The sequence below is a fragment of the Panicum virgatum genome, chromosome 9K (genome assembly GCF_016808335.1).
Source record: "Panicum virgatum strain AP13 chromosome 9K, P.virgatum_v5, whole genome shotgun sequence".
NCBI classification, from domain to species: Eukaryota; Viridiplantae; Streptophyta; class Magnoliopsida; order Poales; family Poaceae; genus Panicum; species Panicum virgatum.
In genome coordinates, this window is record NC_053144.1 from 9,413,912 (window position 1) to 9,483,179 (window position 69,268).

The 69,268-nt window shown below is 47.3% G+C and overlaps 6 protein-coding genes and 1 long non-coding RNA gene across 10 annotated transcripts; 5 read left to right on the forward strand and 2 right to left on the reverse strand.

Annotated features, from left to right (window-relative positions):
• Positions 1-2,356: 2,356 nt before the first annotated feature.
• Positions 2,357-15,515, forward strand: LOC120649954 (putative 3,4-dihydroxy-2-butanone kinase). Its single transcript, XM_039926901.1, has 20 exons — positions 2,357-2,510; positions 2,633-2,706; positions 2,786-2,849; positions 3,475-3,587; positions 3,680-3,727; positions 4,173-4,244; positions 4,327-4,416; positions 4,894-5,067; positions 5,214-5,297; positions 5,827-5,882; positions 12,454-12,584; positions 12,864-12,956; positions 13,270-13,334; positions 13,822-13,965; positions 14,045-14,088; positions 14,449-14,532; positions 14,623-14,690; positions 14,770-14,882; positions 14,954-15,049; positions 15,170-15,515. The coding sequence occupies exons 1-20, from the start codon at positions 2,471-2,473 to the stop codon at positions 15,299-15,301; spliced, it is 1,785 nt and encodes a 594-aa protein (XP_039782835.1). The 5' UTR covers positions 2,357-2,470; the 3' UTR covers positions 15,302-15,515.
• A 697-nt stretch (positions 15,516-16,212) lies between these two features.
• Positions 16,213-33,593, forward strand: LOC120649956 (putative 3,4-dihydroxy-2-butanone kinase). 3 transcript variants are annotated; one of them, XM_039926903.1, is made up of 20 exons: positions 16,213-16,332; positions 16,439-16,512; positions 16,608-16,671; positions 17,721-17,833; positions 17,922-17,969; positions 18,154-18,225; positions 18,308-18,397; positions 19,326-19,499; positions 19,728-19,811; positions 20,478-20,533; positions 21,295-21,425; positions 24,991-25,083; positions 30,875-30,942; positions 31,873-32,016; positions 32,106-32,149; positions 32,406-32,489; positions 32,570-32,637; positions 32,714-32,826; positions 32,906-33,001; positions 33,180-33,593. In XM_039926903.1, exons 1-20 carry the CDS (start codon positions 16,293-16,295, stop codon positions 33,309-33,311), a joined length of 1,788 nt encoding a protein of 595 aa, XP_039782837.1. In that variant the 5' UTR covers positions 16,213-16,292; the 3' UTR covers positions 33,312-33,593. The 3 variants fall into 3 exon arrangements, with proteins under 3 accessions (XP_039782837.1, XP_039782838.1, XP_039782839.1); XM_039926904.1 differs by lacking the exon at positions 32,406-32,489; XM_039926905.1 differs by lacking the exon at positions 24,991-25,083.
• Positions 33,594-37,105: 3,512 nt separating this feature from the next.
• LOC120649955 (65-kDa microtubule-associated protein 6-like) lies at positions 37,106-41,333 on the forward strand. Its single transcript, XM_039926902.1, has 10 exons — positions 37,106-37,394; positions 37,579-37,785; positions 38,300-38,560; positions 39,320-39,538; positions 39,635-39,790; positions 39,891-40,050; positions 40,157-40,308; positions 40,397-40,484; positions 40,601-40,749; positions 40,868-41,333. The coding sequence occupies exons 1-10, from the start codon at positions 37,263-37,265 to the stop codon at positions 41,225-41,227; spliced, it is 1,884 nt and encodes a 627-aa protein (XP_039782836.1). The 5' UTR covers positions 37,106-37,262; the 3' UTR covers positions 41,228-41,333.
• A 9,147-nt stretch (positions 41,334-50,480) lies between these two features.
• LOC120649957 lies at positions 50,481-54,357 on the forward strand. Of its 2 annotated transcripts, XR_005665425.1 has the most exons (3): positions 50,481-50,696; positions 50,794-51,979; positions 53,875-54,357. It is a non-coding gene; the product is annotated as an uncharacterized LOC120649957 (long non-coding RNA). The 2 variants fall into 2 exon arrangements; XR_005665424.1 differs by having other exon boundaries at positions 50,794-54,357.
• A 2,224-nt stretch (positions 54,358-56,581) lies between these two features.
• LOC120649958 (cortical cell-delineating protein-like) lies at positions 56,582-57,275 on the reverse strand. The gene has a single exon (XM_039926907.1). It carries the CDS (start codon positions 57,168-57,170, stop codon positions 56,799-56,801), a length of 372 nt encoding a protein of 123 aa, XP_039782841.1. The 5' UTR covers positions 57,171-57,275; the 3' UTR covers positions 56,582-56,798.
• Positions 57,276-58,264: 989 nt separating this feature from the next.
• Positions 58,265-62,312, forward strand: LOC120649959 (cytochrome c oxidase assembly protein COX11, mitochondrial-like). Its single transcript, XM_039926908.1, has 6 exons — positions 58,265-58,667; positions 60,090-60,142; positions 60,729-60,801; positions 60,881-60,985; positions 61,760-61,840; positions 61,945-62,312. Exons 1-6 carry the CDS (start codon positions 58,350-58,352, stop codon positions 62,044-62,046), a joined length of 732 nt encoding a protein of 243 aa, XP_039782842.1. The 5' UTR covers positions 58,265-58,349; the 3' UTR covers positions 62,047-62,312.
• Positions 62,313-66,120: 3,808 nt separating this feature from the next.
• Positions 66,121-67,450, reverse strand: LOC120648514 (zinc-finger homeodomain protein 11-like). The gene has a single exon (XM_039925275.1). The coding sequence runs from the start codon at positions 67,003-67,005 to the stop codon at positions 66,313-66,315; it is 693 nt and encodes a 230-aa protein (XP_039781209.1). The 5' UTR covers positions 67,006-67,450; the 3' UTR covers positions 66,121-66,312.
• Positions 67,451-69,268: the final 1,818 nt, after the last annotated feature.

Here is a 69,268-nt window from a genome sequence, read left to right on the forward strand (position 1 = left end):
GTTTTTTGTGTTTACAGGGTTTATGGTTAAAGATCTAAGGCCCTGTTTGGTTTGAGGGACTTTTGTTGAAGTCTCTAGGACTCATGTGACTTTTAAACCAAACAGGTGGGACTTTTAGAGACTTTTTTTAGGGTAGAGATTTTTTTGAAGAAGACCCTCATGAGGAGCTTTTTAGGGACTTTTTTTTACAATTCCACCTACTGCCCCCTACCCTATTCGCATGCATGTAAGGAGAAAGGGTAAAAATGTCTTTTGAACACACCATTTAATGAGGTTTAGTCCCTTTAACTATTGAAAACAAACATGGTGGGACTTTTTTTAGATCGAGGTCTTTTGGAGGGGCTAGAGTATTTTGTAAACCAAACAGGGTCTAAACAGCCCCTAAGTTGTAATTGCAATTTGCAACGCTGCTCTGGACTGTGCCCTGGTTTGCGTGTCCTGCGGTCCTGCCACCGCACCGTGCAGTGTGCCCGGCGACGAACCCGAGTGGTTGACGTCGCCGGTCGCCGCCACGAGGCACTGCCGGTGTCGGAGGTTGTGCGACCGTGCCAGCGTTTCGTGATTTTTGGCAAATCTCAACTCGTGCACGCGTGATGTGATGATGCACAAGTAAACGCGCTGGCCTTCGATTTTCCCTATCAGCGCGGTACGTTTCTCTCGATCCTCCTATTTTCCGGGCGGGGGTGGTTGAGGCGTCGCATTCGGCGACGGCGAGAGCTCGGAGTCCCTGGCTTCATGCAATAAAAATGTTCGCGGGAGAGGGTGCTCTGAACGAAACTACTAAAGGGTCATCGACGCGGAGACCGGTGCCGCCCGATCTGCGTATGGACGGCCGGGATGACTCCTGCAGTGATGAGGTCAGCGCGCGATGCCAACCAGTGAACTCGACGCCGCATCCGGCGGGGGCGGGTTGATACCTCTGTCCTCTCTAGAAAGCTCCAAGTCACCACCGCGGCACCTTCCGTTCTTGCCATGCACATCACCTCAAATTTACATGTTTACCACCGGGCATTCTCCGCTGCTCAATGCTCGTGCTTCTCGCTTGCTCGAAAAGTAAATGACCAAGCCGGCGCGGCGGGTTTCGTTGGATAAGATAAAGAAACTCACCTCGGTGGACTTCTGTAAGGAGGAGATTCCTAGGAGGCGCTCTCTTTCTTTATGAAACCTGACATCATATCAGTGAAAATGAGAGACAATGCACATATGAAAACTCTATAACATAATGTTGCTTGGATGTGGTCAAGAAAGACCACACCATGTATGAGGCTGTGTTCAGTGTATATGCAGATTTGCTGTTACTGGTAGCACCTTTTGGTATTTTTTCATAGTTGATATAATACGTTGATATATGCAGATTAATCCTTTAAGAATATCTGATCATCGAGGTGTCACTTTGTGTATCATTAATTCGTAGAGAGAAGATACGATGATTGTATGATCTATCTATACGTGGAAACATTGAAAGATTGCAATTTCTTTTCTTCTAGTGTTGTTAGAAAGACATGTCACTTTGAACCTAGAAGTACTACATGATTTATCATACCAAATCACTATGCAATCAATGTACCAATTTGTGAAAAGATACAAATTTATCTCTACAAGCCACAAGCTATTAATTTGTTTTCTTCTTCTACTACTACTATGACAAGGGAGATATCACTTCAAATCGAGGAGTATTGCATAAGCTGTCACAAAGCCGTACTAGATTAGTATGCAATCAATGTGTACGATCTATCTCTATGTGTGAAAAATATAGTATTACCACATGCTATTAATTTCTCCTTTTCTTGTAGTATGATAAAAGAGATATCACTTTGGTTAGAAGTATTACATGATTTGTCAAAAATAGTAATGGATTACTATCCAATCAATGTTTACATTTAAGAAAAGATACGAGTATATATCTATGCGAGAGAAATAAAGGATTGCAATATTTATTTTCTTCTACTACTATGATATAGAGATATTATCTGGAGGGAAAAAAGACACAATAATTGTATAATCCATCCCTACGCATAAGAATTAAAAAGAATTGCCGCCTGCCAGCAATTTCTTTTCTTCTACTATTATGATAAAGAGATATCATTTCCACACACATGCCTTAGTTTGTCTTATAATTTAAAAATAATAAATAAGAAACAAAAATTGACTATACTAAAAATAACATGAAATAAATTATGACAACATCATCTACTCATCTAAGGATATGAAAACCGGAAACATCATAGAAGGGTGTCTGGATGTGGGGTTATACCAAGAAGGGCATTACGGTAACTCTATATTTCTCAGTTTCCTGTGGACTGCTAATCCCCTTCTATAAAAGGATAAGCTCCTTGAGCAAGCAAAAGCCCACAGAACGAGGGAGGAGGCGACTTCATACTGCTCACTCGCCGTCTTTCCCCCAATCTCTCGACCTTCCCCGCTGCCGGCGATCGCTGGGCCCCGCGCAGCCGCAGGGAACCCCCACGCCATGGCCTTTCAGGGGAAGAAGCTCATCAACAACCCCGACGGTAACAGCCTGCTCCTCCATGCCCCCATTTCTTGCTAAATTTCGGTCAGTTTTTCTTCGATTGCTAGGGTTTAATTGCATCGGATGGTCCCGGCGGGGCTTCGGCTTGGTTTATTTTTCCAGATGTAGTGACGGAGTTCATCGAGGGGCTGGTGGAAACTTACCCGGGCCTGCAGTACCTGGATGGGTTCCCTCAGGTGATATTTCGCATTAGGGAACAATTTGGAGCTGTTTCGGGAAGCAGTAAGTGACGAATCTCCCCTGAAACCTGTACAGATTAAGGTCGTTCTTCGTGCTGATGTCGAGCGTGGCGCCTATGACAAGGTTGCTGTCATTTCAGGTAATTTTCCAACTTCCAAGGTTCGACCTGTGCTTTTGTTCTAAACTTCTAATTGCATTGGCATATGATGGTTAGTTCCTGTGTTATGTCAAACATACGAAATGCCACGGAATTGCCCTGTTTTGAGTATCGGATATGGTATAATCTAACTTGGAAATATTTTTTTTATTACATTGAAGTATTATAATTAATTATTAGTAGGGCTGCTTGCCTGCTTCCATATGCTCGTTACCCTTTTGAAAATAGAATTGGCCAGATCTAGTTTGTTTTCTTCCTATCAGTTTAAGTCATGCTACATTCAAATCTACATATATTAAGCTAGGTGCTATAATGGTAGTTGGGCTAGTTGCTTTGATTTGGATTTATGTAATATATTAAGCTAGGATGTTCTTTTACATCAGAAGTATAATGTTGAACTATGCTTTGGAGATAATACTGCTGGAGGAGGAATATGGGACAGTGTAGCCCATGTAGCCAATGCATTCCACGGCGGTATCATAGACTTATCAATTAGGAACTTCTGTTAAAAAAATATTCACTATTAACTTTCATGACATACGGTTCCTTGGATATTTCCATTTGTTCATGTCAAGTTCAACTAATTGTAGAACCACTTTTTTCATAGGTGGTGGAAGTGGCCATGAGCCTGCCCATGCTGGATTTGTTGGGCCAGGGATGTTGACCGCTGCTGTTTCTGGAGATGTTTTCGCTTCTCCACCTGTGGATTCTATTTTAGCTGTATGTTTATTTTTGTAAAATTCGCTCTAGCTTCTGTTGCTTAAATCATCTCCTAACTGAGATTGGACTACATCTTCTCATTCTCATTGTAGGCTATTCGAGCTGTAACTGGTCCCATGGGGTGCCTTCTGATAGTAAAGGTAGTCTCACTTTGATATCAATTTTAAAAATTCAAATCGTGATCTAAGAGGGATCTTTTAGTGCACCAGAAGATCGTACATTCTGAATACCTGATGCTTTGGGACCGTGCATTGTTTCTTTATTACCACATTAACTTTATGCTAGCACTTCCTCCACCTATTGTCCTGTATTTGTGCGTAAACTGGCAGTAATGGATAGAGAGGAGAAGATTTGCTTCTCTCAATTTACTAGGGAAAATGGCAGTATGTCTCTATGTATTTTGAAATGGTTGGTTATTTATGATGGCTATGTATGCTTGATGTAGTGATACTGTTTCTCCCCCCAATATTTGAATCTGTATGCTCCTTTCTGTTCCACTTTATATGTGTAAACTGCAAGCATTGCCCTACTCTCATCTTACTAAGTTGCGTTTCTTTTTCACCTTCAATTGCCAAACATTCGCAGAACTACACTGGTGATAGACTTAATTTTGGATTAGCTGCTGAGCAAGCAAAATCTGAAGGCTATAAGATGGAGGTTGATCAACACACCTTACAATGTTTGTGTAGCAGATCACATTCATTTTATTGATTATTTAACATTTATCCTTCACTTGTAGATGGTTATTGTTGGAGATGATTGTGCCCTTCCCCCACCTAGAGGGATAACTGGTAGGAGAGGTTTAGCTGGAACAGTTCTTGTGCATAAGGTATTTTATTGTTGCTATTGTATTTTATATCCTAGATTCTGCTCTTAGGCATCATCTCAGTTACTGGCATGTGGCATGTTACATTCGTTTACTCAGCAAAGCTGACCTGAGAAGATCTCTTTTGATTTAACTTATCTGTTCTTCATGCAAGCAACCTTTCCCATCTAATTTGACTAGCATTGCACTATGCTTGCCTAAAATAATGGGGAGCGCCTTTTAAGTAAACTGATGTAGTATTTGCGTGCGCAAACAGTAAATAATACTAGCTAATAGCTATCTTCTCAACTAGCATTGAAGATGTACTGCATGTTCATTAAACACACGTTTCTAATATAATCTGACCAATCTGCACCATTCTTTTTCTGTTGGAATAAATTCTGGCATTGTGCTGCAGGGATGTCAAACATGAAGCGATCAGTGCTTTCTTGTAAAATTTCTTCTTGTTTTTTTTTTATGTTCAGTTTGTTTGATCCGCAGGTTGCTGGGGCTGCAGCAGATGCTGGTTTATCTCTTGCAGATGTAGCCGCAGAGGCAAAACATGCATCTGAGGTTGTTGGTACAATGGGAGTTGCACTTTCCGTTTGCACATTGCCTGGGCAAGTAACATCGGATCGTTTAAGTCCAAAGCAAATGGAGCTTGGCCTTGGAATTGTAAGTTTAAACCACATATGTTATACTTTTATATTACCGTATTAGCATACATGGATATAGTTGGGAGCTTTTGTGCATTAACTTTTTTGTTTTCTACATATCTGAGAACTGTAAATCTGTAATAACAAACATATATTTGTTTCCAGCATGGGGAGCCTGGTGTTGCTGTTGTTGAGCTCCAGCCAGTTGATGTAGTGGTTGAACATGTTCTTAAGCAGATACTGTCACAAGTAAGTTTTTGATTTACCGTTTTGTTGGGCCCTTTATTTATTTTCATCTATTTGTCTTCTTTGATCAAAATTCAAATTTTATTTTATTTCCTGCCTTGCAGGCACATAGATCACTACAATTCTTGAATCATGTTTTTCTGTTTAATTTCAACACTTTGTTTTCCATTATTTGTGAAGTCCAACATTGAACTGTATTTAGTGTTTGGTTAGCTATTTAGTAAAGGTGAAAACTATAGCTTGTCTCCGCTTTGAAATTCTTTTTTTTTTGTTTTAGATAGGTCTTTTCAACAAAAAGGTAGGAAATTTATTTATTAAGAAAAAGGCATTACAGGAGAGGCAAAGATGAGATGGGAGATGAATTACGGGAATGGAGACTAATCCTCTCCTTCCATGATATACCTTAAGTGAAACAATACCTACCTGTCTCGGACTCTCAGTAACTGCACTATGTAAAAAGGGAACTTTCTACTGCAGCTTGAGATGCTTTCATGCTTTTAATTATTCTTTTGGTGGCCTTGCATCCTTGCAGGAAACTCAGTATCTTCCTATCACAAGGGGGAGCAATGCTGTTCTCCTAATTAATGGGTAATACAAATCTGAACATTTCTCGTGGCTCTATAAATTGAATGATATCTGCGGAGTCAGTACTAACACAAGTTGAATGTGGGGAGGTTAATTGTATCTTGATGTTTTCCCTGTTTCTACTTTTTGCATCTTTCATGATGACATAAGGTGCTCATGTTCAATCTTGGTTAGTTGGTTTTGGCCATCTTATTACCCCATTTTATGGGTTATTGTGAAAGTTGTTTCTGCAAACTTATCCTGCGTATACAACGCTAGACATGGAGCAGTGCAAAGATTTAGCATCCAAGGGACAAGAAACAAGAGTTGAAAAACTTATGAGTATCTTTCAGTAGGAGATTTCTGCTTCCTTCCCTGCTGGTCATACGCCAAAGAGACCTTGGTTAAATGTTGCATATCGATATCACTTGTACAGAGGTCATCCTGTGTCATGGATAAATCCTTTTGTTTGCTGGTGGTGGGGATCCATTTTTTTTTTGAAGGTCACCGGGAGGGGGAGAGAATCCCCCACCTGAATTTTCATTTCATCCGGCCCTGAAGTGGCCCATCAGAATGTTTCAATACATTTTACAACAAGTTCATTTGGTGTTACATTGCGGAATTAAAAACAGAGCACCATGACAAGCTAACACTAAGGTCCCCTGGCGGCAGGCGGTACCCCCAGGTTCTGGCTTCCTCTTTTGCAGCGCGTAGCACGGTGCCCAGGTGGTCATTTTGCTGCTGGAAGATGGCGTTGTTCCGTCGTTTCCAAAGTTGCCAACATCACAGCAGGAGGAAGGTGTGGAAGTGTTTACCAGGGATATGCGTAGGCGGGAGTAGATGAAGCTTCATCGGCATCATATCCGGGGGCAGGTCGATGTTGATAGCAGCCCAGAAGGAGGCCGCAAAGCTGCACCCAAACATGATGTGCGCCGCAGTTTCCTCTGCGCCATTGCAGATCTCACAAGCAGCGTCATGCAGCACGTCAGGGTCATGCAGCACCATTGCAGATCTCACAAGCAGCGTCATGCAGCACGTGCCTCCGTTTCAAGTGTTCCCGGCTCTGAATTCGGTCCCGGACGAGGAGCCAGGCGAAGAACTGCACTCTTGGGGGAGCCCGGTTGTGCCAAACGAAGGCAGCGAGTGGGCTTGTGGCGTTCCGCGTGGAGTGCAGCAGCCTATAAAGCGTCGAGGTGTGCAACTTGCCGTCAGGGTTGGCGAATGGGCTAGACCGCCGGTCTGGTACCTCAGACGGACTCCATCCAGCCATGATTGCGGAAACTTGAGTCACTTGTGCCACAGCAGTCAATCGTGCGGTGAACACAGGGGACAGGCCGGACCGGTGAACGGTTGCCACCGTTTGATCGGTCCTCCGGCAATGGCTGAGTAATGCCGGAAAGCGGTCGGCAAGGGGGTCCTCGCCAACCCAGACATCGAACCAAAAGGAGGTGGTGTCGCCATTGCTAGTATGGACAGAGGTGATGGCCCGGTACACAGGAGGTCTTGTAATGCTGACCAGTGTTGCCCATTGATTTCTCCCTGCATGCTTGCGAGGTCCGAGTGGCGCCGAACCCAGGATGCCCAGGAAGATCCTGTATTTTGATGCAGTCTGTGCAGGAGCTTGAGGAGAAGGCAGGTGTTTTGCAGGGACAGATCACGTATGCCCAGTCCGCCATGTTCTTTGTCTACACAAACGTGCTCCCATGCTACCAAGCAGCTTGCTCCACTGACCGTGTCCTCCCCAGTCCAGAGGAACGCTCTGTGGCGCTGGTCCACTTGTGCGAGTGTTCCAGGCGGGATTGGTAATGCACACATCAAATAGACAAGCTGAGAAACAAGAACGGAGTTGATTAGTACCGTGCGCCCCATTGGATTGAGCAGGCTGGCTTGCCAGCCAGCTAAGTACCGATCAGCTTTGGCAATAAAAGGTGTAAACGCCGACAGTTTCAGCTTGGTGTTGGACAGCGGCAGGCCGAGGTAAGTCTGCGGGAAACCTTCCTCCCTGCATCCCAGTGTGTCGATGCATTGCGGGCGAACAGTTGCTGGGACGTGCATCGGCACGGCCGTACTCTTGGAGTAGTTGATCTTCAGTCCAGTAGCCGCTGCAAACTGATCGAGGAGAATCTTCAGGCGCACCACGTCGGCAACCTCACCCCTGCAGACGATCAAGGTGTCATCGGCGTACTGTAACACCGCACAGTTACCATCCTCGAGGATCGGGTGACGGACCCCCCCGTCGGTCTTGATCAGAGTTTGCAGCACATCTGCAACCAAGAGGAACAGGTACGGAGACATTGGGTCTCCCTGACGCAATCCACGTCTGCACTCGATCCATGGACCTGGGCATCCATTGACCAGTACTGCCGACTTGGACGATGCAAGCAGATCAAGTACCCAGCGGCACCATAGGGGGCTGAAGCCTCTCGCAGATAGGATGGTCATCAACGCTTCCCAGTTAACAGTGTTGAAAGCCTTGGCGAAATCTAGTTTCAGCACAATTGTTGGGACTTTCCTTTTGTGGCACACTTGCACCAGTTCCATGGCGTACACAAAATTTTCTGAAATGGATCTCCCCTTGAGGAAGCCGGTTTGGTCGAGATCAATCACGCTGGAGATCTCAGCTTGCAGTCTGGTGGTGAGGGACTTGGCTGCAATCTTGATGCTACAGTTTTGCAGGCAGATCGGGCGAAAGGCATCAACTGTTGCGGTGCCGGGCTTCTTGGGCAAGATCACCATGTACGACCGACCTGTTGATACGTTCAAGTTGCGCCGTGCCACGATGGAAAGCTGAGAGGAACTGCATGACTTGCGGTTTAACGGTGTTCCAGGCGGCCCTGTAGAAGCTAGGTCCAAAGCCATCAGGGCCAGGTGCACTGCCCCCATTCATCCCCTTCACGGCATGCCAGGCTTCTTCAGTGAACTCCATAGTCAGCCTGGAGGAGGCTCTTGGGCGTGCATCAACATCGAAGTGCCAGGTCGGGGGGAGGTGGTACCTAGCATGCTTTTGTAGTACGTTGTCAAGGCTGCCACTATGTGCTGGTGCGAGGTGATCATCAACCCGTTGACTTCAATTCCTCGGATAGCATTGCGACGGAGGCGTTGGGTGGCATGCGCATGGAAGAAGGCTGTGTTGGAGTCGCCTTCCCGGATAGCGCGGCGCTTGCCGCGTTGCCACCAGACTGCTGCGCGTTCCTTGATGGCCAGGCACAGCCGTTCGTGGCACATGGAGCGCACCTGTCTTTCAAGCACAGAGAGCACACGATCTTCCTCCAAGGTGTCAAAAAGAAGTACAAGAAATTTGCAGTTAGGGATTAGAGTGGGAGGCGCCCTGTTATGCCGCGCCCATACCTTTGCAGCGGCCCTGGTGGACTTGAGGCAGCCGGCGAGGTTGCCGGCCGCGTCGTGGGTAGCCGGTGCCTCATGCCAGGCCGGGAGAACGGTGGGGAGGAAAAGGTTGTTATGTAGCCAGGCATTCTCAAAGCGAAACAGGGTAGATTTGGGGATTTGAGTGGACATGTGCACGATAATGGGGGTGTGATCGGAGGTTTGCCGCACCAAGGATGAGAGGGAAGTCTGTGGGAAGGCAATGCATTGGGCATTGTTAACGAACATACGGTCCAGGCGGACGAGGGTGGGGACAGCACGCATGTTCGACCAGGTGAACGAGCAGTCCAGGAAAGGGAGCTCAGAAATGCAAAGGTCATGAATGACCTGGTTGAAGGCGGCGATGTGAGAACTAGACGCGCTGGTGTTCTTCTCTTCCGCACAGCGGATGAGATTAAAGTCCCTGGCCAGCAGCCAGGGGCCATGGATGTGTGGCAGCAGCTCACGCAAGCCGTCGAGGAAGAGATGTGTGTCCCGGTGGTCAGCGGGTGCATACACATTTGTGATGGTGAGGCGCAGGTCCATCATAGTGGAGGCCAGAACAGTGGTGAGCGTGTGTTTTCTAGCAATGAAGGAATCCATGTTGAAAAGGTTTGGGTTCCAGGCAGTCAGGATCCCTCCCCGAGTACCAGAAGCGCCCAAAAAGTGGTGTGAAGCAGCAAGAGCAGGGGGAAGGAAGGTGCGTGCTTTCTTGGTGGTGATGTCGTGCAGTTTAGTTTCCTGGAGACAACAAACGGATGGTGCAGCAGAGGCAATAGCGTCACGAACAACATCACATTTCTCCGAGTCGCCAAGGCCACGAACGTTCCACGACATCACAGACAAGTGCCGGAAATTATCATTCATTGCAAGGTTGCAGCACCAGGTTACAATGGCACCAGGCCAAGTACTGAACACAATGGTGAACTAAACAGCTCCCCCAACGAGAACGAGATCTACCACAAAGATGCACAGGTCTCCAGCCCTGGCAACAAGCCCACGACAAACTAACACAGGGAGGGGCAACAGAGCCCAGACAGACGGACGGACACAACAGAACAACCGGGGGGGGGGGGGGGGGGGGGGGCGACACAGGTTCCGGCGGCACCCGGGTTCGACGACAGCTCCCTGGCTGCCGACAGGGTCAGAGGAGTGTAGGTTCATGTCGCGGCGCCGGGCACCGCGCCGACGGCGCTAGCAGCAGTGCAGCCGAGGCCAGCTGCGCTGACGAGCTTGCGCAGGTCGGCAGCATAGATGGGCAGCTTGGTGCGGTTGAGCAGCCCCTTCTTGGCCACTTGCTCCTTGAGGGCAGCCGAGCAGGGGGCAAGCGAGTTCTTCAGCTTGGTGCGGTGCATGGCCTTGTCAGCGATGCTGACGAAGGATGCCGCGGCTTTAGCAGCGAGGCGGGAGCTCTGGCGAGTCGGCAATGTTCCAGAAGAACGCGGGCGGCGGCCCCCGCGGCCGCGCGGCACGGAGGGGGTGGGGGGTTGGTCAGGTGTTTCCCATCCAGGACGCGGTCAGCCGTGTTCCGTCCTGGCATGGGAGAGGCGTGTAGGGTGGCTGGTGGAGTAGCGGGCGGAGCGGCGAGTGGGGTGAGCTGAAGCTTTGCAAGAGCGGCAGCAACGTGGAAGAGGAGGGCTGGTAGGTTGGCGTGTTGCTGGGTGGGTGCGATTTGGGCCGGCGGCTCGGCAGCAGGTGCGGGCTGGACAGCGGGTTGCAGCGGCGCGGGGTGGATAGGGGCCAAAACTGGGCCGTCCAGGTTAGCTGGCCCATTGGCCCCTGGATTGTGGGCGGTCGGCTGGCTGCGAGGCCAGGGAGTGAGCACGCGGGTGATCGGCATGGGGCACGACCGAAGGCGATGGCCGCAGCCGCGGCAGTTGCGACAACGAACAGGGTCGCGGCACTCCCTCACCAGGTGGTCAGAAGCGAGGCAACGGAAGCAGCCAGTGGTGGAGACGATGGGGGCGGGGCGGCGCGCTAGGGTTTGGCGTGGCTTTGCAGGCGTGAGGAGCGCCTGGAGATAAGACCCTGGAGCAGCCGGTTGTTGGGGAGCATTGAGAGCGGCAGCTCCCCTGGTGGGGGGCAGCTGGCTACCACCGCTGTTCGCAAGGCAAGCGTCCACAGTTGGACGAGGAGGCACGCTGCGGCACAAAGGTGTAACTGCAGGGGCATTCAAGCGGAAGCCCTGCCCCTGACATCCTTTAGCGTTCAGACCCCTTTTGCCTCGAGCCAAACGTTGCACTAACTGTTCCTGCCCGTGAACCGCTGGCAGGTCAGGGGGTGGGTGGACAGTAACTGCACCCGGAGGCACCGCGTCGCCCTGGCCTCCGGGGAGGCGGCGGACCGCGGCCACCGCGGTCGCCATGGACGGGTGAGCCAAAAGCACAGAGGAGCCCATGCAGAGACGTCCCAGGACAACGATAGCATTGGCAACGTTGCGACTGGAAACCCGGACCTTGAAAATATTGGAACGAACGCGCGTGACCTGAAGGCGACTCGGGGGTGCAGTGAGGCAGAAGTTCAGCATATTGCGCACAAAGTTGAGATTGTAGTGTGGAGCAGTGGAGGCGGGGGTGATCCAGGGATCAACCGGGTGCAGGGAGGGGGCAATGGAACCTGGGACCGCTGTAGAGTAGAATTAGAGGAGATGTTCCTGGAGCAGCTCCCCCGGCCGGCCATGAGAGCTTCCCGTCTTCCACGACGCGCCGCCACCTCGCCGAGCCTCAAGCCGAGGCCGGGCACGCGGTGCTGGTGAAGGGCGGGCACAGCGTTGGGCTTCTGGTGGCTGGGGGTGGTTGCGGATGGGGGATCCGGCGGCTTCGCCTCGGCGTCGCCATCGGTGCGTTCGCTAGGGGCGAGCGCCATTGTTTGTAATATGGCTCCCTGCTCCGTGGGGATCCATTTTGGATTCCTCAAAGGTTACTTAGTATTGTACCATCTGTGTAGCTCTTCATTCTGTGATTTTGATAGGATAGAGACTAGAAGTAGCTGGTTCCACATTAATTTAACTAGTGCTTATTACAAAAGTGTCTATCTTTCTGGCAGCATGTTTATGATACAGTCTAACATATCAAGTCCTACTTAATATAAAATCAACATTTTTTTATATCTTGATCTCTTTGAAAGTGCTACATTACATTTATCAATGTATATATTTCCCTTCTCTTTGCTGTTTACACTGAATTGAATGCAGTTTGTTGCATTGTTGTTTAACCCCATATCTGCTATACAGATTAGGAGCCACTCCTATCATGGAACTTATGATTGCAGCGAGAAAAGCAGTTCCTGAATTACAATTGGAGTATGGAATAGCTGTTGACAGGGTCTACACTGGCACACTTATGACATCACTTGATATGGCTGGTCAGTTTTTGCGTGATCTCTCTGAAATGACCATGTGGACGAATTTTGTCATCTCTTCAGTTAACATGATTTGACCAAATCTCATAAACATTAATTGGTACTCCCACCCACACACCCATGAAAGGAAATGCTTTATGTATTGTGCATTATCGTCCGCTATACTAGTAGTAAGTGGAATTCTTTATCTAACCACAATGCATACCTCAGCATGTGTTGTCGAAACTCTCTCAAATTAACTGGTCTGTGGGCAATATTGTTTCACTTTGTTTACATGTGCAGGATTATCTATTACTATTATGAAGTCTGATGAAAACATTTTGAAGAGACTTGATGCTCCCACTAAAGCTCCGGCTTGGCCTGTTGGTTCTGAAGGTAACTATCATTGGTCATGGCAACAAAATCAACTAATGTGTTGGATTTCACAAATTACTTGATAGCAAAGTGTCAGAATCTCAGGCATTTTGCATCTGCCTTTAGCTAGTATTCTCTAGCGATGCTCTAAAAGGTGCTAGGTCTTAGGTGAGTGTGTGCCTAGTGGCTAATTGCTGCTAGGCAGGTGGTTTGTTGGCGCCTAGTGGCTAATTGGATGGCTAGGTCATGTCTTTGCTGGATGACTAGCTCTATCAGAACCTATTGATTTTAAATCATTTTTTTTCTGAACTTAATGTTGATCACTTGACTGTAGGAAACCGCCCTCCAGCAAAGTTTCCTGTTCCTGTACCACCATCACCTTCAATGAAGGATGACGAGGTAGAACAAAATCCCTATTTTTTCTTTTACTATTTGTTCTCAGATCATCTGTTCCCCTGTGATCTAATGTGGAAGTATTGAGTTGCATGCACCGACCAGTTCAACCCAAAAGCTTCCCTCACGTGGAGGCTCCCTCAGGCCTCAGACGTGGAATAGGAGCGAGCAGTAATTATTTTATTTAATTGCGCTAACCAGGATTCGAACTCGAGACCTCTAGCTTTGGTACCATATTGAGTCGCATGCACCGACCAGTTCAATCCAAAAGCTTAAGCTGATGGGGAGGGGTGGGCAATTCACCTATATTCCAACAGGAAGTATGCAAGAAATCCAACTAGCTTTCTACTGTTTCTGTAGTGGTTATGGGTGTCAACTTTTTATTTCCAGTTATATGGTATTATGTGATTTTTTCAATCACGCTGGCAGATGCATGACCATCAGTTGCCTCTTGCAGTCCCTCAGTTATGAAGATTTTGTTATTGTTTTGCAGATTCTTACTCAACCTCAGGAGTTGAGCAAGCAAGGGTGTATCCTGGAGGCTGCTATTGAAGCAAGTGCTACAGAAATTATCAATCTGAAGGACAGCCTGAATGAATGGGACAATAAAGTGGGCGATGGTGACTGTGGAACCACAGTGAGTCAATTGTTTATCAATTCAACGCTTATTTGACTATTGCCGTTTAAGATTGAATATGTTAGTGCTGTTTTTTCAGATGTATAGAGGAGCGACAGCTATTCTTGAAGATATGAAAAAGCGGTAAGTTAAAAGCATTTCAAAATTCAAAATATTGGTGAGAACTTTTTTATTTTATTCTTGAAATCTAGATAAGAAATACAATGATTAAGCTGCTGACACGTGATAGAATACCATATATGAACTACGGCATGATTTACTAACTTCACCACATTTTGAATTCTAACTTTGGTTCCTGTCCAGTGGAATGATACATGGTGATGAGTGTTTCTTTAGTAGTATTAGATTCATTCACAACCAGTGGACTTTTATGTGTCATTTTCCTGATATTATAGCTGGGTTAGCTAGTTTTATGATACAATTCTAGCTTATTTCTGTCATGTAAAATTTGACCAAATTTTAGTGTATTTTTCTCTGTGCCAGTTACCCTATGAATGATGCAGCTGGAACAATAAATGAAATCGGGGCTACAATCCGAAGGGTGATGGGTGGAACAAGTGGAATCTTGTATGATATTTGTTCTATCTGTGCCCATGGTTTCCTTATTGAATGTATGATTCCTACTAAAGTAAACTTACATTTCCTAATTTACTCCAGGTATGATATACTCTTCAAGGCTGCATATGCAAGCTTAAAGCAGAGCAGAACTGTTACTGCAAATGAGTGTAAGAAATGTGCTTGATCTTTCTTTCCACATACCATGAATTTTAAGCATACCGAATAGATCTTGCTGCTTTTCTACAGGGGCTGATGCTTTAGAGGCCTCTGTTGCTGCTGTTAGCAAATATGGTGGTGCCAGTGCAGGATACCGCACTATGTTGGATGCCCTAATTCCTGCTTCTACTGTGCTGAAACAGGTTGCTTCTTGATTATATTTCTCTTTCTTCAATTGTCCATGGTTTTCTGAAAAACCTACTGTGCTGAGCAGAGACTTAAGGCCGGGGAGGATCCTGTGACTGCCTTCATTGCATCTTCTGAAGCAGCATCAGCTGGTGCTGAATCCACTAAACAGATGCAAGCAAAGGTATATAATCGCACTCCTCCACACATCCTTTACGCTTAAGCTTTGCACTCGCCCGACTGTGGCCAGATTATTAAACAGAAATACTCCTATTTCCTTCTATAATTTGGATTGCCCTTGTAGGCTGGACGGTCATCATACATCGCTCCAGACCTCCTGGCTTCAATCCCTGATCCAGGAGCAATGGCTGCAGCTGCCTGGTACCGAGCCGCTGCTCTTGCAGTGAAGAACAAGCTGCACGGTTCAAAGACCTAGTACCGTATGATCTGCTTCAATACCATACTGACAGGAAAATTGCCGGGGCTTTTTCTCACCCCCACTTAGATTTGGTTTCCGCTTGTGCTTTGCATGAGCCGAGAAAGAGACTTCCATATTGTTTCACCCTTATCACATCGTACAAAGAGATGGTCAATGAGTCTGTAGACGATACAAGTTAAGTGAAACTATGCTTTTGCACTGCCCGTCTGCCCGTGAACCGTGATACCTTCGCTTGCTTTTGGTGGTGGTAATGAGCATGCTTTATCTTGATCGAGCGGTGGTATGCAACTTGTAACGACTTCGTTGTGCGTGAATGTGGCTAGCCCATCGGTATTACCGAGAACTTGTTCTTCGGACCTGTCTTTGTGAGTACCTCGAGGCTCGAGAACTACAAATTCGAAACTTGAGCAAACCCAGTTTATTTCGTGGTCAGCTTCGTAGCACGTAAACGAAATATTCAAATGAAGAGCCGGATGATTCAAACCAGCAGGCCCAAATATTATTCTATGTTCTGTTGGCTGCGGCGGGTGGCTGGTGCTGATTTATTGTAAGAGAAATTTACTGCTAGCTGGCTGGTGGTTGGTGCTGGTTTGGTGTGAGGGAAAAAGCTGGTTTGTTTTGAGAGAAATTTACTGCTAATTGGCTGATGGCTGGTGCTGGTTTGGTGCGAGAGAAAAATACTGTTTTCAGCCGAAGGGCGCCATCGTAATATCACACCAACACGTCCAAACACTTGTCGCCATCTCGCGACGACGGCGACGAGACAAAGCGCCACTACTCCACTCTCCCCTGCGGATTGAGATCCGCTGCAGTTGGGGGCGGCTGACTTTGAGTCACCGCATGTGGGGCCCACTAGCGCTGGGGCCCGCTGGCAGTGACCCAATGTCAGCAACCCCAACGTCAGCGGATCCGGTTCCCACCGCGTCTTGGCTTCCCGTGACGTCCGCGGCGACGCGCCCGCGCTTGCGGTCCGGACACGGGGGCACCCATGGCGGCGCGGGGGAAGAAGCTCATCAACGATCCCAACGGTACGACACCGCCGCTTCCTTCTCGTTCGCGTGGAATTCTCGGGCTGCTTCGGCGGCCCTCGCGAAATCCCGGGGAACCTGATGGGTTTTGACTTTTGAGGCGCAGATGTGGTGACGCAGTTCATTGAGGGCTTAGCCGAGACGTACCCCGGGCTGCAGTACCTGGACGGGTTCCCCGAGGTGAGGCGACGCGGTTGAATTCTAAACGGCGGCCGCCGCTTCGGCACCCAATAATTTTGTGGTTGCTGCGATTAATTTTGCGCTTGGGTGTGCAGATCAAGGTGGTTCTCCGCTCCGATGTCGCGGTCGGGACGTACGATAAGGTTGCTGTTATTTGCGGTAATCATGCTCACCTCGGAACTTTTATGGGCGTCAATTTCAATTTTGGACTCGGGCCGATGATCGGGCTAGGATTCGGTGGTAATCGAGGGTAGAGCAGTGTATAGTTTGCTGATGAACCTGACTGATATGTTTTTTTTTTATTTTTGCAGTTGATAATTTCGTACAGTAATTGGCAAGTTTCAACGATCACGCACTAGTCTGATATTTGATGACATTTTGAGTAGTTTCTTATACTTTGTAGTTTTGGTATGAGTTTTGGTTTTGGCGTGCATGATAGCTTATTATTTCAAAAAATATCGAACCAGATACTGCTGTCTGCCAAGCTATTAGCATGTTTTCTAGAGTCGCTGACGTGGAACAGTGCAATCCTCTTCACAGAGTATAGTATGATATTCGCTAGGAAATTATAAACTGCTTACGTGAAGATGCAAGGTACTTCGAATTTTGATCAGGCATCTATGCTTGGAGAGCTGAAGAGTGATCTTGCTAGATGGAATGGCATTACGTGCTGTCGCGTGCTATCCTTGATTATTTAATTCCTTTCATGTGTTCAAACAGTGGTTCGATAGTTCTAAGCATCGTCTTTATGGAACCATCGCAATCGCTGTGTGTTTGATGGATGCTCTCCTAGTCTGACATGTGTTGTTACAATCATCAAAGAGGAGGCGAGACTGTGGTCTATTGCTGGGGCTCAAGGAGTTTCTCATCTCCTCGCCTGAGCAGCTCCTGCCACCTAGATGGCTTTGCTTTTGTTTTGGTCTTGTTTGGTCCAGTTACTTTTACTTGTAAGAGTTGTCTAGTAGTTTTGGGCGGGTTACAGGCCCATTTTTCTGTAAAACTTTGGGGTTCTTATCCCCTCCTTTTTTCTTCTTAATATATTGATGCGCAGTTCTGCTACGTGTTCGAGAGAAAAAAAGAAAAAAAAAAGATTTCTCTCCCTTTTTTTCAGTAAAATATCAAAAAGTTTAATGGAAACTCTCCATTTTCCTGCTGGCTAAAAATATTAACTAATATGAGGTGGTTTGATAACTTGTTTCTTCACGCAGGAGGTGGAAGTGGTCATGAACCAGCCCATGGTGGATTTGTTGGTCAAGGAATGCTGACTGCTGCTGTTTCTGGAGATGTTTTCACTTCTCCACCTGTCAACTCTATTTTGGCTGTATGCTCCTTCTCAAAATGCTTCTAGAGAACTGAAATCACTTGGATTTCAGAACTTCCATGCTGTGTTCTAAGTTCTAATACTGCAGGCTATCCGAGCTGTAACAGGTCCTAAGGGCTGTCTTTTAGTAGTAACGGTACTTGCCTTTACAACCACTTTCATGTATTACAAATTTATGTCAAATGATAATGGGGGACTTTAATAGGAACATCCATAGGGCAATGGGTTAATACATCTGTAATTTTTTTGCTGGCACCATGCCACAGCTTCTACTTAAGTACATGTTCAATTAAATATATAAACACCCTTCTTAAATACAGAATTACACGGGCGACCGGCTTAATTTTGGCCTAGCAGCTGAGGAAGCAAAATCTGAAGGCTACAAAGTGGAGGTTGCGCATGTTCTATGCCTTCTAGATATCAATTTAGATAAAAACTGGTGAATGTATTTTCATGTGTAACCAACAACATCAGATGGTTATCGTTGGAGATGATTGTGCTCTCCCACCGACTCGAGGCATAGCTGGCAGGAGAGGCCTTGCAGGGACAATTCTCGTGAATAAGGTAATACTCTCGTATTTTAGTAATATACATTTTCTCAATGCTTAAATGTGGGTTTATTATTTTCATTTCTGTTGTTCTTTGATTCTATGTTGCCTTCTTCGGTTTATCCACAAATGATGGAAATGAAGGTCAAAGGTGGTAGACTATGTCGTTCTGAAAAATAAACTTCTACGTCAGACCGTAATCTTCATGTGGGATGATATGTACATTCTAAACTAGGAGGTACTACAAATTTATATAGGTGGAAGATCTTCCTTTTCCCGTGGATCTTTTATGTACAGTTGATCATGTGATTTGTATATTAATTTTCGTAGTTCAGAATGCAGTGGTCCTCCCTGCTTCCTTTTGCATCGAGATCAGATACCTATCTTTTCTGCTTGCTGCATATTCTGTCATTGGAATAAGTCTACTCAACCCCCCTATGTACAGGGTTATTTAGATGGTTTGAAATACTTCAGGGGGTATAAAACCTGGTTTTAAAGATCAGGGGGTTTAGTACTTTGCGGGTTTAAATAGTGTCATTTGGATGGTTGATCATCACTCTTCACTTTAGTGAAGCCATGAAGTCGTGATTCATGACATGATCTTATGATCTCTTCCATTCTGTCTACTTTAATGATCAATTTGTTTTCATTAGAAATAGTAACTCATGTAAGGTTTGCTGATAGCCCTATACAAACTTTGTATGCTAGATCCAGTGAGCGACAAGTGCATTTATTTCTGTTCTAAATGGATTAAAATTTATCTTCCGCTTACAAGGCACGTCGTTGTGAATAACTCTTTTTAAATTTTTCATTTGTTTGGTTCTTGTTCTGATATTAAAGGCTTTGTTGTTGTCCTGAAACTATTTACAACTGAGAGATAACTATTGATTATTCACAAGCTTCTCTAGATTATTTAAGATTAATATCGGCCTGTCTGATCACAGGTAGCTGGAGCAGCTGCCGATGCTGGATTGCCCCTTGAGGAGGTAGCTGAGCAAGCAAGGCATGCATCCAAGTTTGTTGGTACAGTGGGAGTTGCTCTGTCAGTGTGCACACTGCCTGGTCAGGAGACCTCTGATCGTTTAGGTCTAGAACAAATAGAGCTCGGTCTTGGAATTGTAAGTTTACTTCAGCAAATTTCTGTCAGCTCATAAATGCAACGGAGGATTCATGCTTTAGAATTATACCTATATACTTGAGATTATATACTGTGGTAATCTTTTGCATTTTATTTCAACTTAATAGTACACAAAAGGTTTTTTTAGGTTAAAAAGGCTTATTATTGAGCATACAGCATTTGCATAAACTTTTGATTATCTAATTGTACAGTATTTTTGTGTTTCTAGCATGGAGAGCCTGGCGCTGCTGTCACTGAACTTCAGCCTGTTGATGTAGTGGTGTCTCGTGTTCTTAAGCAGATCTTGTCATCGGTATCCTAGCTCTTCTGACACTGGACTTCATGATTCTGCTAACTTTGCAGTTTCTTTCATTTTTTTTTGAAATAAACATTTTTTAAATTTTAGAAACTGGAAGTCAGCGTGAAAGGCTAATTTTAGTATAATATAAATTGGCACTTCAAAGCAAATTATTGGTATACGGTTCATTCGTTCACTTAAGATGCATGTATATATCACAAGCTATATACAATAATCCAAAATTGCTGACAATTGATAACAAGTGAATTCCCAAGCCAGACCTAGCGAAAGAACTTCTCTTATTTTTGTTCTGCTATCCATCTCGCCTCACCTTCTTGATTTAGATAATATGAAATATCATGTTTCTTCCTCTTTCAATCCAATCAAATCTTGTTTCTCCAATTACCATGATATTCAGCGGCTTCGTTCCTGCTACCTAGTTTTGTTCGCCGTCCCTAGTTATAAAAATTGTTTTTGAAACTAGGCCTAATTGCAGGAATTTGACATTGTTGACCTAAACTACCTTTTATTATCATTTAGTACTGCTGTGCTCACAATAACTTAAACCAATAATAAACATTTTGTATTATTAGTTGACTTGTCTTTTAAAAGTTTAATTCAACTTTTTGTTAAAACTATTTAAATACTTTTTTAAAAATGTACTTCTGCTCACTCTGACAGGAAACTCGATATGTTCCTATTACAAGCGGCGACAGGGTTATTCTCCTGACTAATGGGTACATCATTATCAAATGTTGTTTTGTTGCATATGCTTAGTAAAATTCTCAACTTAGTATATTAGATTAGTAAATACATAATTTTCTTCAATCCTGACACAATAATGTTGAGTACTATGCAAATCATAGAATATGATTAAATCATTTAGCTAAAATCTTCTGCCAGAAAATGAACATGTTTGACTTGATTGACAGTGCGTCTTTGGCCTGACTTTTGGGTAATGTTGCGTAATGACATTGCTGCCTGCATCATTTGTAGTATTTTGGTATGATTGAACTCGACATGAGAAATGTGCAACGACAGTATAGTATATGCATATAGCACAATTTGGCCTTTGTCCCGTCTTTCTAGGACTGGCCCTTGACGCCCTTGACTTTCTGGTAGTAGCTATTGGACTGTCATAAAATGTGCAGATAAAGCTATATATACACTTCTGTATCTTTAGCAAACTTTAATTTGCAGATGAAGATCGATAACCTGTTGTAGATTATTCCATACAGAAAACAGAATATGTTCCATGAAATGGACTTCAAATGAAATTTATACTTCTACTTTCACCATAATTTATACTTCAAATGAAATTCATGTATGAAGTTTGGCAATTTACATATTTGTTATTCTTTCTTCAAATGAGAGTCTGAGTTTGTTTTATTTTTTCACATGTATGATACTGTCGCTTTCAACTGTTTTAAGTATTCCCTTGAATTAAAAGATTAGGTCAATGAATGCAATATTCATGTATGTACATTCTAATATACAGATTAGGTGCTACTCCTACCATGGAGTTGATGATTGCCACTAGAAAGGCTGTGCGTGAGTTGCAACTGGAATATGGAATTGCTACTGACAGAGTCTACACAGGATCTTTTATGACTTCACTTGACATGCAAGGTAGCATATAAGATTTTTAATATGATGGAACTGATGGACTATGGATAAAAGCCCCCACCCCTCCCACTATAACACCTGGGTTTTATGGTCGGGTTGGCTAGGTGGGGCGCGCTAACATGGTACCAGAGTGTAGAGAATTAGGGAAACACCACACACCCTAGGAAGGGGGGGTGACCTTTCATTATATAGGCCGTATAGGCTTGGGTTACAAGAAACACAATACAAGCACAAATACAACTCTATATATCTAACACCCGCCCGCAGTCGCAGGGGAAGCCTGTCGGACTCCAAGACTGGACCTAAAATCAGTAAACAACTGTACAGGAAGACCCTTAGTCATAATGTCAGCAAACTGATGTGAAGATGTCACATGAAGAACACGAACTTGTCCCAAAGCCACCTTCTCGCGGACGAAGTGAATGTCAATCTCGATGTGCTTCGTTCGTCGATGATGGACAGGATTGGCTGTCATATAAACAGCACTGACGTTGTCGCAGTAGACGAGCGTAGCCTTCGAGAGGGAAATGTGAAGCTCCTGAAGCAGCTGACGCAACCAGCAACACTCAGCCACAGCATGGGCCACAGCCCTGTACTCAGCCTCAGCACTAGAACGGGACACTGTAGCTTGTCGCTTGGATGACCACGAAACCAAAGTGTCGCCAAGAAAAACACAGTATCCTGAAGTAGATCGCCTGGAGTCAGGACAGCCAGCCCAGTCTGCATCTGTGTAGGCTGTAAGTGTATCGATCGGTCCAGCGCCGATATGAAGACCAGAAGTCAGCGTGCCCTTCACGTATCGTAGGATACGTTTCACGAGCGCCATATGAGGCTCGCGAGGATCATGCATAAAGAGACAGACTTGCTGAACAGCATATGCAAGATCAGGACGAGTGAGAGTAAGGTACTGTAAAGCCCCCGCCAAACTCCTGTACTCAGAGGGATCAACAACTGGTGTTCCATCTGAAGCTGAAAGTTTCGCCTTGGTGTCAACTGGCGTCGTCGTAGAGTGACACTCACTCATACCAGCACGCTGAAGGAGATCCAAGGCATACTGACGCTGTGATAGAAACAAACCATCTGAAGAACGAGTAACTGATATACCCAGGAAGTGATGAAGAGCCCCAAGATCAGTCATAGCAAACTCAGTGTGAAGACGACCAATAATGTCATGAAGCAGACCAGTAGACGAGGCAGTCAGCACAATATCGTCCACATATAGTAACAAATAAGCAATGTGGGCGCCATCCTTGTAGATGAATAAGGATGTGTCAGAGACAGAGGCGACAAATCCAAGCTGTTTAATGTATGTAGCAAACCGTTGGTACCAAGCACGGGGGGCCTGCTTCAGGCCATAAAGCGACTTTTGTAGAAGGCAAACATGATCAGGAAGGGCTGGATCAACAAAACCTGGAGGCTGCTGGCAATAAACTGTCTCATTAAGATGACCATGGAGAAAAGCATTCTTGACATCCAGTTGATGAATAGGCCAGTGGCGAGAGGCTGCAATACTCAAAACTGTCCGGATGGTACCTGGTTTAACAACCGGACTGAATGTCTCATCATAATCAATGCCATGCTGCTGAGAGAATCCTCGAACAACCCAACGAGCTTTGTGACGAGCAAGGGAACCATCAGAATGATACTTATGCTTGAAAATCCACTTTCCTGTCACAACATTAGCACCAGGGGGCCGAGGAACAAGACGCCAAGTACCATTGTCAATTAGGGCCTGAAACTCATTTGCCATAGCTGCTCGCCAACTGGGATCAGCAAGCGCACTGCGATAATTGCTCGGAATAGGAGAAGCAACGACATGATCAGCAGACAAGTTCCGATAATTGACAGGCTGTATGGTACCAGACTGAAGACGTGTCAGCCGTCGGAGAGTAGGCGGTGGTGAAGAGCCGCGCATCGGCTGAGGAGGAGGCGCAGGCGGCTGAAGTCTAGCAGCTGTAGCACCATATCGTCGAACGGGGAGGGGACCGTTGACGGGACGACGACTGTAGACAGTGCCGAAACGACCAGCCCGAGCAGCAGGCCCTGCAGCAGGCGTAGGTGCAGCAGCAGGCCCTGCAACAGGCGCAGGTGCAGCAGGTGCTGCAGCAGGCCCTGTAGGCACTGGTGGAGCTGCAGGGACGCCAACAGGAAGATGCCCGCCCGTAGTCGAAGCAGATCCTGACGGGGGCACGAGACCACGCCCACCGGGACTAGTAGCAGGGAGCGGCTGCTCAACATCCATGGAGGACGGAGCTGCCGCTGGAGCTGAGGGCGGCTGCTCAACATCCATGGAGGATGGAGCTACCGCTGGAGGTGTAGAACTCAAACGCGTCGAACCTGTCGCATGGTTAGTAGGACAATGCACAATATCCGAAATGTCATCGAGGAGGAAATCCAGAGAGGATTGAGGCAAAGGAGGATCCCGAGCAAAGGGAAAGGAAAATTCATCAAATACGACATGGCGTGAGATGATGACGCGCCTAGTAGAGAGATCAAGGCAGCGATACCCTTTGTGAGAAGATGGATACCCCACAAAAACGCATGCAGTCGAGCGAGGAGCTAGCTTGTGTGGGGAAGTAGCCTGCAGGTTTGGGTAGCAAAGACACCCGAAGACGCGTAAATGATCGTAGGAGGGAGGCGTACGATGAAGGCGCGTATACGGGACTTCACCACCAACGGATGATGAAGGACGGCGATTTAGCAAATATGTGGCTACTGCAAGGGCCTCAGCCCAGTAGGGGGGCGGCATGGATGCGTGAATGAGCAGTGTGCGCACGGAATTATTAAGAGTACGAAGGACACGCTCGGCCTTGCCGTTCTGGGGTGAGGTGTAAGGGCAAGAGAGTCGAAACAAGATCCCATGAGCTGCTAGGTGAGTTATGGTGGTCTTGTTGACAAACTCAGTTCCATTATCAGCCTGAAAGCATTTAACAGGAAGGCCAAACTGTGTACGAGCGTAGGCAATGAAATCTACTAAGTGACCGTGCACATCAGACTTTCGATGGAGAGGCGGTGTGGCGCCAACTGGGGAAGTCCCTGGTTGGCGGCTAGGGCAGCGGAAGGAGGGCGCACGGCAGGGGAGAGGGGCCCCGGACTCGTGATACCATGTAGAGAATTAGGGAAACACCACACACCCTAGGAAGGGGGGTGACCTTTTATTATATAGGCCGTATAGGCTTGGGTTACAAGAAACACAATACAAGCACAAATACAACTCTATATATCTAACACAGAGCCGAGGTCCCGGGTTCGAACCCACCCGGCCACGCATTTCCGCTGCGCGATTTCCCCTGCGCCTCTCGTGTGCTGAGACCTGCTGCGGGCTACGCCAGGCACTAGAACCTGCTGCGGGCTACGCCAGGCTCGCACGCCGTAGGGGGAATGATGGACTATGGATAAAAGCCCCCACCCCTCCCACTATAACACCTGGGTTTTATGGTCGGGTTGGCTAGGTGGGGCGCGCTAACAGGAACTAAGACAAAAAAATATCATTTTTCTTGACTAGGATAGCATGGAATGACTTCAAAAATCTTTGGGTGGGATGCTCAGTATCCATCATTTTCTGTAGGATTCTCAATATCCATCATGAAGTCAGATGCAACAATTTTGCAGTGCCTAGATTCCTCTACTAAAGCTCCTTGTTGGCCGGCTGGAACCAATGGTAATAAGTTTGTTTTAGACAGTAATTTGATTTATCATGGTAGCAATTTCTTACATTCAGGGTAATGAGTGTTGCTCTTAGTTTTGGCAATCCACTTGCTTGATTTAGCATTGCTAGGATATACAGTAATTTGGATTGATTGGATTAGTCATGCCTCTTCTGGATGACACGGGGAATAAGAATACTGCTTTAACATGTCTAGGATATGGGTAATTTGGATGGCTAGGAATTTACTGTGTTATCCAAAAGGTATCTTCAAAGGTCTTGCTAGAGGAAATGACTCAATGTATTCCTCCAAACCCTAAAAGGGTGGGATATATAGATCCTATATATGGACTCACATATACACCAACACCCCCCGCAGTATGAACTACCGGCGCAGCGGTGTTCAAGACTGGACAACAAGAAAGCCAACACCCCCCCCCACAGTCTGAACTACCGGCGCAGCGGTGTTCAAGACTGGACAAGAAGAGAGTACAAAGATAGTACAAATGGCAAATACCCCCCCCGGGCAGCCACAACTAGCCACCGGCTACGTTGAGGCTGGAGCGAAACTCCGAGAAGGTCGAGGAGGGCAGTCCCTTGGTGAAGATGTCAGCAAACTGGGAGATAGTCGGGACATAGAGTACCCGAACATCGCCGATGGCGACTCTGTCGCGCACGAAGTGTAGGTCGATCTCCACATGCTTCGTCCGCTGATGTTGGACGGGGTTGGTGGAGAGGTACACGGCGCTGACGTTGTCGCAGTAGATGAGCGTGTTCTTGGCGAGCGAGCTGTGGAGCTCCGCCAAGAGCTGTCGGAGCCGATGCCTCCGCCACGCCGTTAGCGACAGCCCGGTACTCCGCCACAGCACTGGAGCGGGAGACAACCGGCTGCCGCTTGGACGACCAGGAGACAAGGTTGCAGCCCAGAAAGACGGCGTAGCCGGAAGTGGAGCGGCGAGTGTCCGGGCAGCCAGCCCAGTCAGCGTCGGTGTAGACCACCAGCTCAGAGGTGGGAGAGCGGTGAAGAACCAAGCCGAAGCCAACAGTGCCACGGACGTAGCGGAGGAGACGCTTCAGTGCAGTTAGGTGAGACTCCTGGGGATCATGCATGTGAAGACAGACCTGCTGAACGGCATAGGTGAGATCCGGCCGGGTGAAGGTCAGGTACTGCAAGGCACCGGCAAGGCTCCGGTAGGCAGTAGGATCAGCTACGGGATTACCCAGATCAGCAGACAGCTTCACCTGAGTATCGACAGGAGTGGAGCATGGCTTGCAATCAGTCATCCCAGCCCGCTCCAGAATGTCGAGTGCATACTGCCGCTGGTGAAGGAACAGGCCAGACGGGCGAGTCTCAACAGTAACGCCCAAGAAGTGTTGGAGCTGACCAAGATCCTTCATAGCAAACTCCTGCTGCAGATAGGAGATGACGCGCTCAAGCAACTGCTGACTGGAGGCTGTGCGCACAATATCATCAACATAGAGCAGCAGGTAAGCAGTCTCATCTCTACGACGGTAGATGAACAGAGAAGTGTCAGCCTTGGCCTCGGCGAATCCCAAAGTCAACAAGAACGTGGCGAACCGAGAGTACCAAGCCAGAGGAGCCTGCTTCAGACCATAGAGGGACTTGTTGAGCCGGCAGACCATATCCGGACGACTCGAGTCCACAAATCCCGCTGGCTGAGAGCAGTATACTGTCTCTGACAGAGTGCCGTGAAGAAACGCATTCTTCACATCCAGCTGGTGCAAAGGCCAGGAGCGAGAGAGCGCAAGCGAGAGGACCGTAGGCACCGTAGCGGGCTTCACCACTGGACTGAAGGTCTCATCATAGTCCACACCAGGCTGCTGAGTGAAACCCCGGAGAACCCAGCGAGCCTTGTAGCTCTCCAGTGTGCCGTCAGCCCGACGCTTATGCGTCCAGATCCACTTGCCGGTGACCACATTGCAACCAGACGGACGCGGTACGAGGTCCCACGTCTGGTTGGCAAGGAGAGCCGCGTACTCCTCTTCCATCGCGCGACGCCAGTGAGGATCCGCCAGGGCGTTGCGGAAAGAGGAGGGTACCGGAGAGACCCGCGGCTCGCCCTCGGTGGCGGAGAGGGTCGCGGCCTGAGACGCCATCCGCCGAGTCACCATTGGATGGATATGCCGAGGATCCCGATGGATGGCTGGTGGGTGGTACACCTCCGGCTCGACTCGAGAGCGAGTCGGCGGAGGCGACGACTCCGGTGTAGACGTCGGAGGAGCCTCCGGAGCCAGAGTCGGCGCCGGTACACCTGCACCGGCTGAGCGTACCGCGCAGGTGCAGGGGAAGGCACCAGGGCCGCGCGTGGCGCAGCAGGAGACACCGGGGCCGCGCGTGGCACAGCAGGAGACACCGGGTCCGCGCGCGGCACGATCGGAGGCCCGGGGGCTGCGCGTGGCGCGACTGCGGGCACCGGGGCCGCGCTCGGCGCAGCAGGGATCACCGGAAACGGTGCCGGTGTACCGGGAAAACCTGCAGGGAAAGGACAGACAAGAAAAGATGGCTGAACCACCGGGTCAGTCGGAAACAGAGACTCCAGCTCGGGGTCATGAGAAGGTGTGGAGGAGGTGGAGTAGGGGAAATCCGACTTGTCAAAGATGAGTCGGAAGATCAGAACGCGGCGAGAGGTGAGGTCAAAGCATCGGTACCCCTTGTGGTCAGGGGAGTAACCAAGGAACACACAATGAGTCGAGCGGGGCGCCAGCTTGTGGGGAGCAGTGGCGGAGGTGTTAGGGTAACACGCACACCCGAAGACCCGAAGGTGGTCGTAGCGAGGAGGGGTACCGATAAGAGCGTGGTGTGGAGTGGGAGCAGGAGAAGCAGTGGACGGAAGACGGTTAAGCAAGTAGGTGGCGGTGTGGAGGTTCTCAGCCCAGAAGCACGGGGGGTAGAGAGGCCTGGATCAGAAGGGTGTGCACGACGTCGTTCTTCGTGCGAATCATCCGCTCAGCCTTGCCGTTCTGAGGAGAGGTATACTGAACACACCGAGAGAGGAAGAAAGAACGGGAGGTGGAGTTGTCGAACTCCCGCCCGTTGTCACACTGGACGGCCTTAACGGTGAGACCGAACTGAGTGGACACTCAGGCAAAGAAGTGGAGGAGGGTGGGGAAGGTCTCAGACTTGGCGCGCAAAGTAAACGTCCAAGAGTAGTGCGAGAAATCATCGACCACCACCAGATAGTACTTATAGCCAGAAAGGCTAGGAACAGGAGAGGTCCACAGGTCACAGTGAACAAGATCAAATGCATGCTTCGCATGCGAAGAAGAAGAAGAAAAAGGTAGCCGAACATGACGACCGAGCTGGCACGCATGGCAGAGGGGCTCAGCAGGAGCCCTAGTACCAGGAACATCGGTACTACGACTGAGCTGAGCTAGAACGTCGCGGCCAGGGTGACCAAGACGGCGGTGCCAGGTGGTGGAAGACGGCGTCGCGGCAAAAGCTGCAGACCAAGACGACTAGGGCGAAGAAGGCGAGAGTGGTGCAGCGGAAGAAGGAAGGCAAAGGGTGTAAAGGGGCCCCGTCCTGTCACACCGGAGTAGCGGACGCCGGGAGGCCGAATCCTTTACAGTGAGGCCAGAAAAATCAAACTCGATGGAACAAGAATTGTCAGCTGTAAACTGACGAATGGAAAGAAGGTTATGAACCATCTGAGGAGCAATAAGGACATTGGGAAGACGAAAAGAGTCAGGAGCAGAACCCACGGCGGTTACAGGAAGGCAAGACTCATCACCAACCATGATGGAAGGACAAGAGGGGTGTGGGGGTCAGACAGAAAGGAGAATACCGGCATCTGGGGTGGTGTGGAAGGAGGCACCCGAGTCGGCGATCCACTCGGTGCTGACCGGTGGCGTCCGCTCCATGGCGCTGAAGGACTGCGCCAGTGCGGCCTGGTCCCACCCCCCAGTCTAGGTCGGCTGCTGGGTGGGTGGAGCGGATGGGTCCAGAACGGCGCGAACAGGGGAGCAGCGGCGGCGAGCATGGCCGCCGGCTGGGGCTGAGGACGAGCCCCTCCCCCCCCCGGACCCTGAATCGGCCACGTCGGGAGGCGCCCTGGCCACGGGGTGCTGAAGGATGGCCAGGGCGTACCTCCAGGGCCAGGAGCAGGAGTCGGAGCCGTAGCCGGCGGGCCCCAACGACCCCCACCATCAGCACCAAGAGCAGCACCGTCAGCACCACCACGGCCCCGCTGCAGACGACGCCCACGGCCTCCCCTGCCGCCGTGCTGGCCAAGGAGGGAGGTGGCAGGCGAGGCGGAGGGAGCCGGTGGAGCAGCCACGAGCACGGTGGAGGAGGGCGAGGACGTAGTGCTGTGCTCGGGGAAGGGGACGACGACAGGCTGCTTGCCGAAGGAGACAAGGAAGGAGTGCTCCGCCTCGGCGACCAGATGAGTGAGAGCATCGGCGGTGGAGCGCTCGCGCTCCCAATCGAGGGCAGCCGCGCGAACCCGCTCCTGGGACGCCGCAGCCTCGGACTTGGCGGCGAGGAGGGCCGCGGCGAGTGCAGCTTCGGCCAGAGCAGCTCGGGCGACGTTCAGCGGCCCGCGGAAGGCGGCGGCGGCGAACGGCGCGTCCGCGGGGGACATGCCGAGCGCTGGCCATGGAGCATCGGCGACTGCGGCGCGCGCAGCCCCCGCATCGCGCGCGGCGTCAGGGGTGGCGGCGCCCTCGGCGCGCGTGGCATCAGCCAAGGGCAGAGCTGGGGACGCGCCCACGGAGAGAGGAGGGGCACCGGCGGCGGCCGCCGCCGCCACGCCAGCCGTGCCATCGAGGGCCGGGCCGGCCATGTCCGCAGCGGCGAGGGGCAGGGTGCCCGCGGGGGCCGGGCCGGCTGCGCCCACGGCACCCAGGATCGCGAGGCTTGCCGCGGCGTCCGCAGCACCCAGGGCTAGGCGGCGTCTGCAGGGCGGCCCAGGCGGCGTCTGCAGGGCGGCTGCGGGCCCGTGGCTCCCGCGGCGCCAGAAGTCCCCGCGCCCGCAGATCCGAGCCAGGCGGCGGCGCCCCCCGCGCCTGCAGAGCGGCTCCATGAGGCGGCGGCAAGGTAGGCGGCGGCGGCCCCCACGCCAGCAGAGCAGCTCCATGCGGCGGCGACAGGGTAGGCGCCGCGTCCGCTCGGAGAGGAGGCAGAGGTGCCGGCGGCCGGCCTGACGGCAGCAGCAGGGGGCCTGGCGCCCGACGCAGGAGTAGCGGCCGGAGCAAAGCCCCAGGGGCCCACGCCTGCAGTGCCTGCGGCCAGGGGAGGAGGGGGCCCGGCGGCTAGGGCCGCGAGGCTTGCCGCGGCGTCCGCGGCGGCAGGGTCGGCGCCGGCAGCGCCCAGATCCAGCGCAGAGGAGGCGGGCGGCGCCGGATCCAGAGCAGAGGAGGGGAGGGAAGGAGGAGGGGTGGGGCGGCGCCGGCGCCGGCGGCTGCTAGAGGGAGGGAGGGAGAGGAAGAAGAAGGCTAGATACCATGCTAGAGAAAATGACTCAATGTATTCCTCCGAACCCTAGAAGGGTGGGATATATAGATCCTATACATGGGCCTCTATACATGGGCTCACATATACACCAACAGGTCTATTTAGCCATATCTTCTTTTTCACAAAAGAAAATTGATTCTTATTATCTGGTTCATATTTACTTGTGAAGTTGATTGAAGTTGTTGCTATTGGTGAAAGTTGACCTAGTTAGACCAGGCTCATGTTACATTAACCAAGCAAGCATTGTTCCAAGCTTCACTATTATGTATGTTTTCTGTACGCGCTCAAGAACGTATTGACCCTTAAAGATAGACACTGCTTGCTCTGCAGGAGATCGGCAAAAACCTGCAAAAATTTCTGTTCCAGCACCACCATCATGTGCGATGAAGAGTGATAAGGTAGGATTTCCATAGTGAGTGTATATACTAACTCTGTCATTGTCTCTCAAAGGAAAACTATATTTTGCTTTCCTCTATAGATTTGTATGCGTCCTTACTGTTGGACTGAGGATAAAAGCTCCCACCCCTCCCACTATAACACCTGGGTTTTATGGTCGGGTTGGCTAGGTGGGGCGTTCTAACTTGGTACCAGAGCCGTGGTCCTGGGTTCGATCCCTCCCGGCCACGCATTTCCGCTGCGCGATTTCCCTGGCTGCGTTCGCTGAGACCGAAGTGCTGAGACCGGACAGGTGGCACAGCCCCGCGGCTCGCCCGGCTCGCACGCAGTAGGGGGAATGTTGGACTGAGGATAAAAGCCCCCACCCCTCCCACTATAACACCTGGGTTTTATGGTCGGGTTGGCTAGGTGGGGCGTTCTAACTCTTACTACTATATCTCACTATTGAAATAGTGCCTCTTCTGAGTTTGTATGGACATCTGCTCAAGTATTTGAGTTATTGAATTGCCAATTTTCATTATAGTACATGATTTTATTGTCAACTGTGTACTACATTCAGAAAAAATAGAAATGCATTTGAGCGCTCAAGCAACCAGTAGAGTCCAACCTTCTCCCATGTTCCTAGCTGCTTCTGTTTTTGCTAGTTCCACCTGGTCATAAAACCTTCGGTAACAAGAGAACATGCACAAACTAAAACTATGGATGGGATCGCTATAGTACATCTAATTTAGTGGAAATAGGATAATTAGGAATGTTACTTTTATGCTCAAATAACCTCTTGATGACACCATTACCAAAATTTTCATCTGGTAGTGGATGAATTATATTGCAAATTTTCAAAAAATAGTGAATTTGTTGACATAAAAAAAAACCTATACAATGTGTCTTTGGTTGATACTTTCATACTTAGCTCATTTTCTGTTAATTGGCAGATGCTTCAACAAAGTCGAGAGCTAACCAAGGAGGGCTGCATTTTAGAGGCTTGTATTGAAGCAGGTGCTAAAGAAATAATCAGGATAAAGGATAGTTTGAATGAATGGGACAGTAAAGTAGGTGATGGTGACTGTGGGACAACGGTGAGCCATACTTCTAGGACTATTTTTCTGCTATTTTCTAGTTATAATCCCATAGCATTTAAAAACATAACTCGTTTTAATCTTTTCAGATGTATAGGGGGGCAATTGCTATACTTGATGACATGAAAAAATGGTAATGGAAAACTGAAATCAGTTTTACATGCCAACCACTTTGTTGGTATACTGGTTAACCTGTATCATGGGCTCATGGCTTACACGCTGACTGGGTGAAATTTTGTTTTAAACACTTGGCATTAGAGACACTTGAGTAGAAACAACTAACCTCAAGTATCATCTGTCAGTTGTTTTCCTGCAATTATTTCCTTTTGTAATGTGACCCCGCATAGTATCTCAGGATTTGTGTTTAATATTAGTATCCCTCTTCTCAGCTACCCGATGAATGATGCGGCTGAAACAGTGAATGAGATTGGTGCCACAGTTAGACGGGTCATGGGAGGAACAACTGGGATCTTGTATCACCACTCTCCTGCTGGAATTGCTTCCTTTTACAAATTAGAAAAATTCTAGCATAACTAATCCATGTTCTATATAGGTATGACATACTCTGTAAGGCTGCCTATGCAAGTTTAAAGGGCATTAAAACAGTAGAAGCAAAGCATTGTAAGAAACTTTTCATATACATACTGAATCTCTTCCATGTACCATATAAGTCATACAAGGGTTGCATTGCTTCCAGGGGCTAATGCTTTACAAGCATCCATCGTTGCCATCAGCAAATATGGTGGTGCTCGTGAAGGCTATCGTACCATGCTTGATGCTCTGATTCCTGCTTCAGAAATTCTTAGAGAGGTAGGAAGTTATGTATATATCGGTTCTATTATGTTGACAAGTATCAGAATTCACCCAAGAAGTCTTTCTTATTGAGTAGAGACTTGAAGCTGGGGATGACCCTCTTGATGCATTCATTGTATCATCTGAAGCTGCCATGACTGGTGCTGAATCCACAAGACACATGCAGGCCCAGGTGAGAATTTTGCCATGTTCAGAATTTTTGTGGAAAAAAGAGATGTTCTTTTATGCATTTTAAACTTCAGGAGGTCTCATTTTCTGAAAAATAAAATCAAGCAGTTTTACCAGATTTGCTTCATCTGTATCCATTGGATTTTTATTAAATGATGAAGCTTGAATTTCTGCTGTTTCAGGCTGGTAGATCATCCTATATTGCTGCTGACAAGTTGGCATCAGCTCCTGATCCTGGAGCCATGGCTGTTGCTGCTTGGTATAGAGCTGTAGCCCTTTCATTGAAGAGCATGTCGTGCCATTCAAAATCATAGCTCTGTTTCAGCTCCACTTGCCTACCAAAGTTTCGCACATATACAGGCCAGTCCTTGTGATCTCTGTCTACTATTTCATTGGCTCCAATTTTCAGTGGTGTGTATATTCTGCTTGGCCTTGGCATCAAAACTTTCACGGTAGCATTGTGCATGATAATGATGCTGTAACTACAAGACGCTCATCTGCTCACTTCTATAAATATTTGAACGAAAAGATGTAGAATGTGAATTTTGTTAAATGGGGTTTGATAAAGCACTGGAAAATTAGATCCATTGTCCTCAGCATCTCTCCTGGCAGCAAACTGCACATCACACCTTGCTGTGCATATGTACCCGTGAGTGGCTCTCATAGAATCTAGCATTGGAGTGATTGGCCAATCATTTGAACCATACTTGCCAGCTTGTTTCCAACTTATGGTGCTTATCCACTAACTGTTCTTGGCAGATAGGAGCTGATTAGCTTATATATTATCTTACCATATATGATTGCATTGTAATTAATGTTTGCTGCATTGAACTGCTCGGGGTTATCCCCAAAAACCTGAACTGAGAGACATGCTACTGTGTATGAATATACTTTTTCCAAGGATTTTGACTGTTCTTAATCATCCAGTGTGGGGTCCTTATCTGGAAAGCATGTCGACAATGAATTGATAAAAAAAAATTATATGTAGAACTGTAGTGTTCAGTTGCAAAGCTGTCTACAACTGTGATGCTACTGTACTCCATCTGGATATTGGTCCATTTAAGGCAACTATAACTTAACGCACTCTTGAGAATCATGCAAGGTGCATCATTGTAGACTCTTCTATTATTTATGCAGTATGTTAGATGGTTGAACACGTTGGTGTGCCTGTCTTGGGTTCCATCGTTTTTGCATTACTGCAAGTCGTTATGGAACATAGCTTCTTCCTCTCTCTTGAAACGATATAGCTTTTTAATCAAGGCCACATACTGCAGTATCCAATTCCGACAGGATAGTTTATAATTGTACCAAATCTCCAGCTTATACTGTCAATTATTGTGTGCTCAACAAAGCTGCAGCTAGCTAACCTTGGTTGGTAGTAACTGTAAAGCCTGTACTTCTTTTAGAAAAAGCACACAATCATACGATACAATGTGAACAAGGGATCAGAGCGCATTACGATAATCCGGGGCTGCTCGCCCGTTCTTTTTAGATTTGAAATCACTGTAAAGCGGATAATGGCCAAAGAAAAGTATGAGACAGGAGAAAGACTGAAAGAGGTTGGGAAGAAAGACGGTTGGTGCCATGAATTATTGTTCTAGGCCGGCCCGGCCCAAGGTACAGTCAGGGATTGCGTGCTGGCTTGGCCTGTGCGCATCCAATATGGATGATGCCTGCATCTACCGGTTCTCAATTAGTGCCTCCATGATTGGCTTGGTTGTGTAGTTTTTATTTAGAGAGAAAAGTGTCTTATATGTGTGGTCTACAATCTTGTAAACGAATTAAACTGCCTTTTTTGTTGGTTAGGGAGCCATAAATTTCACGGGAGTTTTGCAGGAAACAATCTGACTGCAACGAACTCCTGCAACTCTCGTTTCGCGATGCAATGCGAATGATATGGACACATCGGCGATTGGCTTCTTCCTCAGTGTTACGGAAACAGATCGCCTCGATCCACGGGGTCATCAGCGTTCAGCTAGACAATGCAGTCTGGCAGCCCGGAGCTCGAACGTTCGGGTGCACGCTCGCGCGTTGGATTCAGAGATCAATCCGTCGCCCGCCTTTCCTGCCGTGCTGGCGGCAAGCTGCTAACAACCCTGATTGTTCGTTGTCAACTCTCTTTAAGACTCCTTTTCTTCTCTGCTCTGAGAGTCTTTACGTGTGTTGGCAGGCAGCACATGTAACCGACGGCCATCGGCTTGCTGTTCATTTCCTGTTCTTGTAGTTCGACCGGTTTGGGCATGGCCCATTGGCCCTGCATCCAGATCTAGTAGTAGCATCAGGTGAGGCAGTGCCAGCATCCACGTGCTCCGCGGCACATGAAGGGCCTGCTGGCTGATGAATGAATCCAGCCGTTGCAAGAGCATCCACCGGGAAGGAACTGCCGGTTCGTTCAGTGGCCGTCATTCTCAGTTGCCTGCGTGCATATCTACTCAGGAGAGCATGGATCGAAGTCCTCGCGAGAAAAACATGTGCAGAAGTTCTCGAGCATTCTTTTAAAAAATTCAGGCTTCCTCGCAGGCACCTGCGAAGAAATACCTTCATTTCTGAAAGAAAATGACTGAAACGACATCTACCCCCCACTCCCTTTCCTGTGACTGTACCTCCTTCTGTTTCCTGTTGTTCCTTCTGCCCACCGACTGTCACTAGTTCGGAGTATTTTCTATTCAAGAATCTGTTAAGAGGTCATTTTCTTGTCATGCATGCATGCCTTTTCTACTTTATTTGATGCGACCTGCCCGTAGAACTCCCCTCTTTCGTGCTTATTTTAAGTGCACCTCGGTGTTCTATGATATGGACTGTTAGAATGTTGCATCTCTCTCTCTCTCTCTCTCTCTCTCTCTCTCTCTCTCTCTCTCTCTCTCTCTCTCTCTCTCTCTCTCTCTCTCTCTCTCTCTCTCTCTCTCTCCCTCCCCCCCCCCCCTCTCTCCAGTTCAAGGCAAAGAAGATTAAGAAACTAATATACATGTTTGGTGCTAGCAAGGAGGATACCAAATCATGGTCATGCACGCATTGATATTCAGGGGCACTGTTCTGGAACAAAATTCTTGGGAACACACAGCGTCCCCTGCCCAACTCCCAATCGGGCAGCTGGTGCGTGGTCGATTTGTAGTAGTGGTTGACCTCACGGGATGCTCTGCTCCAGCCTCCAACCATTCGCTTGCTCAACCTAAAGCTCGCAGATTAAGACCCACACAGCCAGCTCTTCCTGGGAATCAGAGGGACCCCAAGCTAATAATATAATCATCAAGCAATCAGAGGAGCCAGAGATGCTAAAGTATTTAGCTTCGTATACAGGGGCGCAATTATCTAAAAGCTTCTTCAGAGTGTGAATGAAATGGCCTCTGCACTGATGACATGAACCTTAGCTTTTCTGGTGGATATATAGCTTGCTTAATTATTGCCGGCGTTTTGTCCATGTATGACAAGCACGGCCCAACGTACGTATTTCCGCTAGACCGGCCGTATTAGTAGAAAGGAAGAAATAAGAGTGAGTTGGACAAGACTGCTCGTGACCCGTGAGAACGTATTCTGATCAACTTGTGCATACGTGTATGTATATATGAAAGGAATGGACGAACGGCACCCCATACACTACCTGCTTGTCTCTCTTTGTTTCGTCATGATGACGAATCGTATGCTTCCACTATTGACTTGGTCTGCATCTTTTAATTCGGCAAGCTTTTTCCAGAAGCAAATGCATTGGCCATCGAAGCCAGTAAGGCCGTAACTAACGATCTTCGTTCAGTTCGGTGATCGATTAACAAACACACGGCGTGATAGTTCTGCGCTAACCGCAGGATTAGGCATGCAAAACACACGCCGCACCAAAACCCTGGCTCTATTAGCGGGGCTTCCTTTCTTTTTCTGCCTTTCGCCGCGCGCTCTCAGGGCCTACACGGAATCGACCAGACCAGCCGCCGGCGTGGCTGGCCACACCATACCCCCACCCATCGGCCATCACCGATGCAATGCTGGTCTGGTCTGCCGGTGCTGGTAGCTCCGACCTCCGATTCCCCGGAGCGGCGCGCGCGGCCGACAGCGACGTCGGCGAGCCCAGCTAATCATGCAACGACCCGCGGCCGGCTAGCTATATATGCCTCCTCACCCGACTCCCAACCAACCCGATACGACGCACACGCCGCCTCCGATCCTTCCACCCCCGTGCATCAGCAGCAGCAACCCCTCTTAAACCCCCCGCCCCTCAGGCCCGCGCGACCTCGATCGGAGAAGCGAGGCGCTCGCTCGCCGGCGGGTCGATCCATATGGGAGAGGCCGTCACCGCCGCGGAGCTGCTCTACGGCATGCCGTTGCTTCGGTCGGTGACCGGCGGCGACGGCGGCGGCGGAGGAGGCGCGGAGCCCGGCGGATGCGGCGCGCTGCTCGCGGAGCTCAAGGTGTGTGGTGGTGGCCGTGCGTTCTCTCTCTCTCTCTCTCTCTCTCTCTCTCTCTCTCTCTCTCTCTCTCTCTCTCTCTCTCTCTCTCTCTCTCTCTCTCTCTCTCTCCGTCGTTTGCGAGCGCGCGCATCAGCGCATGGCATGTCTGAGCTGAGCGCGCGGTTGCCTGTGGTTTCAATTGCAGCAATTGTGGGGGGCGATCGGGAAGAGCCGGGAGGAGCGGGAGCGGATGGTGCGGGAGCTGGAGGCCGAGTGCATGCGCGTGTACCGCCGCAAGGTGGACGAGGCCACCGGCGAGCGGGCGCTGCTGCACCAGTCGCTCGCCGCCGGGGAGGCCGAGATCGCCGCGCTCACCGCCGCGCTCGGCGCTGACAACAGCCCGCAGCTCAAGGTATCGATTGCTCTCTTCCATTTCGCAATTTCTTTTTCTTAATTAATTCCCTGCAGACAGTTATTACTGCTCCTGCTGAATTTTTTTTGGAAGGAAACTGCTGAAATATTCTATCCGTTCAATTTAACACTGTCAAGAATCAAAATGGATAATTATTGGAGTAGTATAGTTTCTCATTGCGAAATGCAGTAGTGTAATATTACTCGTGCAATCACAAGTAATTATGTGTAGCTCTTGGAAATTGATACAGTACAAAATCAAAGTATAGTTCGTTATATGTTTCTACAGTAGTGTAGTTACGGTAAAAAAAAAAGAGAGAAGACAATAACATAACTATACTTTCAGTCTGAATATTCTTGTCAATGCCAACTTACTCAAATCATTTTCACACATTCAGTCTGAATATTCTTGTCAATAAAATCAAGACTGAAATAGCTTCATTCCAGGCATTGTAGTAAGACGACAGTTGATTTTATCTTACGATTGGTACACCGTCGTGATCTCCTTCCTCTAGGTGAACAAATGGACCATGACGTTGACCGAACGGGTGTCATCGGCCACATCCCTGCTGGAAGAACTGAGGACGATAAAAGCAGAACGGAGCAGGCAGTTCGCTGACATCAAGTGGGAAATCGAGAAGATCAGCGCTGAAATTTCAGGGAGGAGCTACGGCTACGAGGGCTCCCCCAGGGCCAGCGAGGTGGAGGAGCATGACCTGACGATCAGGAGGCTGAACGAGTACAAAGCACGCCTGACCAATCTGCAGAAAGAGAAGGTACGGCAACCTAGCGCATTCCTGGTTCTGAAACTTCTGAACGTGCAAGCTTGTGCAGCGGCACTTTCAGACAGGAAACTAAAAGTAGTAACAGATTAACAGATCCAGGGACTGCTTAACACAAATCATTGACTAATAACAGATACACTCAGGTCTGAACCTTCGGTGAGGTGGGCCTGTCAAGTGTCAACTAGTAGGACCGTCAGTTTCGGTCTTACTCTGTTCATGTCGTTCAGTTGGCATTGGCATTGGTTCATCAGTCAATTCGCCCTTGGCTTTCCTGATATTATCGTACTGGTTTCAGAATCCTGTCGTCAGCCATTCACACTCGTAGGAATTTGACTGTGACATCGACGCTAAGGCCTTGTTTGGTTGGCTAGCACGATTTGTGCTACGAAGAGAATCTTGCATGCATGAGTCCCTAAATGAAGTTTATTTGCAAAACTTTTTCATGAATGGGTGTAACTTTTCACAACGAATCTAATGATGGTAATTAATTCATGATTGGCTATATTAATACTACAGTAACTATCTTCTAATCATGCGGTCAAATGCCTCATTAGATTTGTCTCACAAAGTAGCGTAGAGGTTGTGGAGTTAATTTTGCAAACTGTTTTCATTTAATACCAGTAATTATCGGTCAAAATTCTCTAGCACAACTTGTGCTAGGGAACCAAACAGGGCCTAAAATAAACACCCCTCCCTCAAATTCTGCAACATGACACTGACGAACTGACACGAATTGTGGAATCTTTGCAGTCTGACCGGCTCCACAGGGTCCTGGAGCACGTCACGGAAGTGCACTCGCTGTGCGACGTGCTCGGCGAGGACTTCATCGCCGTCGTGAACGAGGTCCACCCGGGGCTGCACGAGACGGCCGACCCCGGCAAGCCCACCAGCATCAGCGACAGCACGCTGGGCAGCCTCGCCCAGGTCGGGGCGATGCTCGCGTCCGAGAAGGCCAAGCGGGCAGCCATGGTGCGTGCTGCCACCAGCCAGCCTTCTTCCCCTGCATCCGATCCGTTTCCTTTTAAACCTGCTCATCGATCGGCGTGTTCTGCGTTGCATTTGCAGCTGCGAGAGGCAGCGGCGCTGCTGGTGGAGCTGTGGGAGCTGATGGACTCACCGGAGGAGGAGCGGCGGGGCTTCAGGAAGGTGACGGCCGTTCTGAACCCTGACAAGGAGGAGGCCCTGTCCTCCGGTGTCCTGTCAGTAGCAACCATAAAGAAGGTGAGGCACTGAACAACTCTGCTCTCGTCGCTCATCAACTAGATGCATTGGTGAATGGTGACTGATCTGTTAAGCTGTTGCGTCGGCCGGCGCGGCGCAGACGGAAGAGGAGGTGGAGAGGCTGACGAGGCTCAAGGCCGGCCGGATGAAGGAGCTGGTGCTCAAGAGGCGGCTGGAGCTGGAGAACATCTGCCGGAGCATGCACGTGGAGCCCGATGCGAGCACCGTGCCGGAGAAGTCCATTGCGCTGATCGATTCCGGTATAGGTTCAGAGCTCTTGTGTTTGCTACTGAATTGCGCTCCAGGTGAAAGAGATGTATGTCTTGTCAGGGCTATGTGCCTAATGTTGAGTGGCATCTGATCCAGGCCTCGTGAATCCTTCTGAGCTCATGGCCAGCATCGATCAGCAGATCGCGAAGGCCAGGGAGGAGCTCCAGTCCAGGAAAGACATCATGGACAGGATAAACAAGTTGCTGCTGGCTTGTGAGGAGGAGCAATGGCTCGAGGAGTACAACATGGTATGTCCAAAATCTGCATTAGAAATATTGATTAACAACTAGTATGCGGTAATAAAAAGATAAAGACAGAGGGAAATGTTGCTTTCAGGATGAGAACAGGTTCAGTACTGGCAGAATCGCACGGCTCAACTTGAAACGCGCCGAGAAAGCAAGGCTTATCATCACCAAGATCCCAGGTAGTACATTGACAGATGATGACTTGGCTATCCCTACTGCATCTCTGAAGCTTTGAGGTCAACTTTCTGTTTGCCAGATGTTCGCTTACACTAACTCGCTGTCGGTAAATCTGCAGCCATCGTCGACAACCTGATGAGCCGAACACTGGCGTGGGAGAGCGAGAGGAAGAAGCCGTTCCTGTACGATGGCGCTCGCCTGGTGGCCGTCCTGGAGGAGCACAAGCAAGCCAGGCTGAGGCAGGAGGAGGAGAGGAGGCGACTCAGGGTAAGAAAAACAAGCATCACTGCAATTGTTTTCTCTGGCACCTGCAAGAACACGCTAATGAAGAGCTCTGCCGAGCCACAAGAATTAACCTGAAGTGATTTGATTCCCATGGGCGCAGGAGCAGAAGAAGCTGCGCACCCTGCTGAGCGAGAAGGAAGCGATGCCGCACCTGAAGCGGCCCGGCAGCAGCTTCGGCCGGGCGTGCGCCGCCGAGCCCTGCTCCGTGAACAGGAAGCGGGTGGACGCGGGCAGGCCCGCGCCGTCCGTGCGCAGCGGCGCGTCCTCCAGCGGCAGCGGCAGCAGCGGCGCGGGCGAGCTCCTGGGGAGGCCCCGGTCCTCGGCGGCAGGGGCGGGAGCGGCCGGGCATTGCGGCGAGTTCCTCAAGGGCGCGAGGCGGCTCTCCGGGCCGCCGTTCGGCTACGCCGCCGTGCCCAAGGCCGGCGGCGGCGGCATGTCCTCGTCGCTCGCGCTGTCTTGAACTGATCGCAGGTCGAAAACGAGTGCTAGTATAGTAGCAACACGGTCGTGTATACTATGGATACGTTTCGTTTACACGGTTAATGGATGAACATTTGCTAGCTCTATGGCGACGCCAATGGCGTGCGCGTGCGGCGTGACCTCGCCTTCCCATCGGCGGAAGCGAACTTGGTCGCCGGTGGCGCTCGGGCACGCGTACTCAACTCGGTCCGACGCGTGTTACCAACTTACCGTACGTGTCCAGACTTTCGAAGGGGCGACGGCTTTGCCTCGATCAGCTGCCGGATGCATGCAACGCAACGGAATGGGGGCGAGCCGGCGAGGCGGGCGTCACCTCGTGGAACCGTGGCCTAGTGCGGCGGTGGCGTGCGGCGCGCGACGAACGGGGGCGGTGGTGGACGTAGGGCGGCGCGGGCGGCTGGTGCTGTCTGCCACAACATGTTTTTTGAGTGGAAAATGTAAAATACAGTGTAGTCCTATGTCATGGATCAAAACCGATGAAAGTTACCCTTTTGTTTTCAAGTTCACAAAATGAACCAACTCTAGACGCAGCAACGGAGCCAGAAAACATGCACAAGCATGAAGAGGTCAACTATAACTATTTGCTAATTTTTGCAGTTGAAATTTTGTGATACATAGGAGTACCCAAGAGATTGTGTGTGTGTGTGGGTGGGGGGGGGGGGGGGGGGGCTGCCCCCTGCTGTCCCTCTCCACGCTGTATAGAAGTCGAGGCGTGCAGCTGGGCTGGTCGCTTGCTAGCTGAGGCCGCTCCCTCTACTCACACCCCGGCCACCCATGCCCCGTGCCATGGCACTCCTCCCTCTCGCAGTCCTCGTTCTGATCCAGCCTCGCAATTGTGGTCGGCACATTCACTATGGTCTTGTCCATCATTTTCCTCCTCATATACTATTGCCACCTGTCCTCCACGCCCGCAATCCCGACCGCCCCTGCACCTCATCCCTAAGCCGGTGGTCGAGTCGCTGCCCTTCTTCCACTTCGCCACGCTGCGAGGGGCGCGCCAAGGGATGGAGTGCTCCATGTGCCTCGCCTGCTTCGACCACGCCGACCACCTCCGCCTCCTCCCGCGCTACCGCCACGCCTTCCACCTGGCCTGCATCAACCGCTGGCTCGAGTCCAACGCCAGCTGCCCGCTCTGCCGAGCGCGCGTCGACGCCGACGACACCTCGCTACCCTCCAGCGCCTGCATCTTCTTTGGCGACGGCGACCTGTCCTCCGGCCGCTTCGTCGACGACGCGGCGAGCTGGCGCGACCTCCTCCACATAACCCTGTGATCGAGTATGTTAGTGTTAGTCCTTGTACATTGCTAGTTTGTTAGCAGTAGCTAGTCAGACTCGTGTCCGACGTGTGCTGTGTTCACGCGGGGGCACCCGTCTTCTGTTCTTCTCGCGTCGTAGGAGATATGTGCGGCTGTGCGTGATCGTGGGATGGCACGGTCCAGTAGTGGCATGCGTGGGATTAGCTGCCATGTTTAGTCTAACTGGGGGAGGCGGCATGCCATGACATGCATATTATATTAGAACAATACACGCGCTCCGCTGCGTGGGCTCGGACGCATTGAAGAAAAGATTGTTAGAGAATGAAAATTGTAGGGACAAGAATGTAGTGAATGGAGCCAATTTTCTCATTGATCTCAAGGTCCCTTTATATAGGGAGATTACAACCTAGTTAAGACTAGGCATTTAGAACATCAGTTTCTCTTTCTAATGGCAGCCATAAAACTCATTCATGGCATAGCAATAAACCCAATTTATATCCTTAACCATGGCTGTTACCATGGTCTTGATAGCTGCTTTGATGAGATCAAATAAAGAGCTTTTGTAACACTCCCCCCTTTTGATCGAGTCCACCTTTAAGATCAATGTTTTATCTTGAAACCTCCAAAAACCTTGTAGGGAAAAAAGGAAGAAATATGTGTAGATATGCCATTAAAAACTCCTTAAAACCCAGTGGGAAAAATAAGGATAAAATTGGTATGGCATATGTTGATTATTGTCTCATTGTAAACTCATATGGGAAAAACCTTGGAAGGAAAACCCATGACAAAGTTTAAAGAACAATAAATATGATCTGAGGATCATAATTGTAATTATATGTCTTTGGTACCTCCTCAAAAATCCCTGTGGGGGAAACAGGAGATATAACATAGGCTATGTCTTTAATATCCCAAACAAAAACCCCTGTGGGGAAAACAAGAGATATGACATATAAACTTGTATTGATATTGCCTCATTAAAAACCTTCTATGAGAAACCTATGTGAGGAAAAACTCATAGAGAAAAAGAGTGCAATATAATGTTTTGAACAGGTTATAGTCAGTGTTACATGGACACGGGTGCGAGTGTCAGTGTCTGACTCGGGTGCGGGTGTCCGAGTAACACAGGTTATAGTTTCAAGAGGAGTCTCCCCCTGAACCTTGCAAATCTCAAAGTCATCGCATACCAATCTCAACAACATATTGTGATATGTGGAAATTGGCAGGGGCTTTGTGAATAAATCTCATGGAGTTATCACTTGATTTAGTTCGCAAGGTGTTTATCTCCTCACTTTTGTGGGAATAAATATTTCTAGAAGGCAATATAGTGATATTGCTCTTATGTAACCTATTGACATCCAAGCAACACAAGTTGCATTAACTTAAATGTAATGGCTAGGGATTCGATGGAATCAAATGTGACCATTCGATGAAGTTATACATGTTCATGTAATACTTTAGAATGAGGAGTGGAAGTAGCCATTAGAGCCAAGTTTGATGACTCCTATGAGAACTTTACCACCATAACATCAGTATGTGATATGGCAATATAGGGGATTAAATAGCCAATATCTTGATACCCCACATGATCATATCTTAATTTAGATAATAATAAATCAAGATTTTTTTTTGTGCCTATAGATATCTGTGGATATCTACTTTGACTCCCACCTTTCTGTGGTGTAGAAGTAGCACTATTATGAGCTATAGTAAGTATCTGCAAATGCAATATCAGGCCTGTTGCGATATGCAAGATACATGAGCACTTTTATGGCACTAAGGTTGCAATCCCAAGGGTCATCATGGATAGTGATCCATATTTAGGGATTGAATGACCATATTGTTGGTAGTATGGTCCAATATTATTTGGATATTGGTATACAATATCAATGGAATATTGGAAGACTGATGTGTGCTTAAGTTATGGACTCAAGCATAATTTGGTTTTTACCTAAATATTTCATCTCAAATCCGTCTTATATGATGACTACCTGTTTTGATGTGTCATATGAGATGTATAAAATCCATGGGATTCTATTATGAGTACACAGGTGGAATCATCAATATGGGAGACATCCTTCTGTGGAAGGAACTCGCCTAGTCAGTTGTACCACAATCAACTTGACTATTTCAAGTCTTGGCGTGACTTGATTATACACAACGTATGTTGCGATTTATGTTTTGATTCAGAATACAAAGTGCATTGGGACCTATAATCCAAATCTATCCAAATCAAATTTGATCTGCCAGTTATTGATATAGAAACATAATTTCCACACATACCAATAGGTATGTTATGCTAGGTCTCTGCATGAAACCATGTGCTACAAGCTCTCACTATTTCACCACCTTATGGATTTGTGAATCCATAGTGCTTCCGTTGAGAAAGCATTGTTAGGAGAAACCATTAACAAAGTAAAGATTTCTCACTTTGAGTGAAAGCAATTCTCCTTAATTGCCACCTTTGTTTGACCCAATATGATGAGTGTTGGAACACTCTGCCTAGGACTTTTGGTCTGGATCCAGATAAGATGCGTGGCAATATTGAGGAGTATGTCGACATTTTGTAGTATTTTGGATGATTGATTCAATGGAACCAATTTTAGCATGTGGAAATATTGACCCTTTTGAACTTCATGTTATTTCCCACAATAACAAAGTTAGGGCGTTCCAATGACCCAGCGCCTATATTTGTGCACAAGTTGTGCTGGGCTTTTGGATGTTAAACATCCATAGGCTTTGGATAGTAAATATCCATATGTTGTCTATCAACATGAGGTTGATATGAATGTATTGTCTTGGAGGATTTCTCCCCCTAATCAAGAATGCTTGCAAAAAGCCGTCTCCCCATGTGGCCATACTTCTCCCCCTCTTGTTCAGATTCGGGAGATGAGTGGTTTTGTTAGGTACCTCCACTATTTCTGGCACATTAAACGGGAATAGGATTTGGTGACAAGTAAATGCATTTGGCAGACAATTTGCAATGTGTTGCAAATTTTAGATGGTCTGAACTGTTGGTTCAGAATCTTTGGTACGTGGGTATGAGGATCGAACATCAATGATGACATTCTCCTTTTCTGATTCCTGGCATTCGATGTGTGGTAAGTATCTCCCCCTAATGCCTAGAATCTTCCTCAAAGTTGTGTTCAACATACGGGCAATGAATGAATCCCCTATTTGCGATCTGAGATATTATTGAATGACGGATAATGATACCTCATGTCGATCTCAAAAATGCCCTTGGATGTATGTTGCGGTGGTGATATTGGTACGTGCAAAACGTTACCAATTCGCATATGGGAAATGATTTGGTTGTAACCAAATTTCCACGTACTGACTGCAACGGAGGGAGTCGTATGATTGTAGTTTGATAGATTTGGATCTATGTTGCGTTGTGTAAATCCGCATACAACCAACTGAATGTTGGTAAATTGCAATTCTATTTGAATCATCAAACAATTTGATTCTCTTGACAAGAGATATAGTTTTGCCATTGTGTGTGTGCACACAAGATACTTTATGATAAAGTCCAAAAAGCCAAATAGTTCCATGTTAATGGATTTAATCTCGTGTCCAGGATCATTTGCTCTAAATTGAAAAATTTGAGCAACGAGTTTAGCAAATTTGTGATACTTTATGAGTAAAGCACACATTTAGGACAGCAATGAATATGCATTGAATAGTATCTTTATGTTCCATAAAGTAGCAAATAGAGTCACATAAATGTTCTTGAATTTCTTCTAAAAATTTAATGACTCATATTTATGTAGTGACTTAATAGAATTGATAATAATTTTCTCATCATTCTAGATGTAGAATGGTCAAGGCAGATATGCCCAATCTTGATGCGATCAAGAGAGAAAATTATTTGTATGCTACATGTAAAGGGATTGATGTATGTATAATACACCCCAGATGATGGAAGGATTTTGCACAATTATGTAGTTTTCAAATGTGTTGCACTAATGTGAGTGAGATTTTCATCATCGCTCCATAGTATTCGGTTTCCATGAAAAACCATGCAACTTGATAACATGAAAACATCATATGGTATTTCTAGAATCCGGATACTTGATGCATCCATGATTTATTGAATACCATAGAGAGAGCATGATCTCTCACAATTGTGTTAGTAGTATAGTGGTACACTATACATGTTTCATTTCTATCTGGTTGAATCCCATATATAAGCGAGGCAAAAGAATATGTATATCATGTCTGAGGTACATGATATTTTTGTAATGGACAACATACCACATGTGGTAGTATGAATTTAGGCTAATATTATTTCCGATGGAAATATGGACTTTTTCCAGCGTTGCTTGTTGAAGTGAACTTCAAAATATTCCAAAGAACTCGCTTGTCTCCAATGAATTGGAGGTATAGTTGAGCCAAATGTTAGATTTGGCGTTTCTGTGTTCATGGATTTGTACAATCACACTTTTGTTAAAATGTGATATTTGTCACACTTGATCATTTTCCGATGGAAAATGATAGCCACATTCAAGAGCATCCATTCTGATATAAATTGCCATAGAACGAAGATCCTTGATAAATGAATGAGTGAACAATCATTTATGATTTTGGCAATATCACATCCTTTGTTGAAATCCTGATGAGGGACTTGCAAAAGGTAGATGGATGTCTTTTCCTCAGATTTGTAAAATCCAAGTGTTGGAGTTGCATAAAAGACGCAAAGCACAAGTGTGGCAATATCCAGAATGGAGTGAGCATTTTGTTGGCATTGAGCAACAATAGCAGTGATGCCATATGCCTGAATGATATCGTTGGTATCTTAATGCTCATGATAGGAAAATAAATTTCATTCAACGCGACTTTGGAAAAATTCAAAAATAGAAATATTAGCCATGTCCTACATAATTTGATCATGTATGAATTTACTTGTTAGTAAATTATATAGCAATAAAGGCAAAATTTTGGGTTCAAGTTGATACTTGATTAGCGTTACCAATATGTTGAATCCATTCCTGTGGGAATAGGTGATGTAAAATCGTTGCCAAAACATAGGCTATGTGTAACCTCCAAAATAATGTACCATATATTGCTATTTATTTAAGCAAATGATACTTAAATAACTTCATATTCAAGATGTGTCTTGAATTGGAATATGCAAATATTGTAAAAATCAAGATGAGTCTTGAATCACATGTAGTGTTTACCTCATATTGGATAAGTGATTGAAAATCACCATGAATAGTAAATATTACCAAGACCAATCCGAAGGATGGATTATGATAATCACCCGAAGGTGTAGACCATTTTACTATTCAATTCAAATTGGATATGCACACTGAGGATGAAATCCCATGGTATACTGTGGTACACCTTGTGTATGACCAATTTGAAAAATGAAGAAAATTATCACCATGAGGGTGAAGGTCATTTTCTAAAACTCAATATTGGGTATGCACGTTGAGGATAGTCAACACGTGCAACACAGTGTAGATCCTATAGTAGTACTGAGGTACGATCTCGTGTATGGCCAATATTTTAAGTTTTAGAATATTATCCATAAATAATAAGGTAATCACATAAAGTATTTGCATAAAATAAATTAAGCACTTGGGCTTACGATATAAGCTAATGGACTTAATTAAAAAGAAAAATGCATAAATGAATTGCATGTAAAGTAAATTGCATAGAAAAATAATATGGAATACATTATTATTGGGATGTCATGAGGACAACACTTTGAACAATATACTCAACATAAGAGTACATTTGATTGGGAATTGCCGTAGGCAAACATTTTGCACAATGTGCTAGAAGTTACTAGAATAGAAACTGAAATATGAATTTACTGTGGCAAACTCATATATATATATTATGATGCAATATTCTGATGACTGATGGTCTCAAAATATTATTTACATGAGGTAAATATTGTGCATCATGATTCATTTTAAACATGAGGTATTAAAATGAAAATTTACATGAGGTAAGTATAGTACATTATAGATCTTATTAAAACCTGAGGGCTATTTGCAGAATTTAAATTGTTCGAAGTACAAATACTTGAATTTAAATCCTTGCTGAAATGTAAATACTGAAAATAGTAAATACTATTGGGCGGTGGGCCGAGACAATCTCGATTTCGGCCCACCGCCGCTTTGGGTCCAGGGGGGCAGGGTTGGCGCGCAGGCCGGCGCGGCTTATCGGGCCGTTCAGGCCGGCCCAGAAGCCAGTGGCCTAAAGGCCGGCTCGGGCTAGGGTTGGGGGGAGCCCCCACCCCCGCCGCGCCGCACGCTAGGCGGCCGCCGCCGCCGCGCCTGGAGGGCGCCGCCGCTGCGCCTGAAGTGCGCCGCTGCCGCGCCTGGGAGGCGCGCTGATGCGTCGCCGCCAGGGCAGGCCGCCTCGCCGTCGCGCTGATGCGCCGCCGCCCCATCGCGCCGTCCTCCGCCTCCCACCACCGCCCGGACCCGTCTCCACCGCGCACCTCAGGCCTCCCCCTCACCGGAGCGAGGTGGGCGCCCCTCGAGGCCGCGCGAGGTCGCCCCGGCTGGGACATGCCCGGTCGGGATGAACCTGCGCAGCCCTGGGCGGCGGTTCGCCGCCGCTGTCGCGCTGCGACGTGCCGGGACAGGGGGTGGAGGCGGGATTGGGAGCGGAGGCGCCATGGCCGGCTCGGCGATGCCGAGCTCGTCGACAGCCGCCGGCGCCTGAGGTGGGGGTAGAGGGGCGAGCTCCGGCTCATCGAAGACGACCTTGTCGGCGACGTAGGAGCTCTCCCCCTCGTCGTAGAACGGGAGGGCGCCCCGGCGCGCGGCCCTGGTGCGCAGGAGCTCGAAGCCCGGCGGCTCCAGGGGCGTCGGGGTGTACTGCGGCGTCGCCGGGGGGGCCTGGCAAGCCGCGAGGTCGACGACGCGGCGAGCTCCATCGGCAGGAGCTATGCCACGGCGACCACGACGGCGAGAACGGCGCATTGGAGCAAGCAGAGCCTCAAGGAGCTGTTCACGGAGAAGACGACGGAGTTGAAGCATTTTCGGTGAGCGCTTCGGCATCTTACAATTGCTATTGTCGTCAATCTCCTCCTCCTTCTTCTCTTAGTTTGCTCAGTGTAGAGCAGGGTGCTGATAACGTGTTAGAGAATGAAAATTGTAGGGACAAGAATGTAGTGAATGGAGCCAATTTTCTCATTGATCTCAAGGTCCCTTTATATAGGGAGATTACAACCTAGTTAAGACTAGGCATTTAGAACATCAGTTTCTCTTTCTAATGGCAGCCATAAAACTCATTCATGGCATAGCAATAAACCCAATTTATATCCTTAACCATGGCTGTTACCATAGTCTTGATAGCTGCTTTGATGAGATCAAATAAAGAGCTTTTGTAACAAAGATAGCACAAAAGAAAAAATGGAAAGACACAGCGTCAGCAGCAGGCAGTAAAAGAACATGAAGGAAGAGGAGCAAGAAGCTGTGTCTTTTACCGCAGGGAGCAGGCAGTAAGAGATAGAGCAATGGGAACAGGCCCTACAATGGGAGCAGGCAGTAAAAGAACACGAGGTAGGTATAAAAGCTCGAGACGCTGTGTCTTTTACCGCTCCCCAGACCCTACACCGCCTCTACCAGAGCTAGGCGAAACCGGCGCCCCGTGGAGACGGGTCAAGTGACCCCGACGCGACCCTGACCGAGTAGGCCCCGCTGAGACCCAGACGGAGGCGAGGCGGTGCGGCAGGCCCCGGGGGCCCCGAGACGGCGCGTACACGGGAGCTCGGCGCGGCAAATCTAGGGGCCGTGTCGTGCGTCCCTCTCCGCGGAACAGGCACACGTGTCGCTTGGCGAGCAGCGGAGTGCTCCCACGCGCCCCTCTCCAGAGTATAAACAAGAATTAGAAAAGAGTTTTGTCAATTATTTGTCAGCACATTTTTTAAAGAAAAAAATGTGTCAAATTTTGGACCATTTGACCGCTTTAAGATCCTTGCGGTGCTTGTTTAGTTTGTCTTCCCACAGCACTGATTTGTTAGTTTTAACGAGTTTGCATCCAAGTATAACCCCAACAAATTTTTGCATCACATGCCGTCTCTCTCCTCTCCCACCATTTCTCTTTCTGCTTTATCACTCTCCAAATCTTTAACGAGTGACCTCTCGTCTCCTAGCTCCTGCTTTCCCCCATAGAGGCAGGCGGCTCCATCGCTCCCGTCGGGCTCGCCTGAAAATCTCAACACAAATCGAAGGTGTTTACCTTTAAGTTTGCTTTTCTTGATCAATTTGTTGTGTTCTTGTATTGCTCATCTCATGATCTGCTTGTGTTCTCTTTTTCTCTCTATACAGTTTGTTTTTCTAAAGAACTGCGGGCGCAAGCGCTCGTGTTCCCTGGCGGTTGCCAGCATGTTTGTGTTCCCTTCCGGGCTGGGTGCTGCGCATTCATCTTCCCGCAGGTGGTGGGGGCACCTCACCCTGCTCGTCTGGCTGTTGATTCTAAGCTCAACTCACAGATCTCTCTCTCTCTCTGATGCTTTGTTGCTTTCTCATCTTCTTCCTCCTATTCATCGACAGTAGCAGTCGCACATGGAATGGAAAAATCACTCAGTTGCTTACTCGTATCTAGTTCGAGTGGATGGGTAAAGCAGCAAAGATATATACGTAGGAGAATTAAATTAGCATGTGCTTGCCAAGATTTCACGCGAATAGTTTATTATACTAGTGATTTCTAGCTACACAAAAGTTCTCTGTCTGTCATCTATATACCTTGGTTCCTTTGCTCAGTTTACCCCAACTCATGATGTCACATGTTTTTCTTATTCTTTTGTTTGTTTTTGACTGATCGTAGATGCCACATAGGATTAATTATTCTGGAGAGTGAAAATAGCTCTATTGAGAAATTATTATCAGAGATTGGAGTCGTTATCAGATAGTCAAACTTGCATGTACCAGTTTATTTCGCCTTGTCATATGTAAGTTGAATTGTAAAGCTGCATGTTGCATAAAAATTCATCACGCAAATATATACGGAAGTATTGCTTAATTTCATTAGATTTTTTTATGTAGTTGGTTCGCCTTTTCCCTGTGGTTCTTTTCTATTTTAGTTCTTGCAGCCCCAACACCGCTTTAATAATTATATCGTGTTGTCATATCATATCAGTACATTTATACTGTGCTTGCATGATTGTTATCTATGTAAGTTCTGTTATCTATAAGTTTTTTTTTCTCTGAGTTTGTAGATGTGCCTTGAAAATTACATTATTAGTGAGATCTAGCTATTAGTTAATTTCATCTGACTTATCTTTGTTGATGTTATAGTGTTGTTATTGTTATTTGTATTATTGTCATGGTGATTATAATTTTCATTTTTGTAAAATATTCCCTGCATTTGTGCACGATTATAGTTTTTTTGTTTGCAGATGGGTTAGATTGTTATTTGTCAAAAAAATACAACAGATTTGGACAAAATGGATATTGGTGCTGGCGCCAAAATGTTATTAGATTCTGGGTTATTAATCATCCTGATTAAGTAATGGTAGGTGCTGCTAGTAAAATTTGATAGATTTGTATACCTGAAATCTGTTCCTTTTTGTCTTGTTGACGTGTCAGATTGTGATTTGTCAAAAAATTCAATAGATTTGGGAACAAGAAATCTGTCGAATGATAGGTCGACATTCCCATTAGAAAATTAGAAGATCATAGTCTCACAAGACAAAATTCATGAAAAGGAAACATAATAACATGGCAAGTTACACTAACATTGTAACGTCCTTTATATTCTAGGAAGGATGTGTTGCGCTGATAATTTTTTGTTATAGTTCTCGACTTCCTGTAGTTTGTTTCTTTGGTTAAACTTTTGTGCGTTAACAGCCTTGTTGTGTTGGCAGCGCTAGTTTAGTTTCTGGTCGTGACTGTGATTCGGTGTGGCAAGATTTTTACTCTCCCGTCCCATAAAGAATGCAATTCTAAGTTTTAAAAAATCTCACAAAAGTTTAATCCCAGCAACAAGTACCTGTCTTATCCTTTTAAATATATTTTTAGGATTTAATTATGTGCATGTTGTAATAACTCTACGGATTTGAACATCTAGCATGCCTAAATTAATGGGATTGTCAATCTGCTAATAACAAATCTATCTGGAGAAAAAAATTAGAATTGTATGTTTTTTATGTGACGCAGGGGCATATGCTCTCTATTTCTTTAAAGGAGGCGGCTAAAATACGACCGGCCGTAAAAACAACTATCCGTACGGCCTATCTATTTTTAGTAAAAACCTCGAACCGTCAGCTTTCCCACCCCACATCTAGGGCCCACCTTCAATGACCTCCCCCACCGATCGCCCAGCACACTGCCTACAGAAAATTGCCTAGACGTTGATGTTGGCCTCCACCCCGCGCCACCGCCATAGACCCAAAGAAAAACATAAAAAAAAGTAGAACTGCTCCTCTGAAGAGGAGATGACGGTCACATCAACAGGATATTGTGTCAGGCAAAAAAGTGTGCAGAAAAAAGACTCTGGAGATGGGATGATAACCGAAGAACAAACAAAAGAGATGTGTGCGCATCTATACAGGCCAGATTTTTTTTACAAAACCTGCTACAAATTTAGGGTTCCCTGGCTAGTAGAAATAGATCTAGAACACATTATTGCTATATCTACGAGAGATAAACTGCAGTTGCCATCTTGTGAGCTATACACATTGAAGAATGATCTGCTTGATCCTGTACAAAAAAAATCTTTGCCTTCCATGTTGCTTGTCTCCCCATCCCCCCTCCTCCCCTTTTATCAGGAACTGGAAAAAAAAGTGTAGATCAGATGCAGCAAGTCAGTTTTTATTCAGGCAGTAATGTTGAGAAAATTACTTAGACAAAATGCTCAGTTATGCTTTCCTGTGAACACATTATTGCCATTGCCCCAAGTTAGTGGTATTCTGGTAGCAATGTTTAGAAATTGCGTAGACAAAGAACTCTACTGTGCCTTTTATGTGAACACATTATTGCCCAATAAAAAATGCCAAAGTTCATTTTTATTCGGACAGTAATGTTGAGAAATTGCTTAGACAAGGTGCTCAATTATGCTTTCCTGTGAACGCAAGTATTGCCCAAGTTAAATTGTATTCTGGTAGTAATGTTTAAAAATTACTTAGACAAAGTACTCTAATATGCCTTTATGTGCACACATTATTGCCCGATAAAAAATACCAAGTTGGTTTTATTCTAGAAGTCATGTTTACAAAATAATCAGGCAAAAATTGTTTGTTATGCCTTTATGTAAACACATCATAGGCTCACCACACAAAAATCTGCTTAAAAAACAATGTTCCTTAAACTGAAAACATCATCACTCTAATTCACCTGATTTTGTTTATGAAGAAAGCACACATTACTACCTGGCATATTTTGATTATGAAAAGATTGTGAGGCTTGCAGGAACAATGGATTTGAATGAGCTGCCCCCTGAATTTGATTATGATTTCCCAGATGAAGTTGGTACAAATCCTTCCTATTGCACTCAGCCAGCCTTTGGTGTTGCATGGTCACAATGCGATGAGCGGGGCCAGAGCCACCAAAGCCATAATGATGTTGGTGCCACACTGGATGCTTGTAGTAGCACCCAAAACGCAAATGCTTATTCTGTTAACAATCAAGAACCTAGTGTTGTGGCTGGTGATGTTGTAGAAGAGGGGCTAGCAGATATTGTAGAAGATGCAATGCAAGATAAGGTTTGGTTAACACCTCCAGTACTGTACATGGGGCAGACCTTTGGCACCATATAGGAGGCTCGAGAGTTCTACATTCCTATGCAAAAGGGTTGGGTTTTATATCCGTACAAGCACTACATGCTATTGTTCCTATTACTAGACCTAAATAAAATGAGTTCAGTATCCTATTGCAAATACATATTAAATGAAATGCTGTTGTTCCTGTTACTAGCGATATCCACATGTAACCTTCTGCAGAAAAAGTACTTATTGTAACATTTATCATTGCCTATCTGAAACAATATTATTGTCTATTTCCTATATATTATTGCCTAATAAAGAACTAATGATATCATAAAAAATATAGGATCTAGCACAAATATTGCCACAATAAGAGGAAAAGAAAGCCTATAATTGAGGGTGGAAACATAATGTATCATTCTGGTTAAATATATGTGCTTCTAGATCAAAATCATATAGCGAGTGCAGATCTCAGCTTAGTATATCCAGTTCAGATTAAGATTAGCACAAAACATTAGAAACACATTTGCCAAATCAGTGACCCATTCGAGTAACATATGCTTTTGCTTCACCTAACTAAAAAAGAATTTTCTAAAAAAAAGCAATTATGTAACTAAAATGGAACGGTAGCATTGCTTAGCAGAAATTGTACTTTACCTCAACATGCTTGACTTAGTGTACTTGCATAAATTAAAATTGATTCAATAAGCAAAATGGAGAACCCTGAAAAACATAGAAAATGCATATCAAATTGAATTAATTGCTTGTTGATTTAGCATAGGTTGCCTACGAAATAATTCATAGGGTCACCACTATGACCTTGAGTGTACGAGGACAATGCTTTTCCCAATTCAGAACAGAGCCTTTGATCCTAATTTAGATAGTACTTTGCTTAAGTAGTAATAGCTAATGGCTTTTACTTGATAGTGTTTTTACCAAATTGAGATAGTACTTTGCCTAATTAATAGTAGATTATTGCCTATGTAGGATAAGATTATTGCCTATATACAACAAAAAGTATTGCTTAGTAAAATGGTGTGGTTAGAAATTGTGCAACCAATTCCCAGCCCTTTGAATGCTTGTTTATATCATAAAAAACAGTCATAAGCATTTCGATTAATGTTCAGTAGGCATTTTTACCATATCAGTTAAGTATGTAAGAAGTATAATATCCTCTGTTTCCATGCGTTAGTCAATCTGAACACAGAAGTATGAAGCCAACACCATGTGAAAATTCTATTATAGTGAACCTAAACAAGCGGCATAATAACAATAGACACACATTATGATAAGACCTTCTGAATGCACGAAATGAGCTAATCACATTAAAGGGGAGCATAACCTCACCGTGAAGATTCATGTTGAGGACGCGCTGCCACGGCGGTGCCACTAGCATATGGAGTTTCATGCCGAGCTAGGTCCCCACCTGAGCTCCTCGACCTCGAACTCCGACGCAGTGTGCGGTGGTGGCTCCTAGGCCTCACCGCGGCAGGGGACGGCTCCTGCTCCTTCGTGGGCACGGGGGTGGACTCGAAGGTGCGGATCGGTACACGGAGCGGTGGCGGTAGGATCGATGCGGCATGCGGCGGAGGGGGAAGAATAGTGGAAGCAGACAAAGCGGCATTGCTGGGAGGGGAGAGCACGAGGAGGGTGGCGGCGCAGAGGTTGGAGGAGTGGCACTACGACGCCGCCCCGGAGCACGAGAAGCCTCGCATTGCTAGGCACGAGAGGCCTCCTTCATGGCCCCTTCCCCTAGCCCCGCCCCCATCCCCTGACCCCCACCCAGACCAATTCGGCCGCGTGGCGCGCGACTGCGGTGGATGCGAGGAGGACCCGCATGGGCGGCAGAATCATCCCGCGCCAGCGACGAACAGCCCGCCTCTAGCTGGATCTGGGCGCGCTGGAGGTCGCGGTGAGGGTGGAGGGAGGCCGATGCCGGGATGCGCTAACGAGATGCGAGATGGGGAACAGAGTGAGAGAAGGAGGGGGAAAGGAGGACGGGCGGCAGAGCGATGGGTTTGTAGATGGCCGTGCAGACAGACTAACGTGCGGCCGGCTAGATTAAAGTCATTACCTTCTTTAAAAGCATGGATATCCTTTATCTAAAAAAAAAACATTGTCCCATTGTCGTAGTGAGAACCATAAGTAGATTTTCAGCGAGCTGTTGCTATAGAAAAATCCTGACTCGCCATAGACATGTGTGACGAGGTACCGAAAACTTGTAGTGATGGGCAGAAAAGATGATAGTATCAACACATTTAACACAAGCACCTTCCATGACACACGGAGGTTTCACTCTGAAATTTTCGAATTTTGGCCATCGAGTTGGCACCCGGCTATGTCAGTGCATTTCTTAGCACTGAATTGCTGAACACACATGTGGTATCTGTCATAACTGACTGCAATTAGGACAATGGTGATCAGAGTAAACTCTGTTTATTCTGCTTGTGCTAGCTGGTCCAATGGAACACATAGCCACTGAATTACTTGTCAGTGGCATACAGAACCTTTCACAGAAGATTGCTACACGTACACACGCGAGTGGGGAACACACAGTTATTCATCACGGTTAACCTGAAGCCATGGAGCATCCATCCACCATCCGATCCGCTACAGAACACGCTCAGGAAGTCAGGAGCAGTTGGAGCCCGGCACGGCGGAGGCGTTCCGGCCGCAGTAGTTGAGGACGAGGGGCACGTCGAGCGGCAGGTTGACGGGGATGCCGAGGACGTTGAGCCTGATGGCGGCGCAGAGGCAGGCGGCCAGGTCGAGGTTGACGAGGCTCCCCAGCAGCGGGCAGCACTGCTGGGTCCGCGGCACGTTGATCTTGAGCTTGAGAAGGACGAGCACGTCGGCGCACACCTTGAGGTCCGCCAGCGCGTTCGTTGGGCACGGGTTGCCCCGCGGCGGCTGCTGCCCGCGGACGACGGCGACGCCCGCCGGCGACGACAGCAGCAGCGCCGCGGCGAGGACGAGCGCCGCCGCGGATCTCGGAGCCGCCATTCGATCTGCACAGCACGGCCGGGCAGTAGCTGTCTGTGCTGTGCTGGTCCTGGTGGTAGGATGTCCCTTGGCTTTGGCTCGCTTGGCTTCCTGGAGTATGGTAGCTAGCTTGCAAGTGCGAAATATTTATAGGCAGAGCTGCGATGCAAGCATCGCACGACCAGATATTTTCCGTTTCCCCCTTTTGGGCGCGTGGATCATTGCGTGTGTGTACATGGAACGGGTAGTGGTGGCGGCAAAACAATGTTATCCGGTGATCAAGTCGCCGCATGACGATCACCACCTCCTCTTTCTGCAGATAAAGGTGAGACGTGAGAGGTGGCCGCCGTCCATACTCCATAGATGCAATAATTAGCTGTTTAATCTGCGGATTGTGCCGGTGCATCACCATGAGCAGCAGAGCAAGAAGCTTTGCACCTCGACGAGCACGGCATGCGTGCCAGGACCGGACCACGTCCCCAACATCCGTCGGCCGCGCGCGGCACGCGACAGCCTTTTTTTTTCTTTTCGGTTGGAGGTGCGTGCGTGTACAAGGCCACGCAGACGCAGCGCAACGGATTTGCAGTGGTGTTCGTTCGGAGGCAACTAGCCGACATCCCCACTGCACCAGACCAGCCGCGTCGCCGCCACCATTTCTGGCTCTGGGGGTGGCTTCAAAAGGTGAGTCGATTGCGACTCCGGCCGCCGGCTGGATCGGTTTTGCGGTGCGTGTGATCGGCCGTGACCAGGTAGTAGATTCCCATGGAGTGCGTGATGGCCGGTTGAGTGGTGGATCGCACTGTCGTCACAGTGGGTGTTTTCTGATGTGACCAACGTGCAAGTGCCCACTGATCGCAAGGGGAAGTGAGGATGTCGGCTGCAAATGATAAAATGAGTTGTCACTTGTTTTAAAAAAAAACCTAGAGAACTCTTTTTTTAAAAAAAAGTCACGAGAAAAATCTGAGTCTTGTTTAGCTAGGAGTTTGTTCATCCGCGGGCCTGCTACGGCCCGCTGGATCGCCAGTTCGCGACCCAGCAACGCAACAAGGCCCCAAATTTTACGGCCCGTATCGGCCCATAAAAAGAGGCCGTGGGTGGCGAAACCCGCGGTCCGGTTTAAGTCGCGCACCGAAAAGGCAGAGAGGAAAAGAGTACGACGCGGCGGCGACACCACCGCCCGCCCGCCGCCTCCCCGTCGCGATGGCGATGCGGCAGCTCGCCAGGCTCCACCAGCGCATCTCCCCTTCTCTCCCCCACCGGCACGCCCCGCGCCACGCGTGGCCGCCCGCCGCCGACGCGGCGTTCCCCTGTCGCGGGCTCGCCTCCTCCTCGTCGTCCTCCGCGGCCGCCGCCGCCGCCGCCGCGGCGGCGGCGGGTCGGGAGAAGAGCTCGAGGCGGACGCTGGGGTACCTGCTCGGCGTGGCGGTCGCTATGGTCGGCGCTTCCTACGCGGCGGTCCCGCTATACCGTCGCTTCTGCCAGGCTACCGGCTACGGCGGCACCGTCCAACGACGCGAGGTGCGAATTCCCCTCGTCTTCAATTTGGTTTATCCCCTTGTTAGGGATGGTGATGCGCGTTGCTTATTGGGCGTATGTTAATAATGTGTGTTGTATTCGGTCCAATTTAATTGCACGGCTCCATCAATGGTAGGGTTGAGTTCCATAGGCAGTCATGCTTTGATATATGTTGCTTGTGGGATGATGTGTCATTTCGAAGCTATGTGGAGTTCATAGTCCCAATGGACTTACTACGAGGGGAATAGGAATTTTTTTGTAGGAGATGTCCAGAGAAATGGAAAATTTAGAATCTGTAGCTGACTTGTGGCCGGTCAAAATAGTGATTTGCAGCTTCACAAAATTTCCGTTACTTTTATTTTCATTAAACTATAATAGCGAATAGGTCTCTAGATGGCCTTAGTAGCACTCCCCAGGTCCTGAGTTTGACTCCCGGTGGGAGCGAATTGTAGCCTAGGGTTAAAAAATTCCCTCGCCCGCCACCACGCCAAAGCATAAAGGACTGCATTCACTCGGGTAACGGCGCCCCTATGTAAGGGTGGGCAGATGTTCGGGGGGTTTCTCGACCTGCGTGAGAGGTCTTCTCTTATTCAATGCTCGGGGGTTTCTTCCCCCTGCAGGCCAAGTTTTTTTAAAAAAATTATAATAGGCCATGGCCATGGAGTGTCTTTTGCTCCCCTTGCCTAAAACACACAACCAGCAATGGGGTGACAGAGGATAGCATTACCATCAGTAAACATACCACTACGCCAATAAATTGGTTTGTGGTTTCATTGGCTTTTGTAGGGCCCAAATATAAATAGAGAGCTCAGGATAGTGCAGTTGGCTCACCAATTGAGTGTAGAGAGGCTAGCAGGCGACCAGTGTCCACGGAGGCGGCGGTTTCCGGCCAAAGTTACTGCTACTTCTGCTATTGGTTTCATTGAAGCCTTATTGCTTGCAGTGCAACCATAGCTTTTGGCCATATTTGAAAAATGGGATAAGTAGGACGCATGGCAATGTCTTTTTTAACTATTTTCATGAACACAGTAGCAAATCCTCTAAGCGAACAGAAACTTGTGTATGCCCTGGAATGGTGAAGTAAGTTGCAAATTTTCAATTTCACAGAAATGGAATTTCCCCTGTCTCTTACTTGGTGCATGCTGGAGTTGGTGCATGTATGTTAACCTAAGTTAGGAATGTGTTCTTTAACTGTCCTTAGATGACATCCTTGTTCCTAGTTCGTTTCCCAGGTGAGGGCTGACATTGATGATGATATCATCAGCTGAAACAGCGTTACTGCCAAATTTTTTCCAAATGATTGGAACTCAGAGAAGCCAGAAGTCATATTTCAAATAGATCATGTTGAAAGTTTGATATGATTATAAATTCCTTTTGAAATTTCCGATTCATGAAATGGGCTTGAAATTTTTTGGCTCTATGCAGAGTGTAGAGGAGAAAATCTCACGACATGCTCGAGATGGAACCACAACGTCACGGTGAGCCTTGCTCAACATTGAAATACCAAGTTTTTGCATTGGTTATTTCATGATCTACACTAATAAAACACTTTCCTCTGAATACTTTATCCTTCCACTTCCTTATTGTGTCTTGTATGTTAAACCTGAAGACTCCATTAAAGGATTTTCGCCACAAATATGTTCTATAAAAAAGTTTCAAATATATACCAGGACGCTTTAATGTGTTTACTTTCACTAGCTTCACTTAATTCTGCTCTGATATTGAGCCTTTTGTACTTATTCATTAAAAAATCAAGCCAAGCCTTAGTTTCATTGGAGCACTAAACCCTCTTTACTTGTCTTTGATTTGATGTATTCTTTCCTTGGTGTCTGCTCATCAATGTTTATGGTTTGTACTGAAATGCCATATTAATGATTAACTGGGTACAGTCTTGACAACCATTGCATCCCCTACAGTGAAATTGTGATTTAATCATACATGTGCCTAATTGTTTCGTGAATGATGTTGTTTTCTTTTACATGTGAAATGATTGTGCAGTGAGTATATATCTAGTTAAACTCTAGTGCTCGCACCTTCCTTTCTAAAAAAAATTTCATTTTCCAGGGAGATCATTGTCCAATTTAATGCTGATGTTGCTGATGGAATGCCATGGAAGTTCATTCCTACACAGAGAGAGGTAATCAGTTTGGATTAATTCACATTTTTCTGGCACTTTCTGTTGTATACTCTTTCTAAACCTATTCCATTTGTTGTAGGTCAGGGTTAAACCTGGTGAAAGTGCTCTGGCATTTTATACTGCTGAAAATCGCAGTTCGGCTCCAATTACTGGTGTATCCACATACAATGTTGCTCCGATGAAGGTTTGAAATTGTAATTTGTATTCCATTGGTTATCAACACAATTTGCATGTATCTGCTGTTTTTTCTTCGAAGCTAATTATATTATTGTTGATCCTATTTTGACATTTTCTTGAGAAATGTCATGCCATCTTTGTGCAATAGATTTTTTTTTGCCGCAACTGTTCCTGTATACTGGGTTGTTCAATACTATAGGGTAATCCCTTCTGGCACTATCTTTCAGTCTGCTGCCAAGAAATGCTAGGTGTAATACTTCTCCCATTAGCACAATTTTTGTCATACGAGCATTCTCATATGGAACGAATCTCAGTTAATGTTAATAGTTGAGGGTGATAAAGGATTAATTATTTCAGTTCAAATTCTAGAAAAACGTTTAAAATGTATGTAATATACTTTTAATACTTTTTCTGGGTATTGGTTTTGGTTTCCTCCACACCTTGATTTTGAAGATTATATTGGCTTTATTATCCAATGAAAGTTTGAATACTTAACCAGGTTTTCTAAACTGAAATTGTCGCCTTTTCCATTTGCCTGAATTTTTTTAATGGAAGTGACATGTATTGTTTTATACACCTGCAACATTTCAGTAAAATAATAATGTGCATGTCTTATTTATTGAATGAAGTTACCGGGCATACTAATATGGTTCATTACCGCGCCACAGAATTACCTTTGACTCTTTCTCGTGGCTGTGCAAATTGGTGTCGTTCAGAAAGTTTAGCTTGAGCTAGAGCATTGCATGACATTAGCTAAGAGAAATTCTGTGTTATCATGCAGGCTGCCATTTACTTTAATAAGATACAATGCTTTTGCTTTGAGGAGCAAACACTTATTCCTGGGGAGCAGATAGACATGCCAGTAAGTTCAGTTTGCACCGTCATCAAATATTGTGTACACACAGTTATGTACAACTATTTATGTGCGCTGCGCAAAACTTTTACAACACTAGTGAAACTTTTCAGGTATTCTTCTACATCGATCCTGAGTTTGAGACAGACCCCAAAATGGAGGGAGTGAACAATATAGTTCTTTCCTACACGTTTTTTAAGGTGAGCGATAGCTAGAGAAAACAGAGCAACAGCATTTGTTCTATTAGAGAAACACTTCATTGAATCTGTATGCTTTGAAATAGCGCATCTCATGTAACATCACCAGAAGAGCTTATTTGTTTGTGTAGTTAGCTCGCATTTGTCTGTGGAAAATTTTTGCAAATAATCTGTAACAGTACCTGTGTACCCGACGCAACCAAAATGAGGTTCCTTCTATGTATCAAGGATCCTGCAGCATTGAAGTGATGGCATTTCTATTTTGAATACCAGAAGTGATGGCATCTTGTTATGAATATACTCCCTCCACATTGTAAAGGAAGCTGTTCAAGACATTTACATGGTCTCCAAAAATTATTTTGACCATTAATTTTTTACTATAAATAATTTATAAAATATAGTCAGCATATACTTTTATGAAACCACATTTCAAGATGAATCTACTTATATCACTTTTATATTTTGAACCTAAAAGAATTTACTATATTTGACCATATAGTAAAAGTAATATAAGTAAATTCATCTTGAAATGTAGTTTCGTAAAAATATATGTTGACTATATTTTATAAATTATTTATAGTAAAAAATTAGTGGTCAAAATAATTTTTGAAGACTGTCGATGTCCTAACGACTTACTTTTCAATATGGAGGGAATAACAAGGGGTCATGGAAGTAGTGATTCCCCTGTGTGTGGTTGTACTGTAGACTTGGACAAATGAAGTTAACCTTTTAGAAACAAGGCAAATGAAGCGGTTGCACAACAAGACGGGACGTGCCGTCCGCCTGCAAAAACGAGCTGGCCACAGGTTCATCAGACGAGTCCCGTACCTGCAACAAGATGGGAGGGTGAGGAATACCCAGGATCCTCATGCACTGGTAGTAGTTTAGGGCCTTGTCTTCTAAATCATGTCCACTGCCAACTGCGTCGGATGTTTGGTTTAGGGGACCGAATATCTTCTTTGAACGGCTACCACAATCAGAGGCGAACTCAGCTGTCCGTTTTTCCTCCACCAAAGCGAATCGCCAGCCACGCCACCGGCCGGTCCTCCTCCCTCCATTTTCCGAGCGAAAGGAGGATCCCAAGATCTCCCAAATCTTAGAGCAAGTATAGTAATGCCAACTAGGCAGGCCGGAAAGGTCACACGTCAGAAAAAATTCTCATTGGCAGAAAGAGAATCGAAGAGAGAGAATGAGACGGGCGATTCACAAATCGCCGGCTCAAAGAGGGCGGACATGCTTTTCAAAAAAAAAGCGGGCGTATAACATCGTGTCGTGGTTATGTGGGGTCACCATCACTGCTTCTGTGATTTTTATTGGCTTCACATCGCTGTTGGATCAAAACAAGCATTGAATATTAGTATAGGCCCTATCACTACCACTAATTTTTTACTGCCCAGCAGGATGATGTGGTGCTTCTTTACGCCGGCTGATCCATTAGCCCTGCTCTTACGGAGCACTCGTCCGGGATCCGCGGTCCTCCCTTCCCTGTTGCTCCGGCGGCAAGCAGCGACAGGGAGACCTCGTAGGACTAGACTGTAGGAGGACTGGAGGAGGGCGGCAGGCGATGGGCGCCAGCGGCACGGCAACCTGCCTGCGCTCCACGGCCGGGCGCACGCGGGATCGAGGCGGTCCGGCCGGTACGCGGCCATGCCGCCGCCGCGCGCGCGCGACGGTTTGGCGCACTGTCTGGGCGTGAGCGCACGTCCCGCCAAGCGCGGCGGGGAAGCGAATCTCCCGTATCGATCGCGCTGCCGCCCCTGCCGCGCGGCAGCCGGCATGGGTAGGAACACACGACGCGACGAGACGAGATGGAATCAGAGGAGAGCGGGCGGGAGCGGAGCGCGGCAGCGTAGCTTGCAGCTACTCCTAGCTACGTAGGCAAATGTGGCCGGTAGCGGGCGGGCCGTAGCGGGCGTGCCCTGGCAATGGCAGTAGCAGCAGGGCGGTGGCCGTGGCGCGAGCCCGGCTTTCGCAGCGCTACCGCGGCAATCCTGGATAGTTTTGATAGCATTAATAAAGCTGCCACGTAACCAGAGTTAACGAGGGAGAAAATTGATAGCCCAAGTATATAGAAGAGTGAGGATTGGATCGGATGAGAATTATTTTCTTTCCTTTATCATAAAAACTATACATCGTAGAGTTAGTGTGTATAAATAATTTTTTTAGACACCCACTATGGACACTATGGATTGGGATGAACTCAATACACCGTGGTCCGTGGCTGCATTTCTTTTCTCCTACGGCGACGCCGTGATCCTGGACGGCGTTGACTCTTGGTCTTGGAGTACGAGTGTGCTGCTGCCTGTCCCGTGGAGGGCCCGTGAGTCGGAGCTGCGCCTGCGCGGCCTAGGACTTGCACGCGTGTCGGTCCCGAGAATACATGGCAAATTTCTCCCTATTGTTATCAGACATTTTCATCCCTAAACTTTCCTCTAACATGCAAACCCGTAACTTGAATATCGAAGGCTGAGTTTATGTCTCCGTCCACCGTAAGCAAAAGCACCGCAGTGTTTACACGAGCCTATCTCAAAGTCGTTCAAGAACCGGGACTTGAGAGCGTGTCACTTGCTTCTGCGCAGCGCAGCATGAGAGTCACAAAACGAGAAAAGCACAAACTCTATAAAATGACAGAAGAGGGCGCTGGGTTTTGTCATGACTCATGAGTGCGGAAGGCAAAATAAATTCTCCACGGCAACGCATCGGAGCCTATCGGACATTCGGACTTCTTTTTCTGAAAAACAAAGTTACGAGACTTCATTTTCTTTTTTTGAAAAACAAAGTTCATAGATTGCATGCCTCAAAAATAAGTCGTTCACTACAAACCTAGCAGTGCGCGCCGCCTGAACTAGTCCATGTTATATCTCGCTAAAAACACACACGCAGAGGCTAAGATGAATGAGAACATATCTAGTGCAAACCACAGTAAAAAAGTCATCTAAATTTATCAAAAAAATCACACATGTATATGATATGATGATATACAACCTTGTAAAATATCTTATTCAAACTCGACTTCGTTTGTGAGATACAAAAATAACAAATTTCTATCAAATCATCTGGACAACTTTTTGGCTTGAAATTTGTTCTTTTTATATCTCACAGGCGAAGTCGAATTTGGACAAGATATTTTACAAGGTTGTGTATCATCATATCATCTAGATGTGTAATTTTTTTTGGTGAATTTAGACGACTTTTTTTGCTGTGGTTTGCTTGAGTTTTCACGAAAATGTGGTTTGCACTAGATATGCCCCCGAGATGAATATACAACAGATAGCACTAATATAATAAGCAGATAGTATGTTTTGCTAATTTTTATTTAGGCCTTGTTTAGATGTGTAAATTTTTGGATGTAAAGTACTGTAGCACTTTCGTTTGTATTGGTAATTATTATCCCGTCATGGGTTAATTAGGCTCAAAAGATTCGTCTCGCAAATTATAGACAAATTGTGTAATTAGTTATTTTGTTTAGGTACATTTAATATTTCATGCATGTATTGAAATATTCGATGTGATGGGAAATCTTGTAAAGTTTTGGAATTTTGAAGGCAACTAAACATGACCTTAGTTCCTTCATCCGTTACTGTGGATACTTCCCGTTGCATATCTAGACGGCATAATTGAAGCAGGATACGTTATAGGAAAGAAATACCAAAAAGAATAAAAGAATATAGCGCCCTGAGGGGTGGGCATGTCGGTCACTACAACATTCTTCGGAGTCGCCTGACATGCATATGTCAAGGATATTGTAGTGGTACTTCGTGAAATAACATTTCCAAACTCTGATTGGTATTTCGTGAATTTTCTCAGCAGCACTTCCTCAAGAATCTGTAACATTTGCAGTGTGCATGCTTCCATCCTGATATGGCACCTGAAGCTGTTCTCGATAAAATGCTGATAAACTTTTTCGAAAGATTGAATGTTTGCAGAATGAATCTACAGACGTGCGTAATCTGTATTTATACAAGTCATCAAATCCACGAAGGCAAGTTCATCTTAGCTTATCCTTTCTTGCATTGGCGCATCACTCAACTTAAAATTTCATGGCGAAATAGGGTATTACTGATAAGACAGGAAATTAAGAGGTCACCAACATATCAATGAATGAATGATCACAGTAGCCCAGCATCAGTACAGGTACAGCCGTTCAAACAATCAGCCTCTCATCATCAACAATCATGAACTCACGGAAGCAAAATCACCAAAAGGAATTAGCAGCAAAAGGAGGTGTTAATCATCGATCACAGCCAACAGGCCTTGCCATTGCCGCCGTAAGTAATAAGGATGCTACATGCACATCTCGCTTCCCCTCACCTCCTCGTCGTCCTCGCCGACGCCGCCCATCACCGGAGACATGCTCCCTCCTCCTGCCCCGACGCCGCCGACGCCGCCACGCGTCGTGGACGACGACGTCTGAGCGGCGACGCCGGCGCCCGCGCCCCCGCTGCCGCCGCCGGCCTTGTGGTTGTGCATCCAGACCTTGAAGACCTGCCTGGTGACCCCGATCTCCCGGCAGAAGCGCCCCACCTCGTCGTCCCCCGGCGCGCGGCCGGGCTCCCGCTTGGGCATCCGCCAGCCGAGCCGCTCCGCGAACCGCGCCATGCGCTCCTTCTGCTCATCGGTGAACTTGGTCCGCGTCCGCCGCCTGCCCGCGGAGCCGTGCGCGCCGCCGTCCCCGCCCATGCCGGCGGCGGCTATCGCCATGTGCATGCCGTAGCCAGCCGGCGCGCCGGGGGAGGAGGTCAGCATTGCGCCGTGGAAGCCGCCGCCGCCGGGCGCCCCCGCGGCCGCGTCGAGGAAGGCCTTCCGGTGGAAGTTGCGGTGGCAGCCGCAGGCGGCGCAGAGCATCGCGGCGGGCTGGCCGTCGTCGGGTGTGTACTCGCAGCACCCGTCGGAGGCGTAGGTGCCCAGCTTCGCCGCGTGGTTGCGCATGCACTCCCGGTACACCTCCCGCGGCCGCTCCTGATGCTGCTGCTCCATTGCGCGCTCTCCTCTCTCAGCCTCTCCGCTCGCCTTCTCTCCTTCTTGCTTTGCTTCTTCCCTCTCTCTCTCTCTCTCTCTCTCTCTCTCTCTCTCTCTAGCTAGGTACTAAGACTAGTCTACTAGCAGCATGTGGCTCGTTGAGCAGCAGCTGCTGCGCGCATGCTACGTGGGAGCTTGAGAAGAGAGAGATCTAGGTCAGTGCCGGCGGGGAGGATATATGAGCTGTAAACATCTTTGATCTCCTTGCTGGGATGCAGATCGAAGGTTACGAGCAGTAATGTGGTGAGGAGATGTTGTGGGTAGGCAGTTAGGGGCACGTCCAGATTCCTATGGCTGGCTGCTGCTCTTGCGATCTTTGCAATCCGGACTGTGATCCACGACCAGAGCACCGGCCGGCGAGCAAACAGGCAGCACGAGCCAAGTACTAGTGGTTGACTTTCGTGGATGGCTTTTCTTTGGAGACACTGGTAGTAGGTGCAATGTCTCTTAGCCGTATCTTTTCAAAGATCTACCGCGTGTTCGGTTGTAGGACTAGTCATGTCTAAGGCTAAGCTAAGCTTGCACTGCATGCACAACAATCTCTCATCTTGTCAAATTTGGATCGAATTAACTTGCTTTTGTTCAAACAATTTGTCAAACTAGCAAAGGAAAAGTTTTCGTAGGATGTGTGGGACCCTGGCAGGATTTTGGTGCGGGATCTAGCAGAAATGTTTGTTCTTTCTTGAACGTGATGCACTGCTAACCTTTTCCCCGCGGTCCTATTTAATTGAGAACATATCCTGTGTTACAAGGCCTTACGGTGTTACCGTAGTACCGTTTAAAATTACACTAAAATTTGTGCATCTAAAATTCCAACAAAAATATGAATTAATAGAGAACACAAGCATCTACCATCATGCAAAATTTGAGGTTGAACCAAAATTTGTGCAAGAAGAAACAAAAAAGAGAAACTTGCACTTGAATAGTAGCGGGTTGCAACTGTGCGTCGCGGACCCGCTATCGCTACTGTTCACACGCAGATTTTACTTTTTTGGTGCATCTTGCACAAAATTTCGTTGCATCCCAAATTTTGCATGATGGTGGAAGATGACATGGACTATCCTTTTATATTTTTGTTAGAATTTTATATGCTCAAATTTAAGTGTAATTTCAAACGGTAACACGTTAACACCGTAGGACCTTGTAACACAGGATACTTTCTCACATTCGATGGTGTTCATTTGAGCGGGAAGGGGGGGACCCCTTCTTCCTATTTGAAGGCACAGCATATAGTTTTGTGTCTTGTACATTCTCTTAAATGGCAGCCAGAGTGACTATATTAGCATGATGGAGTGGCACCGCAAGCCTGTTTAGTAGCGTACGGCTCCATCCGATACATGGAACCTTGCCTAATGAGGAATAATCCGGTGGCTCGCTCATGGACAAAACGGGTGGGTCGGTGCCCCCCTGCGTAACCGTATTTATTTTAAAACTCTTGGATCGAGTGGAGTACAGATTAGGAGGAAGACTAATCAAATCGTGCACGCAGTTAAATAACTAATCAGCATCGGAACTTGAGCCACAAGAGCAAAAAAAGAAGAAGAGAGAGTACAATGCAGGCAGTCCCAATAATTTGCGGGTTTTTTTATCTTGAAGCGACCTGCAGATTATTCTTGTTTTAGTTGGAGTATGCAGAAACATGTGGTACATATCCAGGCCATTTCGTCTGCAGACGTGGCGCATCCTCCGCTGCGCGCGTGCCGCTCGCACCCAACCCAACTGAGAGAGATCCGGGCAATAGAAAACGGCCTTGCCGTGTTGAAACAGGAGAAGTTCTTCTAACACGCGCAGGTCGATTTCACTTGGCAAATCTGTATTGAAAAATCAGCATGAGGTGTTGGATCGATCAACAGAAGAGGCAGTAGAACATTGTGAAATTTCAACGGCATCCAATTCTCAAGAACACATGTGTTCTGCCTGTGCGAACGAACCAGCGTTGCCGGCTTGCCGCTTCAAACCACTCGGCGAAAGTTGCCGCAGGCCTCTCTGGCCCTGCGTCTGCGGCTAGAGCGCAGCAGGTGCCCTGTTTGGTTGCGCGTTGTAAAAATTTTGAAAAAACATCTTTTTATATTTGAAGTACTAAATATAGACTAATCACAAAAGAGTTTACAGAACTCGTCTGTAAATCGCGAGACGAATCTAATGAGCCTAATTAATCCGTCATTAGAGGTTGTTTAATGTAGCATTACTGTAGTAATTTAGCGTCTGATTACAGCCTAAT

Bases quoted from the DNA above. Each gene is read 5' to 3' on its own strand.
- LOC120649954 (XM_039926901.1), top strand. From the start codon at position 2,471: ATGGCCTTTCAGGGGAAGAAGCTCATCAACAACCCCGACG. The intron at 2,511-2,632 runs GTAACAGCCTGC...TTATTTTTCCAG, and splicing joins GCTCATCAACAACCCCGACG to ATGTAGTGACGGAGTTCATC. The intron at 13,966-14,044 runs GTGAGTCAATTG...CTGTTTTTTCAG, and splicing joins ATGGTGACTGTGGAACCACA to ATGTATAGAGGAGCGACAGC.
- LOC120649956 (XM_039926903.1), top strand. From the start codon at position 16,293: ATGGCGGCGCGGGGGAAGAAGCTCATCAACGATCCCAACG. The intron at 16,333-16,438 runs GTACGACACCGC...TTTGAGGCGCAG, and splicing joins GCTCATCAACGATCCCAACG to ATGTGGTGACGCAGTTCATT. The intron at 32,150-32,405 runs GTAATGGAAAAC...CCCTCTTCTCAG, and splicing joins CTTGATGACATGAAAAAATG to CTACCCGATGAATGATGCGG.
- LOC120649955 (XM_039926902.1), top strand. From the start codon at position 37,263: ATGGGAGAGGCCGTCACCGCCGCGGAGCTGCTCTACGGCATGCCGTTG. The intron at 39,539-39,634 runs GTGCGTGCTGCC...TTGCATTTGCAG, and splicing joins AGGCCAAGCGGGCAGCCATG to CTGCGAGAGGCAGCGGCGCT. The intron at 40,309-40,396 runs GTATGTCCAAAA...TGTTGCTTTCAG, and splicing joins GGCTCGAGGAGTACAACATG to GATGAGAACAGGTTCAGTAC.
- LOC120649958 (XM_039926907.1), bottom strand. From the start codon at position 57,170: ATGGCGGCTCCGAGATCCGCGGCGGCGCTCGTCCTCGCCGCGGCGCTG.
- LOC120649959 (XM_039926908.1), top strand. From the start codon at position 58,350: ATGGCGATGCGGCAGCTCGCCAGGCTCCACCAGCGCATCTCCCCTTCT. The intron at 60,143-60,728 runs GTGAGCCTTGCT...TTCATTTTCCAG, and splicing joins GATGGAACCACAACGTCACG to GGAGATCATTGTCCAATTTA. The intron at 61,841-61,944 runs GTAAGTTCAGTT...GAAACTTTTCAG, and splicing joins GGGAGCAGATAGACATGCCA to GTATTCTTCTACATCGATCC.
- LOC120648514 (XM_039925275.1), bottom strand. From the start codon at position 67,005: ATGGAGCAGCAGCATCAGGAGCGGCCGCGGGAGGTGTACCGGGAGTGC.